This window comes from Delphinapterus leucas, chromosome 6 (assembly GCF_059928025.1).
Source record: "Delphinapterus leucas isolate spDelLeu-1000000601 "Yukka" chromosome 6, BTC_Dleu_Yukka2, whole genome shotgun sequence".
NCBI lineage: Eukaryota > Metazoa > Chordata > Mammalia > Artiodactyla > Monodontidae > Delphinapterus > Delphinapterus leucas.
The window spans coordinates 93106870-93178958 of record NC_143134.1 but is presented as its reverse complement, the minus strand read 5'-3'; the positions used below and the strand labels follow the sequence as shown (position 1 = coordinate 93178958).

General features: G+C 42.6%; 1 protein-coding gene and 1 pseudogene across 1 annotated transcript; one reads left to right on the top strand and one right to left on the bottom strand.

Moving 5' to 3' along the window:
- Positions 1–11671: 11671 nt before the first annotated feature.
- LOC111188093 (cytochrome b-c1 complex subunit 7 pseudogene) lies at positions 11672–12460 on the top strand (annotated as a pseudogene).
- Positions 12461–23790: 11330 nt separating this feature from the next.
- Positions 23791–61423, bottom strand: NR4A3 (nuclear receptor subfamily 4 group A member 3). The gene is made up of 7 exons (XM_022600254.3): positions 61229–61423; positions 58006–58970; positions 54277–54406; positions 53642–53814; positions 43805–44004; positions 41403–41581; positions 23791–28749 (listed from the first exon to the last, which is right to left on the bottom strand). Exons 2-7 carry the CDS (start codon positions 58966–58968, stop codon positions 28502–28504), a joined length of 1893 nt encoding a protein of 630 aa, XP_022455962.1. The 5' UTR covers positions 58969–58970; positions 61229–61423; the 3' UTR covers positions 23791–28501.
- Positions 61424–72089: the final 10666 nt, after the last annotated feature.

Genomic DNA, 72089 nt, shown 5'->3' with positions numbered 1-72089 from the left:
TATCCTGCTGAAATTCACAGAATTGGTCCCTAAATCAGCCACTGCAGGAAAGTTTTCAGAAAGGTGTCAGTTCCTTCTCAGCTTTGCCACCCCTTTTCTTTTTCCTTATTAGAGTATCCACAGAGAAGGAAAGTACATATTTTATTTCTAGATTTTGGCTGGGTTTTTTTTGGGAGGCAGGGAATCAAATTGAACAATCTAAAGGCAAAGAAGAGATAAATTGAAGCTGTACAGTCCTCCCGTGGAATCCAAGGGGGATTGGTTCCAGGACCCCCACAGATACCAAAATCCAAACAGGCTCAAGTCCCTTATGTAAAATGGCATAAATGTAAATGCTATAAAAATAATTTAAAATAGAATGTAAACGCTATGTAAATAGTTGCCAGTGTGCAGCAAATTCGAGTTTTGGTTTCTGGAATTTTCGGGATTTTTTTTCAAATATTTTCAATCCGTGGTTGGTTGAATCTTTGGATGCAGAACCTGAGGATACCAAAGGCCGACTTATTATTTATAAAAAATTATCCCAGCATCTGGCAGAGAATAGGGAGCTGAAAAAATGTTAGTTTCCATTGGAGGATGGTATGGTGGTGGCAATGGGCAGTGTTAATCTACAGAGTGGCTTTCACTTTTTATACTTTTAGAGAGTATGGGGAGAGTAGCAGGGTACTCAAGGTAAAGGATTATTTTCTCCTTAAATGAAATTGTTGTGAGAATGAAAAAAGAAACAGGTATTTAGCATAAGAAATTTTGCAAACTGTAACACCTGATATAAAACATATGGAGTTATTATTGTCATAAGAGATGTGCAAACCAAATGCCACCAGGATTTGAAGGGGAGGAAGAGACCACATCCTGCTGTGGAAATCAGGAGGAAATGGCATCCACCACTTAATAAAGACATACCTTCTACAAGACTTCGTTTCTGCATTGTAGGAAGGACCATGATCCCTACTCAGACCAAAAAGCAAACTGGTTGTGAGAATACTTTTAAAATCTTTGTATCTGAACCTTGTTAACTGTAGAGCACTATACAAACGCAAAGTGATGTTACTGTAGCTGTTATTGGTGATGGAGATGCTATCATTATTATTGACTTTGAAGATATCGGTCAGCATTCAACAGGGAAAGCTGTCAGAGGAAGACCCTACAAGTACAGAAGTGAGGGCTGGAGAGGTTTCTGCCAACTTTCTTGGCTGGTTTAGAGTTCCTCTACATAACATCTTTGAGTGTCTGTTGATACCTACTCTGTCACAAAGGCCTGTGACACCATATTGAATAAGAAATGCTGTCTGCCTTCAGAGAGGTCACCTTGATTTGGTTTTGATATTTGGCCTCAAATACTAGATTAAGACATGTATAGTTAATTTATAGGCCATGGAGAGCTCCTGAACTTTTTAGAGCAGAGGAGTGACATGGTGTGATTGCATTTCAGGTATTCCTGACAAAATGCCCAGTTTAGCTTTCAACCACCAGGAAATGTTTTAGGTTAGCAGATGATTGAGCTCCTCCATCCCCAGGCTTCAGAATCTAGAATGTTGTCCCCCTCTAAATAGACCTTCCCCCCCTCCCAAACTTTATGAATTATGGAACTGATTGTTTCCTTCTTTGCAACGGCTGTTCAAAAGCCTAAGTCAAGTTTAGCAAGTGTATCGGACTTCAAATCATGAATGTGAATATTCACTTCAGCCTCTTCTTACTTTACCCACATTTGTTTTCTTTTTAATCCTTCCCTTGCTTTTAAAATTTTTTTGTTGAATTTAGAATGGATAAACGACAAAGTCCTACTGTATAGCACAGGGAACTATATCCAATCTCCTGGGATAAACCATAATGGAAAAGAATATAAAAAAGAACGCATGTCTACATGTGTATAACTGAGTCACTTTGCTGCACAGCAGAGATGGGCACAACATGGTAAATCAACTACACTTCAATAAAAAATAAATTAAAAAAATAAAAATCTTAATTGAATTATATGTAGTTTTGTAAACCATCTTCAATCCTTTCTGGAATAAGGGTAAGTTATAAATAGATAAAGATCATTCTTATTTTTAAATTTCTTATTCAATTAACTTCTGGTGAAGGGTATTTGAAATGTTTCCTGGGGAAATTTGCATGGATCAGGCAGATTGGAAAAATAACATTACAGGCGTTACTTTCTGGTTCTACTGCTGATCTCCTAACTTTTAAAATTTGGTTTAAGTCCTGTATAACATAGCAGTTGAACATAATGTGAATCTATTGGTAACTGAATATTTTTGCATTTAGAGTTAAAGTTTAAATTTTGTTTTCAAAAGAATTTAAGAAAAGATACAAACTTAAGACTACCTAAATCTTTGTTCCTGTGTGTTTAAAAAATTCTATTTAAGTTTAAATAAAAGAGCTAAGATTTATAGCCTATCAGAGCATTAGAAGATAAAATCTGTTATCCCAATTAAAAAAATCATACATATAAAAATACATTTGAAATGGAATGAAACCTGTTGTTACTAAAAGATATCTGTAATGCTAGAATTACATTGCTAGATCAGAAGAAAGGAAGATATAGAAAAGTCTGTATGTCTTCCTATATTCAATCTCCCTTATCATTTTAAACTTGCTTTTTTTTAAAAAAAATTTATTTATTTTGGCTGCATTGGGTCTTTGTTGCTGTGCGCAGGCTTTTCTCTAGTTGCGGCGAGCGGGGTCCACTCCTCATTCCGGTGTGCGGGCCTCTCATTGTGGTGGCTTCTCTTGTTGTGGAGCATGGGCTCTAGGCACGCGGGCTTCAGTAGTTGTGGCTCACAGGCCCTGGAGCACAGGCTCAGTAGTTGCGGTGCACGGGCTTTGTTGCTTTGTGGCATGTGGGATCTTCCCGGACCAGGGCTTGAATCTGTGTCCCCTGCATTGGCAGGCGGACTCTTAACCACTGCGCCACAGGGAAACCCTAAACTTGCATTTTTAAACGTTCAAAAGCAAGACAATCTTTAAGAATTTGAAAGTATTAAGGACATTTTCCTCCATTAAAATAAACCCTGTTTACCTAGAGTCTGTCATACAGAGTGAAGTAAGTCAGAAAGAGAAAGACAAATACTGTATGCTAACATATATATGGAATTTAAGAAAAAAAAATGTAATGAAGAACCTAGGGGTAAGACAGGAATAAAGACACAGACCTACTAGAGAACGGACTTGAGGATATGGGGAGGGGGAAGGGTGAGCTGTGACAAAGCGCGAGAGAGGCATGGACATATATACACTACCAAACGTAAGGTAGATAGCTAGTGGGAAGCAGCCGCATAGCACAGGGAGATCAGCTCGGTGCTTTGTGACCGCCTGAAGGGGTGGGATAGGGAGGGTGGGAGGGAGGGAGACGCAAGAGGGAAGAGATATGGGAACATATGTATATGTATAACTGATTCACTTTGTTATAAAGCAGAAACTAACACACCATTGTAAAGCAATTATACCCCAATAAAGATGTTAAAAAAATAAAACCAAAAAATAAAACCTTCAAAAAAAAAAAACCCTGTTTAGAGATTGCTTTCAGAGCCAATTTACAAGCCAATTTACAAGACCCCTAACTAAATCAGTTTCCTTAACTAAGGCAGTTAATCTCTGCCTTCCTCACTTCCCTACCCCCTCATTCAATTGACTAGGTGATCAAGGTTCATCCTTTTTTGTTTCTAATAGACTTGATTATTTCTGAAAACGTTAAAAACCCATTCTCCAAAGGGCAATGCCTTTCTACCTGTAAAGACAGAAAGTAAACTTCAGAAGAGAATTCTGAAAGTGGAATTAGAGATGTTCCAAATGCAGGCAATATTATTAGAACTAAAACATTACCTTCAGGGTGACTGCAGGAGGTAGACTGGGTGCATGGTCAGGATGGACTCACTACTGAGCTTTACCCAGACTTCTGATGAACGAATAACTGCTGCTACCTGAACTGATTTGGAACATAGAAAGAAAATTAAGTACCATCCGGTTGACTTTTTGATCTAAATTTGGGTTTATCTTAAATCTGATAAACCAATACATAAATGTATCTACTAATAACGCAGCCTGGAACGTAAATGATGAACTGGTTGAATGACTGATGCATTTGTAGTGAACTCATTTTACTTCCTGGTGATCACTGCATTCTTTTCTATGCTCAATAATCTGCCTGAATTTTTCCAGAGGTTTTTGTTAGACTTACTTTTCCTGTCTTTGAAGGCTCATATAATTTCTCTATTTAGAAAGTCAAAATATATGATTATTTCTGGTGTTCAAGCACCTCTTCTCATCTCTGTGACACCTCAGAGGATGATAAACAGTGTCTGTGTTTCTTGTACATTGTGGAATAGAATTTATCTCGGTCTAGAGATTTGAAGTCACACAGAGTATTTAGAGCACTCTTTCTTCCTCCTCATATATCTCGAGCCACAGTTCTCTACTACTGTGGTTGGTCTTGACTCTTTTGATTTCCTATTATGCTTCCATTTGCACCAGAAGAAAATGGACATGAAGTTGAAATTGAATATAAAATGTCAGAACTAGAAAAGCTATTAGATCAAATTAAGGTAAAGAAACAAGTGAAGGATTTGATGTGTCTTGTTCCTTGTGGAGACAAGTACATTGGGCTTTATCAAAGTTAATGTTATTAAACATTTGAATCATGTGCTAATTCACCTTATGCTGAATCTATGCTTATGTGCAGCAGACTTTTGATAATAATTTGGCTTTCTGTGTAGATCTGTCTGTAGATCACAGGTAGAAATCAGAGGATCCAAGTTCCTAGTTATAAACAAGCTTCCTGGTTTATATTTTAGAGTTCGTTAGTAAGTGTTCACCTGAGAGAGAGAGAGAGAGAGAGAGAGAGAGAGAAATCCTCTGTCACCATGCTACAAAATCAGGTTCCTGAGGTATAACCCTGGAACATGGAGGTACTGCCACTTTAAGGCTTCCTCAGGCACCTAGCAACTCTTCACCATGGGGCACTTTGATTCCTACTTGTTGCTAGTTGTCCACAAACACCTGCTCTATAAAGACAGTCCACCTCTTGGTTTGCAAGGCCAGAAATGAACACAGCTACTTCTTAAGAGGCAATTACTGACCACGATAGACCTTTTACTCTTAAGAGCAAAAGCTGGAATCCTCCCATCTGTTAACACCTGTTAATCTTCTGAAATGCACCATGGAACAAAGACACTTGTTTTTTTCTTTAGACATATGATGTGAAAATCCATTTTTACAGCCATGCAATTGTGTGGGAAGCTTCAGAAATAAAGATTACAACAGAGTCCCTTCCAAACCTTTTAGAGATTCTTCAGACGATGATGAGAGTTTGATGAATGTTGTTGAGAGTTTGATACATGTTCCAAGGACTGAACTGTGGGCCTTTTCAACAAGTAGGAAAAAGGATCAAAAATGCCTAAAGCCCTAACACCCGTTTTTAAAAAACACTGGCAAAATATAACTATTGAAAAATACAACTTGGAACTTTATCATAATTAAGGAAGCACCTGAAAGGAAAGTTGCTTGACAACTTTGAGTTACTCTCCAACTAAAAAATCTGTTTAATGGACTTTAAAATGATTTTGTATTTGTGTTTAAGAAGTATGCATTTTTTTACAAAAAAAGAAGTATGCATTTCTATCTGGTTTGGCAGTTTAAGTACCAGGCTCTAGCCAGAAAAAAATCTGAAGTGACTAAGGCAGTGCTTCTTAAATAAGAGCAAATTTGAGCTGCCATCCCAAATCACCACCATCTCTTCTGGCAAGACTAGATTAGCACTAACTCTCTTCTGATGAAGGAGTCACCTCAAGCTTGGAAACAGCCAGTCGGGATCATCCAGCAAGTACAGGGTAAAACCGAAAAAAGATCCCAGAATTCTGTTCTTTGGCCAGTCCATAGAGAATGGAGAATCTTGTAGAGTTGATGTCATTAACACTTGGATACATTTAAGAAGAGAGAATGACTCTAGTTTCTTCTCTGTCTCTTTAGCTTAGCTCAAAATAACCAAGCACTTGCCCTTACTGACCTCTAAAGATCAATTACTGTTATCTGTCTTACCTGCTCTTGCTTTACATCTCCTCTTTGTTTTATTCAGCTACCTGACTTTGGTTCTGCTTCTGGCCATCTGGAATTGGTGTTTGAGCTTAGTCTCTGTTCCTTTAGACCCTGGATTTTCCTAACGGATTCCAATTTGGTTTATTCTGCTGGCTTTCTATGCTCTGGGCTATCCTAGTTCTTGCCCTTCTGAATCTAATTTCCAGCACAGTCCACTCAGCTGGCTGACCGGCTGTTTTCTCTGTGTGTTTGAGAGTATAAGTGAGTGTAAGGGGGGCAGGGGGAGGGTGTGTGCACAATTTGGATAATCACTTACTAAAATGAGAGAGAGACACAGAGAGAGAGAGAGAGAGAGACAGAGACAGAGACAGAGACAGAGACAGAGACAGAGAGACAGAGAGAAGGAGCTCTAAACAGAAGCAAGGGGAGGGGGGAAGTTATGCATTTGTTACTCCTTATTAACCATCCTGAGGTTTGAGGCAAATGCTTAATTGTTTACTTTCCTGCCAAGAATTTTATCTCAGCTCTCAGATTTTGCTGCCACCTGGTGCTAAAATGTTCTAGGTAGTGATGCCTAAATAGTTTGACAAGCTCCAGAAGTATAACCTAGACTCAGCGATAACACAAATTAGGATACTGGATGCTTCACATAATAAAGAAAAGATATAGCACTGAAAAATCCCTAATTCAATATCATATAATCATTTAAGAAATGAATGTGGTATACCTGTTAGAACAAATTTATAAGAAGCAATAGTAGTGATTACTATGTAGCTAAGAGATGTCACCACCTCTTAGAAGTACGGTCCCCATTTGAGCTGTCACTCCTGAATACGACAGAATACTTAGTGTTAATACACATTAACAACAAATAATTTCTCTCAGTTAATGTCCCCCTAATTTAAAGTGGGAGGGGGCATTTAACTTATACTCTTTGTAAGTCAAGATTGGCTAAATTTGGGGCTTCCGTGGTGGCGCAGTGGTTGAGAGTCCACCTGCCGATGCAGGGGACACGGGTTCGAGCCCTGGTCCGAGAAGATCCCACATGCCGAGGAGCAACTAGGCCCGTGAGCCACAAATACTGAGCCTGCACGTCTGGAGCCTGTGCTCCGCAACAAGAGAGGCCGCGATGGTGAGCGGCCCCCGCTTGCCACAACTAGAGAAAGCCCTCGCAGAGAAACGAAGACCTAACACAGCAAAAATAAATAAATTAATTAATAAACTCCTACCCCCAACATCTAAAAAAAAAAAAAAAAGATTGGCTAAATTTGCCCAAGATTTATTTGTTTCGCAGAAACAATTCTTTCCTTTTATGGTCTTCACTGGTCTGCTGTTTCTCATTCTTCATCCTGCTACTATTGTTCTCCATTGCTTCTCCAGGCAGGATTTGCTTCTGTTGCTCCTGCCTTTCCATAATTGTGTTTGTCCCTGTTTTCCACTCACTGTGTTGAAAGTGGTTTTTCCTTCCAGCTGATAACATATCATGCAGCCAACTTTTCCAATTCTAACTTTTAAAGGAATGCTGTCCTATTGGACTGTCAAATAGAGCTTTGCTCATTTAGCTTTTGAGTCCCAGGTGTGGAGGGATGTTAAAAGAATTCCCCCAAAACCCAGGCAAGAGAGCAGTTTGGTAGTGTCATCCATCTGTGGTAGATTATATTTTCTAAATGTGACAAAAAGAATAACCCCCATTCCACATACTCTTATTTACAATGTGACTTTGACAGTCCTCCCATAGAGAAGTGGAATCTATGTTCCCTTCCCTAGAAACGGTGGATTTGTGGTTGAAAGAAGCGACACTATGTGACTTCCAAGGTTAGATTATAAAAAGGAATCATGTCTCTGCCCAGTTCTCTTGGGAGACTCATGTTTAGAACCCAACCACCAAGCTATGAGGAAGCCCAAACTATCTCATGCCGAGACACCACATGGAGAGATCACTTGTATTTTTTCCAGCCATCAGCCCACCTGAAGTCCCAGCCACAGCCAGCATCAACTTTGAAGACACCTCTAGATGATCCCAAACCCCAGCTATCAAGTCACCTCAGCATTCAAGCCTTGCTAGATGAGGCCCCACACATCAGAGACCAAAAACAAGCCAGCCCTGCTGTTCTGTGTCAAAATTCCTGACCCACAGAAACCAAGAGTATAATACAATTATTATTTTATGACACGTTTTGGGGTGGTTTGTTATACGGCAATACTGACAGAAAAAGTATCCTCTTCAGTGTGTTCCTCATAAGTCGTGAGCGGGTACCCCAAGATGGGTGCAGATCCCAACTCCCCTTTATCTCATACATACGTTTCTTATCATCTTGAAGCATCTTTCTTGACCAGAGCTTGACAGCCTTCATTTCTTGTTTTCGGGGGTCTTACTTCTGGTCAGAAGCCCCACTATTAATTTCAGAGACTGTTTCTCCATTTCCCCCAGAAGATCTGGGCCTTCACTGTAAATACTTTTGCCTCACTCATTTCTGACCCATTTCTCATGTTACTTATCCTTGATTTCTCATTCCATCCTCTGCTCCTGGAATCCACATCTTCTTGGGATGAGTGCCAGTAGGAATTGTACCTTTCCAGAAGAGACTCCAGCCTACCCAAAGGAGTGTGGCCTCACCTTCTGGTTCCTACAAAACAATCATAGCATTGATAGCCCAGTATCAGTATTTTCTTGATTGTTTTAAAACTTATTGAGATATTACTATATGCCAAGCATTGTGCTAAACTGTCTACATACTCATTTCAATCCTCTCAACAACCTTATAGGGTAACAACTATTATACCTCCAATTTTAAAATAAGGAAAATGAAGAACAGAGAAGTTAGGTAATTTGCTCAAGGCAAGACGGCCTGTAAATGGTAGAGGGGGGGTTCAGATGAAGGTGATCTAACCCCAGAGCCCATGCTCTTAACCACATGTCCCATGTACAAGACATTAAACAGCTGGCATGCATCAAACCAAGCCCAGCTTTTAAGGACTATTCCAGGGTGAGGTGAGGACCTTACTTACATGTCCCTCCTGCCTTTCTCTTCCTCACAGCTTCCTATTTCTGCACATAAGGGCACATGCATCTTTACAGGAGTAAGTAGCCACTTCTAGGTGAAGAACACCCAGTTTAATTGTCTACAAAGAAAATAAACATTTCTCCAAAAAGAAGCAACAAAATCTGTAGATGCATAATTTTGGCTGCTAAAACCTAGCCAGGACAATTTATATTATACCACAGTCATTTAGCTTTTTAGGCTAAAATATCTGCATTCAGGTTACACAACAGATCTTCCCAAGAAAAACAGGTAGAAATTTTGGGTAACTAAAGGGCCAGTTCAGGACTTTAGCCTCCTGAGACAAAGGACAATCTGCCTCAAAGTGTATTCTTGCAGGGCAGAAACTGCTCACAGCAATCTAATAGTAGTGCTTTGCATTGGTTTTCGCCAGTATAACAGGTGTGCAGCAGGCTTCCTGGGAGCAGCTATAGCTGTTGCTCCAGGCCTACTATTGAGACTGCACTCAGCATTTTGATGTATTCCCACTGTAGGTCCACCTCTTTCATGCATGGATGAGAAATGAATATTTTACCGAAAATCCCGTGGGACTAGGGGAAGAGGTTCTATATTGAAAAATTATATTTTAAACATTAATAAAATCTGTTAAATATCTCTGTTCTTTCCCCAGTTTTCCATTGTGGACAGCAGCTCTCTTTTCTCTTCAAAAATTCTTTCCCCTCCCTCCAGAATTACTCTCTAAGCTCACACCCCTCTTCAGTCTCTCATTCCAAATCAACACCAAAAATACTGGCAGAAATTGAAATTGGATGCCTGCAGCACTATAGCTCCACTCAGTGTGACTATGAAGGACAGTGTTGAAGAGAAATCTCTTCGGTGGTCAAAACTCCAAGCAGTACACCTGGTTGGTTAATTTGCCTGGAAGGAAATGAACAAAAGTATTGCTCTACATTAATTCATGAGCAAATCACTAAGAGTTTGGATTGGAAGGAAGATGACCGGAGAATTGGAGGCAGTGAGTTCTGGAGAAGAGGTATGAGGACAGACCTCTTTGAAAGAGCACAGAATATGATATTCGTGTCCCAGGTGAATGCTAACCAAAGAGCAAGATCTTAATCAGGTAGACAAGATGACCTGTTTTGTGGATGTCAGTCAGCCTCTTTCCCCAGTCACTCCTGTCCTTGACCAAGGCATTCATAAATAAAGTGGCCATGGCTACAGGGATAGAGGTTGTCCATGTTGCTGATTAAAGAGCCAGTCTGGTTACCTCCACTACTGAGTCCCTAACTGCCAAAAGCAAAGACCAACACCAGTCAAATATATGACATTGTTTCTCAGTTCACCTGGCATCAGGCTGATTATACAGAGCCATTTCCGTAATAGAAGGGAAAGTGTATTGTTCTTACTAAAATAGATACTTACTTTGCATATGGATTTGCTTTCCCCTCCTCGGTGATTCTTCCCTAAACACCCATCTATGTATGGACTTACAGAAAGCCCTATGCACCGTCATCGTATCCCACAGAGCATTATTGCTGACCAGGGAACTCACTTTACAGAAAACGAGGGCAATACTAGTCTTCCCATCACCTAGAAACAGCTCACCTGGTTGAATTATGTAATAGCCTTTTGAAGATTCAGTTTAGTGCCTGATGGATGGCAAAACTTTGCTCTTCAGGATAGACGAAGTGGACTTTGTGTATCTTTTGGTTAGGAGAGGGTTAACATGTTTTCAGTCGTGTGAAGAGTAGTTTAATCATGTTATACGAAAGCATGGTCTCGTTGATGGTTTTATTTGGAAATTAAATATAGTTAAAGAGTGTGTGTAGACACCAAGTTGACAAGGGATGAACTATGCTGGATTGTGATATGTCAACCTGGATGAACTGAGAACTTCATTTCCTAGAATTCCATTTTTTGTATGAGTTAGAGGTGGCTAAGAGAGGAACTTGTGCTAAAGGTCTGAAAGGCTGAAGTCAACACTTTCTGAGGGTTATTGTGGTCAAATGTGGTGATGAACAGATACAGAGGTGCCTAGCAGGTCCATCTTGTCTTTTCCCATTAGCATTTAAACATGTCTTTCCAATCTTTAAAAATCTCTCCCTTAAGATGTTAAAAAAAAAAAAAATCTCTCCTTTAACCTCATGGCCCCTTCCACACTACTTTCTCTTCTTTCATGCTGTGTCCATTTTCACCTTTCTCCTCAATCTTCTGCTACTGGCCTATCACATCCTTCCCCTTAAAATTGCTCTCACTGTTCTTCTCTCTATACTCATTTTTTTCCCTGGATTTCTATAACTATTATATGCTGATAGTGCTCAAGAATATATCTATCCAGGTGTCTCCCAAGTTTCATACCTGCATATTCAGTGGTCTACCCAGCGCCGCCACCTGGATGATAGGCACCTACAACTCAGTGGGTCTATAACTAAATGTGTCCTATTTCCCCTCAAAACTATACCTCCTTCATATCTCAGTGAATAGCACTGTCATCCACTCAGGTGCCCAAGCCAGAAACCTGTCACTCTCTTTGCTTAGGTTTCCTTTATTTTTTGCCTGCAATGATTATTGCAACAGTCATTCTTCCTCAAGTTGCGAAGCTCCAGTTCAATAATACAGCTAGGTCTCGGGTCAAAATGGCGAGCAAGCCTGCTGTTGCAGCGTCAAGCAAATGGCTGGAGGGTATTTGAGAATGGTATTACAATGCTGCCGGGTTCAATAAACTGGGCTTAATGTGAGATGATACAACATATGAGAATGACGATGTAAAAGAATCCATAAGAAGGCTTCCTGAGAACCTTTATAACAACAGGGTGTTCTGCGTTGAGAGCACTGGACCTGACCATGAGGCAGCAGATCTTGCCTAAAGAGCAGTGGACAAAATATGAGGAGGATAAATTCTACCTTGAACCATATCTGAAAGAGGTTATTCGGGAAAGAAAAGAGAGAGAAGAATGGGCAAAGAAATAATCATGTAGTTTAAAAATCTGTGGATGCAGCCGTTCTCCAAGTATTTTTATGAAATTGGTTAAACCTGGAATATACAATGTAGAACTATCTGGGCTGTAAATGTATTATTTTAAATAGATGTCTATAATAATTATAAAAAAGTAACACAAGTATAATGTGCCATACCAACGCTATGGTTTCTTTTCAGTATAGATCCGTCTTAGCCCTGAGAATGTGGGGCAATAGGTCTCCACTTCATGGGAGAAGTCGCAGCCGATAGTGGGCTGAGATGAACAAAAGGAAAACATGCTTGCACGATAGCGGACATGGTCAGTGTGTTAGACCTGGTGACAATGCTATTCTTTCCACAAATATTCATTAATTTCCTACCACAGACTAGGGACTGTGCCTACAGGATATGCTTCCAGGGCATTGATCCACTGTGTACTTTTTCTGGGTCCTGCACATGTAGGGGATACCAAGATGAAAAAGTCATGGTCCCTGTGCTTAAGGGGCTTTCAGCTCTCTTCATCATGACCCACGTCAAATGATATCTCAGATGACCCTTTCTAATGCTAAGCTCCTCCCACAAAGAGTGCTGCAGTAAAGTTCCTTCCAGGGCCTATTATTTTCAAAGAATAAATTAATTTCAGAGGAAAATAAAGTCAGTCTAGAGACATAAGTAGGCTGTTGTCCAGATGCAAGGATTCTGGAAAACCACCACCAATTTAAAAAGCTATATGCAAGGATTCTTTGGTGACACATAGGGACCGCCTCATTGGGACCTAAGCTAAACTGCAAGCAATCTCAGTAGTGAATTCAGCCTTGTGCTCAGCCCTTTTCCAGAACCTCTGGCTTAATTATGAGAAGAAAACCTATTTATTCTGAGACATCACCACTTTGGGATAAATTCCTGGAAGCCATCATAAAAGCAAAGGGAAGATCTTTCTCAGAGTCTCTTCTCTGGATTTCTGAGAAAGAAGTGTTTCGTGTTTAGCGTGTCAAGTTGCTTTTCATTTCAGTCCATGGATTTGCCCCTTATTTAATTCGCTTTGAACTTAGTTCTCCCTGTCCATCCAGAGGCCTGGGTCTCCTATGGGAGGGTAATTCAACCTTTCTCGTGTCTTCCTCAGATATCATCTTTCTCTGAGCACATTCTTCATATTATTAGTTACAAAATAAAAATAATAATATTTATATAGTACCTTACATTTCACAAAACTCTTTTCATGTGTTTTAGTTCATTTAATCCTAATAGATCACAGAAAGGCAGAGCCATGAGGAACCTGAGGTTCAGTGAAAAGTAACCTAAGATCACATAGCTGTTGGATGACAGACCTCACAAAGAACCCAGATATTCTAACTCACATCTTCTTTCAACTATTTGTCCCTATATTCATCCAGTGGCCAAAGTCATTTCTAGCCCTGATCCATTTCATTTCATCCTTCATCCATTTATTCTGAAATCTGAACAAAACTATGTTCATACTGGGAGCCAAGGAACACTGATGTCTCTCTTGGGGATGAGCTTGGTTGTAGGGACCCAGGAAGCCCCCCATAAGCCAGGACTACCAGGACCTACCAAGAACAAGAAAATGCAGGAGTTCTCCTGAGGCAGGGGTTCTCCACTTTGGCTACACATTGAAAACAGCTGTGGAGCTTTAAACACTACTGAAGCCTGGGCTCTAGCCCCAGAGATTTATATTGAATTGGTCTTGGGGGCAGCCAGGCCATTAGATGTTTAAAAACTCCCCAGCTGGGCTTCCCTGGTGGCGCAGTGGTTGAGAGTCCGCCTGCCGATGCAGGGGACACGGGTTCATGCCCCGGTCTGGGAAGATCCCACATGCCACGGAGCGACTGGGCCCGTGAGCCATGGCCGCTGAGCCTGCGCGTCCGGAGCCTGTGCTCCGCAACGGGAGAGGCCACAACAGTGAGAGGCCCGCCTATCGCAAAAAAAAAAAAAACAAAAAAAAAACTCCCCAGCTGATACTAATATGCAGCCAAGTTTGGAAACATTGCCTGAGGGCTTCCACGTGTTTACCTGTTCCTTGTAGGACCTGGGGACTCATTCTCTTTCTCCCTTTGCTAAATGCTTATTACACCAATCATATATGGTTGTTTAATAAAATCTAGAAAACGCAAGAGGCCGGATCAAGATGGTGGAATAGGAGGACCCTGAGCTCACCTCCCCACAACGAACCCATCAAAACTACAACTACATATTGAGCAACTCTCACTGAGAATGACATGAAAACTGGCAGAATGACTCTCCTACGACCTAGGCTGTAACGAAAGGACCACACAGAGTCTGGTAGGAGGGAAGGAGAAGTGATCCAATGAGGACCTGCACCCCTCGCGGGTGACCCAGAACAGCACAGGGATATCACAGGTTTGGGGATCCTCCCTAAGGAGTGAGGGGTTCGAGCCCCACATTAGGCACCCCAGCGCTGGGGTTCAACACTAGGAACATGAGCTGGTTTGAAAAGAAGTGGGGCTTACCGGAGGGCTGTAAGAAACAGCTCTTGAAAGGTCACGTGCACGAACTTGCTTGCTCCCAGTCCCAGCGTGGAGGCAGCTGTCTGAAAACTGCCTGGTGCTCTGAGGGCCTGCCCCCCACCCCATACCAGGCTCCTGTTCCGCCGCTGCTCCCCGCTAAGGCCGAGGCCACCACTGCCAGTGGGTGTGCTCACACTTGGAGGGAGATGAACCAGCTTGGTGTGGCCCTGCCTCTAGCCAGGCAGGAGCCCGCCACTGCCATCATGAGCTCACACCGGGGAGGGAGCAGAACCAGATGAACAGCGTGTCTCCAACCCCTTCGGTTCCAACACCTCTGACCCCAGCCCAGCCTCTAACCAAGCTCCACACACTGGGGGAAAAGTGGAACCAGCTCAGAAGTGCAGCCCCAAGCCCTCAGGCTCTGACCATGCTCCCAACCAAGGTGGAGACTCCATCACACTGGGGAGAAACCCAACTTCCTCAGGGCTCCTGCTCCAGCCCCTCTGGCCTTGGCCCCACCCACGATAGGGCGGTGACTGCCTTTGAGCCTAGGAGAAGCTGGTGCTGGCACCTGGCTCTCTGCCCCCAGCCCCGCTGATTCCAGCCCTACCTCCCATCAAGGTGGTGGCTGCCAGTGCAGGGGGGAAGACATGGCCCATGCTCACTTCAGATCCAGCTCTCCCACTAAAGCCGCTGGAGACACGCAGACTGCATAGGGACCCTCCCACACAAGGACATGCCTTCAAGACCAGGGTAGGTAACTGTTTCACCTAATTTCATAGAGACAAACAGAGAAAGGTAAACAAAATGAGAAAACAGAGGCAGATGTTTCAAATAAAAGACCAAGATAAGGTCCTTGGAAAAAACCCTAATGAAACAGAGACAAATAATTTACCTGATAAAGAGTTCAAAGCAATAGTAATAAGAATGCTAACTAGACTCGGGAAAAGAATAGATGAACAGAGTGAGAAATTCAACAAAGTACTAGAAAATATAAAAAAGAACCAGTCAGAGGCTGAATACAATAACTGAAATGAAAAATAAGCTAGAAGGAATTAATAGCAGATTAGGTGATACAGAAGAATGCATAAGTGATCTCGAGGATAGAATAGTGGAAATCACCCAGTCGTAACGGCAAAAAGAAAAACAAATTTAAAAAAATGAGTCCCTCTGGGACAACATCAAGCATACCAACAATAACATTCAAAACATCATAGTGCTGGCACAAAAACAGACACATAGATCCTTGGAACAGAAGAGAGAGCCCAGAAATTAACCCATGTACCTATGGTCAATTAATCTATTACATAGAAGACAAGAATATGCAGTGGGGTAAAAACTGTCTCTTCAATAAGTGGTATTGGGAAAACTGTACAGCTACATGGAAAAGAATGAAATTAGAACATTTTCTCATACCATCTACAAAAATAAACTCAAAATGAACTAAAATGAACTAAAGACCCAAATGTAAGCCTGGAAACCATAAAACTCTTAGAAGAAAACATAGACAGTACACTCTTTGACGTCAGTCTTAGCAATATCTTTTTGGATCTGTCTCCTCAGACAATGGAAACAAAAGCAAAAATAAATAAATGGGACTTAATTAAACTTAAAGGCCGTTGCACAGCAAAGGAAACCATTGACAAAATGAAAATACAACATACTGGACAGGAGAAGATATTTGCAAATGATACGTCTGATAAGGGATTAATAACAAGCTCATACAACTCAATATCACAAAAACAAACAAGCTGATTTAAAAAATGGGCAGAGGACCTGAACAGGCATTTTTCCAAAGAAGATGTACAGATGGCCAACAGGTACATGAAGAGATGCTCAACATCACTAATCATCAGGGAAATGCAAATCAAAATCACAATGAGCCACCACCTCACACCTGTCAGAATTGCTATTCTCAAAAAGACAACAAATAACAAGTGTCAGTGAGAATGTGGAGAAAGGAAACCCTAGTATACTGTTTGTGAGAATGAAAATTGGTATAGCCACTATGGAAAACAGTATAGAGGATCCTCAATAAATGAAAAATAGAACTACCATACGACCCAGCAATTCCTCTACTGGGTATATATCTGAAGAAAACTAAAACACAAATTCAAAAAGATATATACACCCCAATGTTCATTGCAGCATTACTTACAATAGCCAAGTTTTCACCAATAAATGAGTGGATAAAGAAGCTATAACGGAATATATATTAATATATATATTATGGTATATTAGCCTTAAAAAAGAATGAAATTTTGCCATTTGCAGCAACATGGATGGTCCTGAGGTTATTATGCTTAGTGAAATAAATCAGACAAATACTGTTTCTTTTCACTCATATGTGGAGTCTAAAAATTGAAACAAATGAACGAATATAACAATACAGAAACAGACTCATAGTTATAGATAACAAACTAGTGGTTACCAGTGGGGAGAGGTATGGGGGAAGGGGCAAGACAGAGAAAGGGGAATAAGTGGTATAAACTTCTAGGTTAAAAAATAGGGGCTTCCCTGGTGGCGCAGTGGTTGAGAGTCTGCCTGCCGATGCAGGGGACGCGGGTTCGTGCCCTGGTCCGGGAAGATCCCACATGCCGCGGAGCGGCTGGGCCCGTGACCCATGGCCGCTGAGCCTGCGCGTCCGGAGCCTGTGCTCCGCAACGGGAGAGGCCACAACAGTGAGAGGCCCGCGTACCGCAAAAAAAAAAAAAAAAAAAAAAATCCACCTGCCAATTCCGGGGACACAGGTTTGAACCCTGGTCCGGGAAGATCCCACATGCCGCAGAGCAACTAAGCCCACGCACCACAGCTACTGAGCTTGCGCTCTAGAGCCCGTGAGCTACAACTACTGAGCCTGCGTGCCTAGAGCCCATGCTCCGCACCAAAGACAAGCCACAGAAATGAGAAGCCTGCACGATGCAAGGAAGAGCAGCCCCCACTTACCGCAACTAGAGAAAGCCCGTGCACAGCAATGAAGAGCCAACACAGCCATAAAAAAATAAATAAGACACCAGGATGTAATGTACAGCACAGGGAATACAGCCAATATTTTATAATAACTTTATATGGAGTATAATCTATAAAAATACTGAATCACTATGTTGTACACCTAAACTAATATAATATTGTAAGTCAACTGTACTTCAATTTTTAAAAAGTAAGAAAAAGAGAAAGAAGTAAAAAAATCTAGAAAATATAGATTACTCTTTGGAGATTAATCATAATTATTCCACAGAGAAATAAATACCGTTAACAATTTGTTATATATCTTTCCAGAACTTATTTATATGTATATGCACATAAGTAAATAAACCAATACTCTTTTTAAATCAAAAACTACCTGGGTAAACTCATTGAGGAGTCTATGAAATAATGCTAAAAATAATTACAACTAGCATTTGCATAGCACTTTAGAGTGGCTAATTCTCACATGAAAAAATAAGAACTAATTACCAATTATTCAGCATCCTTTTTGAGAATCAGTGTGCCAGGTGCTGAATTAGGCATTTACTTTAGTCCTCTATTTGATATCTCTCATAAAGTCTGTACAGTCCCCATTTTACAGATTATCTAAGTCTCAATGGAGTGCCTGAGTTCACCTGTTAAAACATGGATTGTGTCATGGTTTTACTCAGCACTGTATCTCAGAGAATAGCTCAGTGCCTTGCACTGTGCCTCGCAGAGAGTAGGCACTCATACATAGTTAATGGATGAAGGAATAATTAAATCACATGCCTTTTCATTAATTCATACTGCCTCTGACTGATGCAGAGAGGCTTTCTCCAGTGGAGATTTACTTCCTGGGCCTTCATTCTCTGGCAATGATTGCTCACCGAGTAGGGATTTGAAGGCTCATGGAAATGTGTCTATGTTATATTCATTATCTAGGGCAATGGTTCTCAAACTGTGGCCCCTGGTCCAACAGCATTGGTGTCACATGTGAGCTTGTTAGAAATGCAAATTCATGGATCCCATTCCAGACCGCTGAATTAGAATTTCTGGGCACGAGTCTCAGGAAGCTGTGCTTTAAATTAGCTTTCCAGATGATTCTAATGAACGTTAAAATGAATGTTAAATTTTGAGAACGATGGGGAATAAATGAATTTCTTCTTGTCCTGAGACTCACAATAATAGTATAGCTTGGCTGATTGGATGGATGGAGGAGGCATTTACAGAGACTGGGAAGACAGGAGGGGCATGTTTGGATGGAGATTGCGGTTTGGTATGTTAAATTTGGAGTACCTGTGGGATATACAGGTGAAGCTACCTGGAGGCATCTGCAAGGACTGAGTTAGAGATATAGATTTGGGAGTGGTAGTTGAAGCCACAAATAAGAGTACCCAGGATTGTGGGAAGCACTGGAGAAGAGGAGAGCCATTGAGTAATAGCATTATTTAAGGGGAGGAGGGGAGAGGTGCTCAGAAAAAGAAGAATTTGAGGACAGTCATTCTTCCTTGTGAGTGACTTGCATCGGAATGTTTGTCTCATCTTCCCCTCTGGACTATAAGCTCTTTAAAGTCCGGAACTGTGTAAACTTTAATAGGTCCCTCAAACAAAAGTACATTGCTGCATAGCCTGTAAATAATCAATGAATTCCTACCAGGATTCTGCTTTGCAGAAATCCAATGTGATCAGAGCCGTGAGCAAGATGTTTCCCCCAAAAGACACATATATAATTTCCCAATGGACAGTGTGGCAGACTAAAAATAAGTGAATAAATAGAGGGCATCATGTGTAATCCACTGATATCTATGCTAATCACATTAATCAGAGTGAATTAATTACACCTGAAAACATGAAAAGTTAAATTCCTTAGAAAATCAATTCATTAAACTCATATTGGAATGCACAGTCAACAACCTCCATGTTTAGAAACTATCAGCATGATTTGTGGCAACTTCTGATTTACTAACGAAACTGCTTAAAACATTTTTAAAGGCAATTGTAATTACTGTCTGGCATTTGATGGAAAGAAATCTTGTCAGCATTGTCCCTCGTGTGTCAACTGTCACAATTTTCTAAAAATTTTGAGGTGAAAAATAGGCAGGCTCTACTATTTGCTAGCCTCGATTAGGGTTAATTCAATGTGTGTCTGCAAATAATAGTGTTTAATGTAATCTCTCTAATTACAGATAAAACACATTTTCAGTCATGCTCATCACTGACAGTATTTTGGGATAAGTTAAACTGACAGCTGCTTTCTAAAGGGAAGGGAAAAAACAAACCTTCCTTGGGGTTGTGTTGATTTTCTCTCTTTCTCTCTCTCTCTCTCTCTCTCTATATCTCTTTGGATTGAAGTTCAGAAAAATATGAGACTCGACACTTTGTTTCTAGATACCAACTTCAGAAATCATGACATAGTCTATCTCTTGGGAATTTGATGTGGTTTCCATCTCCCACCTCCATCAATGAATATCTAACTTGAATTCATTAAGTAAGCATTTCTAAGGGTTTCTGGTGAACCAGGCACTGTGCTAGGTACTAAGGATGATTCTACCAAAACTACCCTCCACAATGGCTTCATGAGCCAAGTAAAGCTTCCTACTACACTAGACGTGATAGTTACAGCGCCACTATATTTACAGCCCCTTCAGATTTAAACTATTCAGGTCACAATATTTTCTGAAGGGTCAATGCATGTTCCTCTTCAACCACAGTTAACTGATGGGGTAGGGAGATGGTTCTACTTCTAGAGCAACACCAGAAATAAGGATGACATCATCAGTACAGCAAGACAGTCCATTAACAGAGCTAAGCAAACGGAACTGGGAACCTGAAACCAGAGCTAATGTAAAAATTGGCAGAATTGACAGATATCTTGAGGAGGTCTTTGGACCTCACTATTTGTGGAATAGGGAGTTCAAAACAATCCCTTCTAGATTCTAAGGAGAAGAGGCCCCAGCTAACATGTGGGTTACAATACCAATCAGACATATTCCAGGACCAGCCCTATGTACAAGTCATCCTAAAATATCACCTATTATGATACTACTCTTGATTCTTCTCCAAGCTGAAATTTCTACCCATTAGGCCACTTTCTGGGGCCAGACAATAATAATGTTGTCTCTAGAAGACCACTGTCAAATGCCATCTGGAAGGAGAGAGTGGCATATAGGACATAGTACCCAGACGACAATTTCACTTATATCCCATTGACCAGAACACAGTGCCAAGACCACCCCTAGCTGCAAGGAAATCTGAGAAATGTGTTTATCCTGAGTAGCTATGTGCCGGGCTAAATATTCTATTCCTATGTAAAAAGGTTTGACAGTTTCTTATGAAGTTAAACCTACCCAGCAATTCCACTCCTAGGTATTTACCCTAGAAAAATGAAGCATGTTCACAAAAAGGCCTGTAGGTAAATAGGCAGCTCTATTTATAATTGTATAAAGCACAACATGGTGCCATTTTATAAATGCTGAGTTAGCAAAAATTAAAAATCCTGATGAATTCAAATGTTGGGGAAGACATAGAACCGATGGAACCCTCATACAATGTTGTTCAGAGTGTAAATTGGTACAACCACTTTTGAAGAATATTGTTATACCCAGTAAAGGAGAAGATTTGCATACCTTATAACCTAGCAATTCTACTTCTTGGTAATCCTAGAACAGTGATTCTCAAACTTTAGCATGCATCATAATCACCTGGAGGGCTTATTAAAACACAGATTCTTAAACCCTATCCCCAGAGTTTCTGATTCAGTAGGTCTGGGGTGGGACCTGAAAATTTACATTGCTAGCAAGTTCCCAAGTGATGCTGATGCTACTGGTCCTGGGACCACACTTTGAAAACCACTAGACTAGAAAAATTCTTGCCTATGTTTATCAGGAGATGTGTACAAAAATGTTCCTGATATTATAGCTTGTAATAGTAAGAACATGGAAACTTAAATAACAACTTAAAAACAACAACTTAAAAACAACTTAAATAACCATTGACAGGACAGTGAATAAAGAAATTATAATGTATTAAAAGAAGTACTACAAAGCAGTGAAAATTAATGAATTAGAGCCATATGATATCATGGATAAATATATTTTAAAAATTGAAGTATAGTTGATTTACAATGTTGTGTTAGTTTCTGGTGTAGAGCAAAGTGATTCAGTTATACATATACAGCTTATTTTCCATTATAGTCTATTACAGCATACTGGATATAGTTCCCTGTGCTATACAGTAGGACCTTGTTGTTTATATATTTTACATACAGTAGTTTGTATCTGCTAATCCCAAATTCCTAATTTACCCCTACCCCCTTCGATAACCATAAATTAGCTAAATTAGATAAACATAATTTTGAGCAAAGAGAAAAACAAGTTGCAGAAGAATATATACCTTATTATACAACTAATATAAAATTTTAAAAGTGTAACTCTAAACAGTAAAATGTTTAGGAATATATACATATGCAATGATAAACCAAAATTCAGGCTGTTGGGGAGAAGAGGGCAATACGATTAGGGAAGCACAGAGATTCCAACAGTTCTAGAGTTGGGTGGTAAGTTCATAGGTGTTGGTTATAGTATTGTTTTGTATGTATAAATCATTTTATAATTATTTTTTTGGTTTTAAGTCAGTTTCATTTTTTGTATATATGAATTATTTTACTTTTTTCTTTTCAATCGGTTTTATTTTTCCAATTTTATATTATTTTAGTTTCCCATAGAATCTCTTGGCAATGTAGGAAGCAAAAATGCAAATATATAAGGATGTACTCTTTATTTTTTTTAAATAAGAAGAAAAACCTAAGTATGTTCATATGGACAATGAAACATATGAAAGCAGCTATGTTAGGTTAGTATATTTATGTGTCTTTTTAAATATATACTTAAAAACACCTTTGTATAATTCTGAACAGTTGATTAGAAACTGGCAAGAAAAATGTTCAAGGATGAAATAATCGGGGGGAAGAAATTAGGATTTTAGGAATAAAAGGTGGAAAGTGTGTTAGGAGACTCATATGTTCAATGGGCAAAATGAAGGCCAGGCTGCTGGGAAGAGAACAACTCTGAGATGGTCAAGGACTGTCTGGTTCTCTGCATTGCTCCAGCAGCTCTCTGCAGGGACAAGGAAAGCAGATTATGGGGATGATGAGACTGGTCTTTGTGGGTTTACTGAACGTGGTCAGAAGGGAACAGAGAGGAGGTTGTAGAACCTGAAGGAGGACAACCTTTAAGCTGTTGACTATAGCGCCTCAGTGTAAGTTTTAAATCAGCTGGAAATTGGGAAGTTGGCTGGGGCAGGAAAGAGCTGTGAGGGGTTGAATGATTGCAGTCCACGCTGAGTGTAGAGAACATTTGTGTTTAGAGGGGGAAGCACCAGAAAGGGATTCCAAAAGCGAAGCAGGGCTTCATTATTCCAAGGCTCTGTGGGTCTAAGGCTGGTGAGGGACAAAGTTAGAGTACCTGGAGAAAAAAACGGTAGGGGACATGAGTCAAGGAATCTGAAGAATTAGTAGGACAGGTGATAAATTTGACAGAAAGAGAAAATGAGGTTGTGTCACTCTATAGGCTAGTAGCTCTGGTGCTTGGGTAGAGTTTCTTACCACTTGCTGATGGGCGGGGAACTGAGGGTAAATGCTCTCTCTGCTTCAGAGAGGAGCAGGGGTCTAAAGACCAAGCACCAGGAAGACTGCCAGGGGTTGTAGAGCCATATTGACATGTATTCAAATCCCCTGGGCTCTTGGGCAAGGTACTCACCCTCTCCTAGCCTCTTTCCCCATTTTCAGACAGGGAATAATGACACCTTCTCAGAAGTAGTGAGCATTAAATGTGATCATGTATGAGCATATCTACTGGAGTATCTGGCACACATAATAGATGCCTAATAAATGTTGAGTCTCCTCTTCTCCTTGAATCAAATGCCCTTAGAGCCCCAGCCTGGAGGACGACCAGCATCATAGCAGTTAATTGGGTAAGGGGCCAGTGATCCTTGGCTCCCAGTTGGAGCCATGAAATGAGCAGAGTTAAAAAAATAAAACAGGAATGAGCGTGCTTGCAACACTAACCAAACAGAACACACAAACAAAAAGTATTGTCTGTTAGTGTCACAACTCAGCGATGACCCTGAGGAATAATTTTCTTAAATATCTTTTGAAGAATTTTGTTCATGGTGAGGGCTGTCATATAATAGAAGGTGCAAAAATCCTCTTTGAAACATGATGAGATTTTCAACCCATTGGGCTGAAAGTATGGGCTTTTTCAAAGAAAAGTATGGGCTTTTTCAAAGAAAAGTATTTGGACAAGATGATGGACCATTTAATACTCTTAAATTTCAGTCTTTTCTGTTTTTGATTTTAGTCTTTCCCATTTTTCTCCTAGTCCTAGAACAAAGGTTTATAAGCAGCTCGCTCGTGGAGCTACCAGAGAGAAGGAAATGGGGAGGGTCTGAAATCAGTGCCTAAGGCAAAAAAAACCCATAAAATCACATATAATCAAGATTATCTTTGAAAATAATTTACATAATACTTAAACTCAAAGGTCAACATTTAGCCAAAAGAATTGAAAGCAAAGTCTTGAAAAGATAATATTTGTACACCCATGTTTATACCAGCATTATTCACAATAGCCAAAAGGGGGAAGCAAATCAAGTGTCCATTGACACGTGAATAGGTAAACAAGATGTGGTATATTATGTGGTATGGAATATTATTTAGCCTTAAAAAGGAAGGAAATTCTGACACATGCTCCAACATGGATGACTCTTGAGAACATTATGTTAGGTGAAATAAGCCAGACACAAGAGGACAAATACGGTGTGATTCCACTCATGTGCGGTACCTAGGGTAGTGAAATTCACAGAGACAGAAAGAAGGCTATTGGTTACAAGGGCTGAGGGAGGGAGGAATGGGGAGTTACTGTTAATGGGAACAGAGCTTCAGTTTTGCAAGCTGAAGAGTTCTGGAGATTGTTTAAACAATATGGATGTACTCAACATCACTGGATACTTAAAAATGGTTAAAATGATAAGTTTTATGTGTGTTTTACCGCAATTTTTTTTAAAGTCAACAATTAGCTTCTTGCGTTATCTTTGTGCATTTAACTTATGCAAATTCAACCGAAGGCAAATAAATGCCCCTTACCTAGAACTGATCTTCCTTGCCTCCCTCCCCATTCAAACCAAACTTTTGCCACTAGAGTCCCCGAAAAAGGAGCTTCCCCACTCCCCCTTTCTTTTTTCCCTTTGGGCCAAGCACCTATATTTGAATTTGTATGCAAGACGGTGCTCCGCTGTATCTCTCATTCTCTTCTTACTGTATCTTATAGTTGAGGAAATGAAGGCACTGGCAAGAAGCAGGGAGAAGGGTTTGGCTCCTAGACCACACAAAGCACTTAGAAAATACTTTATGCATGAACTAATGAAGAAAATCATGAGAGCTCCCACGTTTCTAGTTTTGAGCTATCAGTGCACACACACAAAAATATTTGTACTAACTTGGAATATGTGTTTGGGGTAGAGCTGAATGAAAGTTGTATTTGCATTGCCCACAGAGGGGTTTCTAAGCAATGTAGTAGTAATGGCTTCAGCAAAAAGGCAGAGAATACCAATCAATCTTTGCGAACTCTTACACTGATTCTTGTAAATTCTGGTTCACAAACAACTGATATCCTGTCATCTTGATATAGAAATAAATCTTTCATACCCCTAAATGATAAGCTTAGGCAACAGATTGTTAGCTCCACTTATGTTATATACAGTTGAAAGCAAAAACTTCATACACTGTGCATGTTTGTATCTCCTCAAAGCACCCAACTGTGCTTTGCCTGCAGGACGTAGTCAATAAATGGCTATTGAATTTAGAATGTCTTTCTTCCCAATCAGTGAGGTTTAATATATTTCCAATTCAGAATGCCTATTAATTTTTCAGTATTAGTAAGCCTTTAAAAAATCCATTTGGGATATGTTTAAGAGTTCACAGCAAATACCATTATATAAATGGTTAAGAAAATACTGTTAAATGAAGCGTGCTTATTCAACACACCAGCAGCCATTGATAAAATGTAATTTAATTTAATCATTTAACTTTACATCGTTAATGTACAAGAGCATTTCTTTCAAACACAGGTTAACACACACTAAAGAGCAATGCTGTTAGAGGAGCAGAGAAACTTTGGAAAACTCTGCTCTCTGAAATGAAAGCAAGGCACTCTCCATTAACAGCTGGTGGATTCCTGATTTCCGCCCACAGAAGGCATGTTCGCACTGAGAGAGCTCTCCCACAAGGGAAGAATCACCTGCTTTAATTCTTGCTGTCCTCATCTGAGCTAGTTTGGTCATCCACTCTGTATGAACTTGTGTGTCAACATTAAGGTAAAAAAAGAGACTTGAATTGACAGATGACTTGGTGGAGGGCTCTCATAGTTGTAATAACTATGGAAGACAGAAGAACACTAGCTATAATCTTTATTTTCAGCACTAGTGTCTGGACCTATAACTAAAAACCTTCATTCCTTCCAACCAATCAATATCGGCTAAAAAGTCTTTTCCTTAAATCTGATGGGTGTAAAAATGAAAAGTGACAGCATTTCTCTAGGGCTCTGTTTTTTTGTTTTGTTTTGTTTTTCCTTTACAGACATGACAAAAAAACAAGGATTAACATTCCAAGACTAACAGTGCACAAAAGGGTTATATGTATGCACAGTATTTCTAATTTATCCAAATTCATTTTGAATTTGGTCTGAAGCTACCTTGTATGAAACGTTAGCTTTCCTGATATTTAATAATGTTTATTATGTTTGCATATAAGCTAAAAAAATTACTGCAAAAGTACTACTTTTTCATGGTAAAATGTAAATAAATATTAGTGGTAATTTCTAAAAGCCTGTTTCCCTATAGGTGCAGTAAATTAAGTAAAAAGACCATGGAAAGAAGAATTAGGTCCTAGTCTTGATTCTGTTACCAGCTGTCTGACTTGGGTAACTCTTTGCCCTTCGCTGGGCCCCAGTTTTCTCCTCCATGAATTTCAGGGTGGGCAGACTAGTTGACAAGTCAGGCCCCTTCTAAGTATAACATTCCAAGATCCTAACATTCCAGATCCTATCATCTTGATATAAAAATAATAATCTCTCACAAAAGCTCACACAAACATAATACATGATCAAATATCAGAATGACTCTTGGAAAAAAACATATATGATTTGCTATCTCGGCTATCCTTTGCAGCAATTAGGCAATTCATTTGGCATTTGTTTGATTGTATAATTTAATGACAATATAAACAGCATAGTTTTGTTCTTTTTCCTTTAAAAAGACTAAAGCAAAAGTGATTTAAAGCTAACAAAAACTACTGTGACATCAGTTTGACATTCAAAGTTTGTTTCTTAGCAAAATGGCCAAAGATATTTTGACTTGATACAGAGTATATAATATAAAGACTTTTAGACCTAAAAATCTTCAAACATTGTTTGAATTTAGCAAAACATAAGCAAAATTTTAATATCAAAGTGCTAAACAGTACTGCCTTAAAAGTCACTGCAAATGAACCATAAAATAACCGCATGGGAAGTAACATTTATTGTACAAATGGTTAATAAAAAGACACATTATAAATATATATATGTAACCTGCTATATTTATATATATATTTGTTTATTTAATTTCTAATTGGTGTATCCAAGTTCACTGTGAACACCCCATTTAAGTATTCTGTAACTCAGCTTCCAGGAGCTGGTGGTCTTGCAATAAATACAGGCAAAGCTATTACAATATAACGTGCATACAAATGTTTATACAAATAAGGACACTATGCAACAAATTATCTCATAATAATATGGCATTAACAGTATAAACATACAAAAGGGAGTACGAACACGGAATGTTGAAACGCAGCCCACTAATCCTTTCTAAGTACTTACATTCACACTATTTTTTTTTTATAATAAGACTTGCTTGTTCTCCAAAATTGTCTCTTTAACCGATAACAAAAATTAAATTATATATATTTTAAAAACCTTATTATCCCTGGTGCTTACCCTGTATGATCCATTCCTACTCATTTGCATGTTCTCATCTAGGGTTCAAACGCTTAAAACTCATTGAATGCTCCTGGGCCTTCTGAATGAATGTGTCAGTCGGTTTCTATAATTGAAGAAAGTTTAGGGAACTCCGGCTGGATTTACCGAACATGACAAAAAAAAGCTGTATGCAATCCATCTTATAATCTGAGCCCCCTTTAGGACAGTTGGACAGTCAGGGCAGGGATCTGTATCCATCAAGAATGGCCTAAATTCTTGGATGGACCATACCTCAGAAGGGTTCTAAAGGGCAGGTGGACAAAGCCTCTACTAGGAAAATTAGCATGTGTCATTTGCTAACATGACTGCCTCCTTTCAATTTCCATATAAAATAAAGGAGAGTTAATAAACAAGACTTAGTAAGACAGCACTTTAAAAATTGCACTTGTATATGGAAGCGAACAGCCATTATCATTTTGCTATGTCTGATTTATAGGTAATCCTCCATCTTTCACCATTTGTTAAAATAAAATAAGGAAGAAAGAAATTAGGAAGAGGGAATTTCTGCTTTGTTTGCACCACATACGTACCCTTGATACAAGAAGTGTACTCTAAAGGGATCAATCTCAAGACACATCCTACCCTGGCAAACAACCCTTGGTTGTTCTTGTTTTTAAATACAAACCAACTATAATTGTATTCCCCAGAAAGAGTTTTAAAACAGTTATTATTATTATTTTTTTTTCCTGCTGGGATAGCATTGTCCAAAAGTGCTTTGTTAGCAATTTCTTAGAAAACCCTCATGAACTATACCCCGCCACACCCCAACCCCAAAGCCTAAATATAAAACACAACCCCAACACAATACTCTGTAAGTTTTCTGGCTTTCAGTTGTAAGGAAAAGTGCCAGAAAAAAAAAAAAAAAAAGTCTGTCATTTCTACAGGAGCTTGCTTTTTCTCTTAAGGAAGGACAGAAAATGGTAGGTGTCCAGACCCATCCCTCCGCTGCTTAGCAAGCGGCTGCTAGCGGATGAGGCAGCTCCCTGCTCAGGCTGCTCCTGTTCAGAAAGGCAGGGTATCCAGGAAGAGCTTGTCGATGATGGAAGGTGGAGACACCAAGTCTTCCAACTTCAGGTAGAAGATGCGCTGGAGGCCCAGGGTGCAGATCTTCCGCAGTTCTACCAGGGCACGTAGGACCTTGGGCTCAGTGGGCTCCAAAGCTTGTCCCTTACTCTGATGCTCTTTTAAGCTGCTTGTGATCTTGTTGCATAGCTCCTCCACTCTCTTTGGTTCTTTTAACCCATGTCGTTCTGCAGAGGGTTAGTAAAGGACAGAAAAATTTAGGAGGCAGTTACATCTTAAAAAACCCAGAATCCCTGGACTTCCCTGGTGGCACAGTGGTTAAGAATCTGCCTGCCAATTCCGGGGACACAGGTTCGAGCCCTGGTCCGGGAAGATCCCACATGCCGTGGAGTAACTAAGCCTGTGAGCCACAACTACTGAGCCCGTGTGCCACAACTACTGAAGCCCGCGCACCTAGAGCCTGTGCTCCGCAACAAGAGAAGCCACTGCAATGAGAAGCCCGCACACCACAACGAAGAGTAGCCCCTGCTCAACACAACGAGAGAAAGCCCGCGTGCAGCAACAAAGACCCAACACAGCCAAAAATAAATTTTAAAAAAACCCAAACAAACAAACCCTGAATCCCTAATGGAGGCCTGTGTCCTGTTCTGCCAGTTGGGATGGCATTTTACAGTCAAAGTGCCCTCTCTCTTAGAGGTAGTTCATGGTCTTTGGTATTAAACAACAACAGGGATTGAATCCCAGTCCTGTCACTTACTCACTGTGTCCCCTTGAGTAAGTCTCTTAACTTCTGAGCCCCAGTTTCCTTATAAAATGAAGATAATAATCATACCCAATTCAGGGTTTCTGGGAGGATCAGCTTGGGCGTATAATGCAGATGAAGTACACAGTTCCCGTCACAGAGCCACACTGAGTGAGTAACAGGGTGGTTACTATTTTGCACACATTATCTGACTGAGGTCTTACAAAAGCCCCATCAGGAAGCAACTCTTTTTCAGAGTGACATGGAAACACATCCAGGCAAATGAAAAAATGTTCCCATCTTGACACACTGGGTTGGTAAGTGTGGCTGTAATTTCCATTTGTTAACGCAAAGGCTGCCCTGCAAGACCTGATACAAAGCGCATTCTTGTATTTTCAGGCTAACCAGCTGGAGAAGAATCCAGATTTTCTTTTCCTTGTTCTCCCAGCCCCATACTCCTATTGACCTACACCTGGCACACACCTACACCTGACCTATACCTGGTACAAAACACACGTTCCTCTGCTGTGGAGACGGAAAAGTCAAAGAGAAGAGAGGAGGCCCAGAGGAGGTGGCGCAAGCATTTTATGATGTGGCAAGACATGAACACCAGTATCTTATATTTTATAAAATAATATATAAATAATCCCCATGTTAAATATTATGACCTCTTATTTTGTAAATAAGGTTAAATGGTTTTCCCAAAGTCACACAGCTGCTAAAAGCTGGGATTTGAACCCAGTCTTCTGAGGCAGACTCTGTCCTCTTGCTCCAGAGCAATGTTGTATCTCCTTGCAAACAGAAAGGAGCATGACATCCAGTACAAATCAATTTGCTCTCCCTCAGCATGTAGATATCAGAGTCTCTTTCTGAGAGAAGAGAAAGAGCGAAGAGCTTGGCCCCTGTTATCTTAGTCAAAGTTTTCATCTCTTGGTATGTTTACATGTAAAATAATAATTCTTGAGAGATGGAAGATCTCCATCCAATGGGAAATCAAGTACTAGTTTTTAATTTTTCCTACATTAATTTTTTTTTAGTTGGGAATATTTTTGTTAGAAAAGTTAATTCCCAAAATCATCGGAAAAATGAAGCAACTATCTAGACACTTTTTTTTTTTCTCTTGCCCTAAATAAAAGGAGGCCCAGGAACCAGGAGATCTGCATTCTTCCCCAGCTTGGCTAGTTGTGTATGACTTGGGGAGCGCCTTCCTCTCTAGAGCCCCTATGAAAAGGAAGAGATTGGATTTAATGACCTCTAAGGTCCCTTCCAGCTCTGATGCACATTTGTATATATTTGTAATTATATTAAAGTACAACCATGAAAATTGCCAGCAGCATCTCAGTGGGCTGTAACTTACAGGTCTCTCATCTCAATGCAACATAATATAGAGAAAAGGTGACTGAACTTGGAGTCAGACAGACCTGGGTTCCATTTTTGGTTCTGTTACTTACTAATCATGTGACCTAATTGCTCTAAGGCTCAACATCCTCCTAGGAAAATGGGGATTAAAGGGTGGTAGATACACAAGTCTTTGTTGTAGTCTTCTTCATTCTTTTCTGTGTTTCTTAAATATTACACAATGAATTGAAAGAAAAAGTATGATTATAATAAAGCTCGCCTCCATGGTTTATTGTGAGGTTCAGCTAAGAAGATGCTACATAAAAGTGTTCTGCCAACTGTAGAGTGCTACATGCGTGGCACAGTCAGCCCCTAAGACAATACCTGACACATGGCAAATGGCTGGCAGCTGCAGGGTCAAACAAAGGAGATAAAGTCCCCTGACTCCCAAGCTTTGCAGTGCAGGATTTTGCTTTCCCCTCGGAAGCTATTAACTAATCAGCCCAGGTGCAAAGCTGTCCTCTATGGTTTATCTTTACTAAATACATAGTCCCCTTGTTTTAGTCTCAGAAGAAGCACTCAAGAGTGAACTTCAACTGCAATGGTGCTCTGCCTAAAGTTTTATTTTCCCCCAAAAGCAAAAAAGCTGGCTGCAAATTTGGCAGTAAATTTCAAGAGCTATAAAATGTTCGTAGCCTCTGACCAAGTAATCCCATTCTTGGGAATTTATCTGAAGAAAACACTGAACAGAAGAATAAGACTATATGCATGAAGACATTTGGGGTAGCATTACCTATTTTAAAAAATGGAAAAAGATAAAGGGAAGAAGAATAGGGGAACTGTTAAGTGAAAAATGGTATGTTCTCATAATAGAAGATTCTGTAGACATCAAAAAGGACAAATATGAAGGTTGTGAAGCGACATGGCAAAATATATAATATCACATTAAATAAAGATTAGAATATAAAATGGTATCTAAGCTGTGATTCCATCCCTGTAAAAAGTATTTCTGCATATAGAGAAGGATGAAAGGAAACAGAAAAGTGAAAATATTCATGAGATTGTCAGATAACTCTTTTCCTTTCTTTTAAATATCCAGGTTAATGCTATTGGTATAATAAACAATGTTAAAAGAGAACAAACTGGGATTTGGTCCTCTGAGAACCCCTCTAGTTGCTGTAACACGATCAAACAGTCATCTTGCTGATAGCAAATTCTATTAAATACTGAAATATATCAAATTAGGTTCATAATGCAGGGAGAGATGCTTTTCCCAGAATAAAATACCGATCCATTGATTTAAGCTTTCCCTTCCTTTCTGTGCCTCATGCCTTGCACTATATTCAAGATCCCATGTTCATTATCAGGATAAAGAAACTGAGCAATGTGTGGGCTGGATTTCAGGAGGGGGTTGATTATGGAACCTTGTAACCAGACTTTCTCATGGCCAAACTCACAGAAGGTGCCTCGGAGTTTTCCCTGCTCTCCAACCAGTTGTGACTGCTCGATAACTATGGCAACCAATTATTTATTCAGTGAATTCAAGTGGAGATCGATACCTGCTGCCAGCTGGATCAAGCCTAGGCCTGGAATTCCCTGAGGAATTCAGAGACACTCCCGTTAGAAGCCAAGGGCACCTTCTTTGTTGTTTTGAACAGCTACTGGATTTGTGGCTTCTTCACTCTTTCAAAAGGGCTGAGATAAAATTCAGTCTCCAGGCAAACTACTGCCAGCAGTCAGCAAGATTTTCAAATCTCTTGGGAGTCACTAAGTGTCTGGGACCTTCCGAGTAATTTGAAATTCCTTAAAACCCCAATCACTGGCATTTTAGTTTAAGGGACCCCCTTTCATCTTGCAGCTTGGTAAACATGGCTGCAGAGCTGACATACAGAGAGTTCATAAATTCTAGGGGAAATCAGACATTCGGATTTTCCCCCTCCCTAGAGAATTATATACAGATTTCAGCTTAAGATCTTTGTCCACCACTAAATAAAACAAACTTCTCAGTATTTTCTGCATTTTGATCTACAACATTTTTACCCAATACTTCAGTATTTTAACTCAGCTTTATGTATTCAAAACTTTAAAATACAACTTATAGAAATGGTTACATAATGGATTTATATGTCATAACCGTAGAATACATGAATTGGAAAGAATTTGAGTTATTCAGTTCAAACTTTCTCCTAAGACAAGAATTCCCACTATGAGATATCACAAAGACAGTACCTGGCACCAGCTGAACTGGCAGTTCACTATTACACCCTGATAATAAAAATATATTTAATAGCACTTTACATTACATTTTTACTTAGATTATTTTACTGCACCCTCACAATAACTCTGTGAATTAGGCAGGACAAAGATGATCTTTATTTAATGAGTAAGAAGGCTAAGGCACAGAGAGTTAAGTGATTTGCCCATTGGTCAAAATGAACAAGTGGCTAATTTCCTTCACACCAAGTCCAGAGATATTTCTATTGTACCCGGTTGCCTTGAACACTGTTAGAATGTTCCTCCTCTTCCTGAGATTAACTCAGCCTCCCTGTAACTCTCTCCTACTTTCCGTGTACCTAATTAGCTAATTGACTAATTGCTTCTTTCCACAAATATTTGAGTATGTATTCTGTGCCAAGCAATGTTACAGCCACTGGGGTTAGAGCAGTGAACAAAGCAGACAGACAACACACCACACTCCTAACCTGTGTGGTGTTAGTATCTAAAGACACTGCTGGGTTCCTGTTCATTCTGGCTATCCAGGCCATAGACATCTCTGCTAGGAGAGAGAGGAAGGCAGGCAGGGGGGAGGAGGAGAGACGGGAGGAAGGGAGGGAGAAGGGAGGAAACAGGGAGAGAGAGATGGAGAGAGAGGGGGAGGGACTGATTGAGTGAAATAATAAAGCTATTTAGGTTTGTGTTCATGTTCTTCCCTCTTCACCTAGTTAACATCTATTCATCCTTTAGATTGCAGATCAAATAATTCTTCAGGGAAGCTTCCCTTTTTACTCCCAGTCTAGATCATGTTCTCCTATGGCATTTTCTCTATTTTTTCCCTTTGAATGATATCAGGTTGAAATCAGATATTTTTGCGACAATTGCCTCCTCCTCCATTAAATGTAAGCTCCATGGGGGCATAGACTGTACTTGCTCATCGTTGTATCTCCAGCACCAAGCCTACTACATAGGAGATACCCAATAAATATCTGTTAAGTGAATATGTTCATGGAGGGACCTGTAAACTATATTAAATGAATACTAAACAGGTGGGTTGCTCAGAATAAATATACAAGTTGGGAGTTATTAAGAAGCTAACAACAGGAAAGAACTTAACAAACTCTAAAACCTACCACATCAGAAGCTTTGGAACCAGATTTCCTGGATGTAAAGCCTTGCTCTATCACTTATTAGCTGGGTGACTTTGGGTCTGTTTCCACATTCATAAAATAGAGCTAATAATGGTACCTGCCTCATGAGTTGTTGTGAGAATTAGATGAATTAGGACATGTGAAGTATTTGGAACAATGCCTGGCATACAGTAAGTACTTAATAAATATTAGCAAGTATCTTCCACGTCCCCAGCTCAACTTTCCCTTCAACTTTCCTTCAAATCAGCCACTTCTGAGTTGGCCTATTAATGATTCCACAATCCTCCCCGTCACTCTCACAATCATCTCTAACCATTTTTCTCCCCGGCTCATATTTAATCCACTGCAAGAACTTTGATTATTATCTCTGCAATGTTCCTTGCACCTATCTTCTCTCAGTCTCACTGCCTCTGGACCAGGTTTTCAATATCTGTTACCTATATTGTTTTAATAGCTTTTGACTGGTCTCTCTGCTTCCCATCTCTGCTGTAACCCATCTCAGGTCCTTCCAAATCTACTTACTAAAGAACATTAGACAGATAACACAGGCAGAGGCCTTGGCACAGTGCCTCGCACTGAGTATTATAAAATGGTAGTTATTGTTAATTTCATGGAATCCTAATTACCAGTAGGCTCCCTTGTCTTTGCTACCCAAGTGTGGTCCCTAGATCAGCAGCACCAACATCACCTGGGAGCTTGTTAGAATCTCAGGTCTTGCAGAGACCTACCTAATCAGAACCCTCAATTTAACAAGATGTTCAGTGATTTGCATGCACGTGAAAGCTGGAGGTGGTCTGTTATAGTCAACCCCAGTCCCCATAAGATGTTTGACCCAGTCTACAACTAGCGTTCATTTAGTCTCTGTTTTGTAAACCTCACTCCCCAAGGCAGGAACTCACTGTCCATGGTTGCTTATTCCAATTTCAAATAGTTCTGTCTTTTAGAAAGTTTTTCTTATGTTGAGCTAAATTTTGCCTTCCTACAGTTTCCAGATCTGCCTCTTAGACCCACACAAGAAATGCCAAATCCTCTTCCTCATGGCAAGGATCAGGGAATGAGGAAAGGGGTGATGATACCATCAGGAGCCTCAATAAGGAAAAGCAACTTTTGATTTTGAGCGGGTCTCCACACAGGCCAACCCAGCAACAGCAATAATACAGGTCCAGCCAAAGGAGAAGGAGAGGAGAGCAACTGGGGAGAGATGTGTGTGTAACTCAAACACCAACTAACAAACAGAACTTCCTGCTCGGACCTCTACTTCTTTCTCTGGGAAGTCATCTCACTGCTACTTCTCATGTCATAATAACATCCTTTACTGACAGGCAGTCCCAGAGACACTGAGCCCACGCTGATCAGGAAACCACAAGTCGGTCAGCAACCTGTGCTCAGGCTGTAATAGTGCTTTTCAGTCTGTCTGTCTGTCTTTGATCTATTACAGCAGGTGTCTGTCTCCCCAGGGAGACCACAAACTCTTGGAGGGTAAGGGATTTTATGCCTGGCACATAGAAGATGCTCAATAAATATTACTGAGTCAATCTGAATTGAAATAAGGTAGTTCTCAGGAATTCTAACTATTTTCTACTAACAAAGTGGTGAGCTAAAAATAAATAATTCAGATTTTCCTAATTTGGGAAACTTTCTGCTATTCACAATTAACCCATTCATTCAACCAATATTTGCTTTGTGCCAGACACCTTTCAATGCTAAAGTAATTTTAAAGATGAATAAGACTTTCCCTGCCCTTAAGAAACCCTGGGTCTAGCTGGAAAAGAAAGACACAAAGAAATTGCTTAATGTGATGTGCATAAACAATTGTAGGGATGCATCAACATTTTTATGGATTCTTAGAACAGCTAGCTCTTCCTGGAAGTAAAACTCCTACCATTTAGGATAATAATAATAAAGGTTTGTCTAATATTTTTTTCTGCAAAGTATACATTAGCTCATTCAATCTTTACAAGGAACCTACAAGTAGACATTATTATCCCTGTGAAAAAGGACAAAACTGAGATTCAGAGAGGGTAAGGAACTTGCCCAAACTTGCAGAGCTAGGAAGTAAGCAGGGTGAAGACTTGAACTCAGCTCTCCAATCTCCAAACCTCATGATAACCTTTCTCCACTACCTTTAAAAAAAAACAGTATGGCCCTGCCAAGTTTTACACTTAGTTTTCCTTGCAATGTAGCCGATGGCTATATGTGATATAAAAACAGAGTAACCAGGTAACCATTTAGAGAGAACAGTGGAGCTCTGGGAAGACAGGTGGTAGAGGGTGTGGCAGGATCAGCCACCTGCCAGGTTCTGCCATGTCACTGTTTCATTGCTTTCTGCCTCCTCCTCAGTCTCAGAATTCATGTTCCAATAAGACAAAGAAAAAGACTACAGAAAGAAAAGAGCATTTTCTACCTGACGGAAGACATGAGTAGGGAAAGAAAGCCACGGGGAACATTCTTTTAGTGTAGTGTTTTGCAAAATGGCATTTGGGCACTCAAGTTCCCTCCACCATCTGGTCCAAAATTGCCTTTCCAATCTTATTTCCCTTTTTACTATATGGAAAATGCATTTTACTCTGAGGTTAGGTCATAATTCTAGGCCATAAGGTAAATATTACATAGAATCAATATTTTCTCCTGAAAATTCTTTACATTTCCCCAAAGTGCAGGACACACTCTCAGCTCTCACCACCAGAAGCAGAGAGACCACGGCCCACAGTAGATTCATGTCTTCTCTCTCACGCTCATCCAAAGACATAGAATCATCAAATGTAATAACTTGTACTCTTTTAATTCTTCTGTTCTTTCTACTGAGATTATATATAGGATTTAAAAGATACATAATGCAACTCCACCCTACTTGCTTTGCCCCAAAATGTGTTGAAGTGTTCCACTGCCATGCCCTTGCTATGCTGTTTCCTCTGTCTGGAATGTCCTTCCTCTAAATGGTCTCATTTCTTGATACCACCTCCTTGGGAAGCTATTCATGACCAGCACCTCCACTTTTCTTCACCTGCAAAGTGCTAGCAGTAGTCTGAACTTCCCCTGCACTTTTAAGGACCTGAGCACTCACCACCACACACTGAGTTCACTACATCATCATCATATATGACTTCCTAGTAGACCATACACTTTCTGACAGCAGAATTCACACATGACTCATCTTTGCATCCCTAGGGACTGCCACCATGCCCCACATATAGTAGGTCTTCAGTATTTACTCAGTGAATGGATACTTATAAAATAGTAATTCCACACTAACTTTCTATTTGGGGGGCTTCTTACTTGTTATACATAATTAACTGCAACTAGATACCACCTCATTGATATTCCATCAGAAGCAAAGCGTTTCCATTACTCCTATGTCAGGAATATGTCACTAGAAAAGGGTAGATGAACTGAGGGCCTAAAAACATTTGACAACCACAACTGTGGGGAATTCCCTTTCACTGTGCGAAAGGAGAGTGATCTGAAAGAAACCATTTCCTGCCCCACCTCACCACCTAGTTTTTCACCAGGGCACATATAGAGGGGTGGAGGAAGAGGAGAAAAAAAGAATTAGGAAACAAAGTCATGTTTGTACAAGCTACCAATATTGTCCAGATTCTCATAACTTTCCTAGAAAGCAAGACTGGTTAAATGTCTAAGACCCCATTTCCTTTTCATGAGTTCTGTGTGGTTTGGAGCAGAAGATTTTGGGATGAATTTTCTTCTGTCAATAGCCCAACTGATATTCGACAAGCACCGTTATGGTCAATGGAGCTTATTTAGAAGTCAAGATTTCAGGGTAGCCCATATTCAAATGAAAATTAATATCCACAACAATGTGCACTGTTGTTGCTCAGGCATTGCCTTTTCTGCCATTTCCTGATGCTTTCACACATTTCAAACCCCCTCCGAACCAGCAAATCACAAAGAGAGTTCTGTGAGATCCAGAAATGAGAGAAGAGGGCTTCTTTTTCTTGTGTGTTATAACCACAGCACCTGTAACACCCGGCTCTGCACAGGCTGCAGGACTGAGCACAGGATCTGGATACAGCCCATCAAGGACCGGGCCCATTGTAAGTGCCCAGTAACTGCAGCTGAATTCCTTTAATATCGCTGTCCTTCTTTGAGCCTCTCTCAAGCATCCAAAGAGATATTCACCAAACACACTGCTTCTAAGGCCACCACCTGATTCCTCATGACACTGAGTTTGATTTTGGACCACCTAGGGTTTGCAGAAGGGGCAGGCGTGTGCCTCATTTGAGGGAGTCCCTGTTACCATCCCTCCAGGATGGAACGTAAGTGGATAAGAGTGCTTATTCTGAATCCAGTTTACCTACATCACAAACCTAATTTTCTGTAATCCTTACTGCCACCTGAGGCAATAGATATTATTTCCCCCATTTTACAGATGGGGAAACTGAAGTTCAGAGAAATGCATTTCTCAATAGTACGTACTTATTAAACACGTGATCCCAGATTCTAACCTGGGGATGGTGGTCTCCAAAATCCTTGCAATTTCTGCCATGCCAAACTGCTTCCTCCCTGAGCATGCCTCTACATAGATAGGCAGTGGATGAGCAGCTATAACTGCCGGACACACAGTAAACTGGAGGCAGAGACAAGACTAGCAACCACCTTCTCCTAATTCCTAGTTTGTATTCCGTGCACTGAACTGCCGATCTCTCCAGGTTGGGATTGCCTGGCACCTGCATACTGTGACCTCATTGTTGTCTATTAATTTCTACTTAAAGGGTAAAACAAAAAAAAGATGTAGGCCTCGGGCCCTCCTCTTAAACCACAACTCTCACACCTGGACTGCCCTTTTCCCTCTTAGTCTCTTTCCTGCTAAAATCTGTGCTCAAAACCAGCCATCAGGGTAGACCTTTCTAAAATGCAAGCCTGGCCATGATGCTCATCTCTGTGGATCCCCCACTGCTCTCAAGATAACCCCCAATCTTCTCACCTAAGTGTAAAAGCTTCTTCATGCCCTGCCCCACCCTAACCTATCACACCAGTCTCATTTCCCATCACTCTATTTTTTTACACATTTCCTTCCTGAAACGTATGACAGCCATATTTTCAATGGCTTTAGCACATTTTTATTTATGCCTAGAATTCTCACTCCTTCCATTTTAGCCTGGAGACATCCTAAGCTTTTATCAAAGACCAGCTCACATTACCTCTTTTTTTTTCCCCTGGTTTGGACATATTTACTTCTTTTTAAAAAATTTTTATTGGAGTATAGTTGATTTACAGTGTTGTGTTAGTTTCAGGTGTAGAGCAAAGCAAATCGGTTATACATATACATATATCCACTCTTTTTTTAGACTCTTTTATGTTACCTCTTTTGAGAAGACCACCCCCTACCATGGGTCTCTCAGCACTTTGTACCCACTCTCACATCCCCACCATAGCACTCAGCACCTTGTATCACATGGATTCTTTTGCATATTCTATCTCCTCTAGGGATGTGTGTTATCATCTCTGAAAACCCACTGACTTGCAGCAGAGTACCTAGATCAGGGGACACTTGTTGATATACTAGACTCAAAACCCATTTCCATAGAGACATGGCAATGTGCTGGCTTTATTCACGGAAAGCAAAGGCTGGCTCTACTTTTTGTGTCTGTTTTTCTAAATTAACTAAATTTCATACTTTCTAGTTTTGAAGGTTTAACTGTCCTAGGAAGAGGTGAATGGTTTTAAAATTGAACTGAAGAGCTTTAGTTGAAAGGTAGCCTTTGAGCCAATTTCATTTCAGTACTGCTGGAGAAATATGTCTGTGCCTTAAATGGGTTTATTTTCTTTAGGTGCTCCCTTACGTTGCCATTTGAAAGCCCCCTTAATCAAATCCATACTCTTGGAGACAGAGTTTCTTTTTGTTTTGTTAATGGCTCCCTTGGAAGTCTCTGGAACCCTCACAAAAGAAGGGAGTTTCTCATCTAGGATCAAAGACCAGGAGGAGTCAGGTTCCACTTGGAATACTAAGGGAACATGCTAGTGTCCTATTCCTCCCATGGCACATGCTTTTACTCTTCTTGACCTTCACGTAAACCATTAAATGATGAACCAGCTTAGCCTCTTAAGGTACTCAGACACATCTCACTTTAGCTAACAGATGTCCCAAGAAGGTGCATATAGACAATGCATCAGAAAGAAGGGCCCATCTGTGCCACAGGATGCATCTGGTCCTCTGTGAAACTCATCACCTGCCTGAAAAACATGTTTTCCACGGCCAAGAGTGTAGCAAGAATCTGAAATTTAATCCTCAGTCCAACGGCCTAGCCCGTACTTGGGTCTGACGAAAAGGATGGGAGGTGCACCCCTGGTCTGGCTAGCCTCTTCTGGAGCCTCCATCTACTGTCACTGTCTCACCAGGCCCCTGTTTGATCAAGAAGGATGAGATCGAACAGGAAACTCTGAAAGTGTAAAGGGGCAAAGGGGAGCTGGGGCCTGCGGCCTCCAGCAGCCACAGGGAGATGGTATCCCCTCTCTTACCCAATGTGCCTTTCTCTTTCTCTCTCATTCTGCCTTGGAATCCTTTATCTCCCAAAGGATAGAGAGGGAGAGACACGTAGGGGGAGAACGGCATAACAAAGAAGTTGAATATATTTTAGGCTTCTGCTTTTAACCCTTCAAAATCGTTGAGTTAAACCATTTTTGCTTTATATGAATATCCATTTTCCTCAGTCCTCTGCCAATCAAAGTTGCTAAATAAAGCTGTAAATAAATAAAGGTGTATTTTATGTGCGTGCAGTTCTTTGGTTTTACTTTGGGTTACCAGCCAAGGACTGGGGAAAGGGGAAGACTCGTCCCTCTGCCCCACAGGAACAGGCTGGTTAAGGTAATCTTCCTTCAAAACTCCCTGTAAAAATAACCCTGAAGCAGCGAGTCCAACTGCCCACAGAGGTCCTGTGGAAACTTAGATTTTCATATATAGGGTTTGTTGACAATAACCAAATAGACTGGGAATCCTCTTTCCTGGAAGTTCGTGACAATAAGTTGCAGGTGTATGTCTCTTGTTTTTTTTTTAATTAATTAATTAATTTATATTTGGCTGCATTGGGTCTTCATTGTTGTGCAAGGGCTTTCTCTGGTTGCGGAGCACAGGCTCTAGGCGCATGGGCTTCGGTAGCTGTGGCTCGCGGGCTCTAGAGCGCAAGGCTCAGTAGTTGTGGCGCATGGGCTTAGTTGCTCCACGGCATGTGGGATCTTCCCGGACCAGGGCTCGAACCCGTGTTCCCTGCATTAGCAGGTGGATTCTTAACCACTGTGCCACCAGGGAAGTCCCTGTCTCTTGTTTTAAACTAGGGTGAACAGCAGATTTCAGCAAAGTGGCAATCAGTTTCCTAATTTCTTGTGTGTGTGTGACAGCCAAAGCCAGAATCTACCATAAGCCAGGAAAGGAGAGAGAGGGGGACACAGTCCCTTCAAGTCACAGCAGTGTGGTGCTTACCTGTGATCATGCTCAGTGCTGACAGGCAGGCTAAGGCTTGGATATCAAGGTTCAGGCTCTGCAAACTTAAGGAAAAGTCTTTAATGGAGTCGAGCCACTCCCCAAATCCACGAAGGCACTGAAGTCGATGCAGGACAAGTCCATTGCAGAACACAAACTTATCTTCAGAAGTGTTTGACCTACGAGAGAAAGTCGTGGTGGGTGAGGGACAGAGACACATTAAATAGGTCTGTTCAGTCTGTCCAGTGGGATAACAGCATAACACACAGGCACCCATACAGTCTTGGGGCAGCATCCAAAACCCAGCGTGGTGCTGTGAAACCTGCCCAGATGCCCTCCATGAACAAGACTGTGCTCCTGGGATAAACAACCACCACCAGGTGCCTGCTGACTTCCCTGGTGAGCCTCAGCCCTGGGGATGCTCAGGGTAGGGTGTCTGCTCTCTTATTGCTACAAGCAGTTGCTGGCTCATCCTGGGACTCATGGATGGTGGGAGTGAAGCCCAGTGCCCAGTACTCTCTGCAGTGAACACGAGACTGTTCCCTTCAGTGCTCCTTCGCACTTCGCTCCTTCAACTTCCCTTTCATTTCCTTAAATGTCAAAAACTGATAAGGCCCGAGGCTAGACACTAAAATTCCATTGTGCAGACTCTAAAAACACCAAGTTCCTGCAAGCGCCAGAAATCAATGACAAACTAACAGTGGTCTAAAATAAAAAGAGTCCTTATTTTGTATTACATTCTCTGCTTTAAACAGTGGGGCTGTAGAGGGTTATTTCTCAACCCATCCAGATAGTTTATATTATGTCCATAGTCATCCCATTCTTTTCTAATGAAAGGTGCCCTGGAACTTCTAGTGAGCACCGCTTCGCTGTGGGGCCTTGGGCACTCCTTTAATCTTTCTGAGTTTCCTCTTCCTTATCTATTAAACAGGAATTATAATTGCTACCTCCAAAGAATGTTGTGGGAATTGAATGAAATAAAGGATTTGAAAGCTCATGCACAATGCCTGGTATATAAGAGGCCTATAAGTGTCAGGTGTAACTAATTCTGAATTCTAGGCGGTCCTTTTACCTTACTCATAAATTCCTTTAATTTTCAAATCTCTTGCCACATATTTCTCTCTCTTGGCCTTCTCCATTAACAAGTTAATGTCTCTTTAATTGTGCTTCTTGGATGAACAGCTTTATTCGTTCATTCACTCAGGAAGTATTTCCTGAGCACAAAGCCTGTGCCGTTCCTTAGCCAGACACTGGAGAACACCTGGTAAATAGGGCCTCTATGGTGCCTGCTCTCATGGAGCTTATCACCTACTTAAACCTTTGCTGCCTGCCTAATAGACGGTAGTCACATTGCTGGCTCAGTGTGGCTCCTGCACACACAGGACTGTAACTATGCTAACCACTGGCAGTCTAGTAGTAACTCCACCTCAGTCTCTCCCACAGATCCCTCCACAGAGGGACGCACGGGAGTGAATGATTCACCCTCAGGGCTTAAAACCCAGACCTCAGAACACCGGCATCAGAATCGCTGGAGCATGACTTAAAAATGCAGATTTCTGGACTTCCTTCAAGGTAGATCCAAACCGAAATAGCTGGGAATGAGGCATGGGAATTTGCACTTTAAGTGAGAGTTTCTGGTAGTATGGTATGAAACTGGGGAGGGGGTGGTAGGGAAGACAAAGAGGGGAAAGGTGATGATTTTTCCTATAAAACTGGTAAAATGTTGGTACCATCTCCTATAAATATATAACTAAAAGGAAGCAAGGAAGATGAAATTTAAAATGCTAATGTGGACTTTAAGAGAGAAGCTTAGATCCCAGGTTCTAGCTTTTAGACAAATCAGTTCCTTTTTGTGTTTGGTGTCATTGAGTGTCATAAGTTGAACCAAATCTTTTGATCCAGAAGCTATTCTCTTGGAGTAAACACTGGGGGTTGAGAAGCTGTGGGAACTCTTCAGCGCCCCATCTGGTGTACGAGAACAGCAACTTGTTAAATAGAAACTTGGGAGGTAAATGCAATGTTCAAAGCAAATACTTGCTCCCAGGAAATACTTTATGCACCATGAGAATCCTCCTGGAATCACAGAATGTGAGCTACAAGGGGCTTCAGAGAACACCAAACCCAACATTCTCATGTTACAAAGAAGGAAACTAAATTTCTGGTGAGGCAAGTGACCTGCTCAGGGTCTTAGAGCAAGTCTGTATTAAAACTGAGACTAGAACCCAGGAGTCCCGGCTGCCAGCCCAGGGCTCCACCCACTGCTCAGTTTTTTAATGCCTGGTCATATTTCATATGTCCACCTTGAGCAAACTTTTCACTGCTGACTTAGTTACAAACACAGCAGGTTTCAAACTTCTTCAAAGGAAGGAGTGGACTGAGGAAGATAAAATAAAAGTAATTACCTGATGGAAAGTCTGAGAACAAACAGCTCCAAAAAGGCTGATTCTATAAGTAATGTCTGATCTTCTTTGGGGAGATCAGTAAATCCGGGAATCTTTTCTGCCCAGCTTCTAGATACGTCAATGGAGGCTGTTAGAAGGTTGTAGAACTGTTGTACATGCTCGGCATCTGTGCCTGCAGCGGCCTGGTCAGTGGGACAGTACTAGAATGCAAACCACAGATAGCGGCGTTACCTCAATCCAACAGGGATAACAGCATCATTTGCAGCTTGGCTCTTCCAAGATTTTCAACACCTAAATCCTTACTTTTAGGTGCCACAGTTTATAAAACCTTTTTGCATTCACAGACTCATCGGATTCTCACAATAGCCCTGTGACATAGATAGAGTGGATTCTGTTACCACTTAATAGGCAATGAAATTTGCTTAAGTCCCATTAGTGCAGTGGTTTTCAATCCTGACTGCAATCATCTGGGGAGCTTTAAAAAAACACTCATGTCTGGGTCATATCCACAGAGATTCTAATTTAACTGGTCTGGGATCGGGACTGGTCATCAGGAATTTTAAAAGCTCCCCAGGTGATTCCAAAGGGCTGCTGTGTTGAGAACCATTACCCCAGGGGTTTGTGTCTGCATGGGCCTCCAGCATCCACAGATTCCCTAAGGCACAGCTGTCTCCAAACAATATGCTTAATTAACCCCTGGTTCTCAAACTGTGGCCCCTGGCCCAGCAGCAACAGCAACACCTGGGAATGTGTTAGAACTGAAAATCTCCAGCTCTGCCCCAGACCTACAGAATCAGAAACTCTGAGGGTAGGCCCAAGAAACTGTTTTATCAAGACCTCCAGTTGAATTCTCATGCACAGTGAAGTTTGAGAATCACGGAATTAACCAATACGAGAAGATGGATGCTTGCTGCAGGTGGATTTCTGAGGGATAAAACAAACAAGGAAGGGGTCGGGGAGGAGTGTGTCCTTGGCAGGGCCCAGGCAGCTGTGTGCCATCAGACTCAGGGCTCGCGGCTACTAAAATTAATGAAAATTAAATGCAATTTAAAATCCCGTTCTTCAGTCACACTAGCCATATTTCAAGTGCTCAATAGTCACAGGTGTTTAGAACACTTCCATCACAGCAGAACACCCTATTGGACATCATTGATCTAGAGGGCCCCAGGAGAAGAAAGGTACAAACAGGGATAAAGTCTCGACACGGCTTTTAGATATGCTGGTAGAGTCTGGGTTTTGCTTGAATCACTGGAGGAAAATCTTTCCTGCGTCAGGCAGGAAAGATTGATACAGCGAGATAATAATCAAGGGACAACCAACAACACAGACTTAGGAGATGAGCAAAAACATTCATATAAATATGCACGTCATTGCCTTCACACGAAAACAGCTGAGTGTGCTTTTGTGTCTCTCAGTTGATCCTCAAAGGGCATGGATTTTAATCCTTATTTTACAGATGAGGAAACTGAGGCTCAAAGAAGCTTGGAAAGGTTAATACACTTCCCCAAGTTACATAACCAACAGTGGTACAGCCAAGACTTAAACATGGCTCTGTGATTTCCAGTCCTACACCTCCTAGCTGTTAATAGGTCTGATGTTACTAGCTGGTGGCCTGTAGGATAGTTTTAAAAAGGATTTTGCTTTGCTTTAATTGGAGTTCTCCATGTATGCATTCATTTGGTCCCATATTTTGTCAACACAGTGACTGGCACATAATTGACGCTCAATAAACTGTTGTTGAATATTGTTCCATGAAAGAACAGTCAGGGGAGTGCCTAGGTTTGCAACAATACTCTAACCTGGCTGGAGGACAAACAGCCAATAAGCAGCCAAGTGCTCACTCTAGAACTACACAGGTGTGAGGAAATGAGGCACTTGTCTTAATTGGGTCTTTTTTTTTCTTTGTGTTTTCCCAAGAGGCATCATGAAATAACAAAAGAAACATCAGACAAGGAACCAAGCTACTTTGATCCTAGATTTGTCTAGGCTCCTAATTTGTGAAATAATGTAGCTCTGCTGCTATAGTTATCTGGGGTAAATTACTTCACTTTTCTGAGCCTCAGTTTTCTCCTCTGTAAAATGGGGATAATATCTTCCTTAACATTTTGTTGTGATGATTAAATGTGATAATACATGCAGAGGACCTGATGCATAGAACGTGTTTGACACATTACGACAGTGATGATACTGATAACAGTTTTGATACTTGGAGTTATCACTGTCCCTCAGCTTCCATATTTATAAAATGGGGGAAGGGGTTGAACTGAAAGGTTTCTAATTTTCAGCCCTGACTTTTTCTAGGATCCCATAATATCAGGTCCAGTTCAAATCCCTGGCTCCTCTGTTCCCAATAATCTACCCAGGGCCTGGATTCTGTGAAGCCCTGGATGTTCTGTGTTGTAATGGACCATGGAAGCAAAGTCCAGGAGAAGGAAGCTGTCATCCTTCCCACAGATATTCAAGGATGACAGCATGATACTGGTGTCATAGACACTCCCCACCAGTTCCTTCCAGCACACATACTATTAACTGGAGGAGAGTGGAAAAGAAAAGATTTTATTTTTAAACTTTCTCTTCTAATATGAATCTAATTCCATATGCTCTCCAGGGGCAGGATGAAATTCAGGGCAGCACCACCTTTAGAAAGTTGACAGCACTACATGTGAAACTCCCAGGTAATTCAGAGTTGAGGAAAGAATGTTGGATCAGGCAGTAGGTCATGGGGACTTCCTCCAGACTCTGGCACTGACTTGCTGTGCAGCCCTAGACAAGGCACTTAACTTCTCTGGGTTTGTTTCTGCCTCTGAAGTTGGAAGTGACTAGACTAGCTGATTCCTTCTGGCTCTTGCATTCAGCTATCTTTCTGTTACTGATTTCTAGTTTAATTCCTTTGTGGGATTGATGGCAGACACTGTATGATTTCTATTCTTTTAAATGTGTTAAGGTGTGTTTTATGGCCCAGATCATCATCTATCCTGGTGAATGTTCCATGTGATGGCTCTTGCATTTGATGATTCTAAATGTTGCTAATCACACCAGGTGTGACGGTATTGCCTAGAATTTGATACTGATTCAGCATTGTTGTTTTAAAATAGTGTGTTAAATGGAGAAAAAAAGACTAAAGAATGTCAAGGAATGGGACCTAACAGCTCTCTCCTGCACTGAAGTCCCTGAAACCATGGCTCACAACTCAATAATCTCCCTGCTTCCAATATTTGCTCAGAATCCTCCAGAGCACTTAGCTTTCCCCCAGGGTCCTCTGCAGGCCTCCACCCCTGCTGGGCTCACATTTCATGCATCCTGCACACAGTTGCTGCCTGTGTATGCTGTTTTCTCTGATAGAGTCCAGCAGGGAGGAAAGCCAGCAGGCCCTGTGTGCCAGACTCCAGCCAGACCCTCTGAGCTTCACCTGCAGCGATTCTGGTTCATGTTTCAGAATTCTGGAGCCAAACTGGATTCAGCCTGAGCCATCAGTAACTTGGGGGTGACTGGAGGGTCAGCATCAACTGCTGGGGGGAAAAGACAAATCAAGTATCCCCTCTACTGAACATAAGATTTAAAGAAATGGAACAAAACATTTTAGAGTCTTTCTCTGCCTGGACTAGCAATTTATAAACACCTCGCTAAGGAATACTGTACGTGGAGTTGGAAGAACCAGACCCCCATCTCTGCCTCTGTGCTCCCCTACATCCCTCTGTCTCTGGGATAAGCAGCTTTGGGGTTCACCAAAGAAAAATCTAGAAATACTTGTTTATTGACCATTCTAATCAGACATAGGCCAAATAGAGAAAGACTTTAAAAATGAATCTTTTTTTCCTATTTATGCTTTTTATTCCAGCCTATATGAATAATCAATAATCAGGTTTTACCACTAGTCAAAGACACAATATTGCATTTACTGATAGCTAATGTCTAATGCAGATTTCTCCGAAGCACTTAGATTGAGAATCTAGAGCTGCAAAAAACAATGAATACTATTTAAACTAAATTGAGTTGGCACATTTCAAATGGCAATACCATGGCTATACAGGTCAGATTTCAGCCACAACCTAGGCCTAAAATAAGTTATTTGGGAATTACGTGAGACCCTTGGTGAACACCAGCCCTAAAATTTAGCAATGTGATGTTTTCATAGCAGAGTGGAATCTGCTATTTGCTCTTCCTTGGTGTCAGTCCAGGCTAAATATGTAAAATGTCCTAAGAACACTTTGTTTCCACTTAGAATGTAACTTTTCCCTGGGTCCTTATATTTCTTTATATTTTAGATGTTATCATTCTATGAGCCAAACTATGTATACATATTCTTAGGTTCTTACACTTTAAAAAGTGACACTTTAAAAAGTGGCAATGAATATATTTTATCCCCAATTTTTTCTTTTCTGATCTAATTGCCTCCCCTCTCTAAAAAACCAAACCAAAACCAAAAAACCCTCCTCTCCTCCCGTCAATGGCATCACTGCAGTTACATATTTGTTTACTTTCTGTCTCCTTCACTTGCCTGTAAGCTCCATGAGGGCAGGAGCTGCATCTTGTTCAATAACGTGTCCACTGCTCTGGGAGAATTGTTAAATGAATCAATTACTTTCTGTTAAACTTATCTCTATTGCTCATTCCTTCTCAACCCCAAGAAAGTTGGGAAATAGGAGATACGAGGTAAAAGTGAGTTGTTCTTATTAAACCATATCGATCGTTCTCAAGGCTTAGTGTGCCAAAGAATCATCCAAGGTCCTCTTTAGAATACAGATTCCTGCCTGCCTTCCCCCGTCCCCCAATTCTGAGTCAGTAGGCCTGCGTGTGGCCCCGAGAATCTGCATTTTAAGCTGACTCCTTCTGATACATGCAGTCTGGGCACCACACTTTGGGAAATGCAGACCTGTACCCATAGGGGAATCAGAGGGTCAGGGAAGGAGAAGGCTGGAAGGGATCATGGCAGTGCATTTAGTCCAATCTCCTCGGCCTTCAGATGAGAAAACTGAGGCCTACAGCGGGGCAGAACTTGCCTGAAATCATCTAGTGAGTTGGTGGCAATTTGAGAGGGTCTTCTGAGTAGCTTCATGAAAGCACCCTCTTTGCAGAATCTTCATGTTGTTTACTTTGTAGGTTTAACACGTGTCAACCATGTTGTTTCTTAGGCTATCTTGTTAACATATTTAAATGCCACTTGCTGGTGCCTGGTTTTATCTGGGCAGTATCTCTTGTATTTGGAGTCTGTTACTATACTAAGTGACACCCATTACCAGAAAACATCCTAGTTTGCTGGAAAATACTTGAAATGACCAACTAATGAGGATGTGAAGTGCATTTTCTCATTAGTAATTATGCAGGCTCTGAACACAAGCCCAGTATCTATATATACTTGTAATGCTCCATTAAAGGCAACTGTGGGGTACAGAATAGCAACATTTCAAGGAGAAACAAATCAAATGTGACATGTTTTGACTGCACTGATATACAATGATCTGAGCTCACTTTTGAAGGAGAGAAGTTTGGCCCAAAGGAGAAGAAAAGTTCCCAGAGCCAGGAAGGCTTCACGGAGTGAAGAGCCCTCTTTCTGGCCTTGAAAACCCCCTTCCCTCTGTGACTTGGAACAACTCCTCACCTCCCTTTCCCACAAACGAGGAAAATGCTCACTTACTACCTTAAAGGCACAGAGGCAGGTACAAGATTAGAACATACCTGCCTGGAAAACATTTTCTCATTTCTCTGATTCACTGGGGGAAGGTAGCATCTTTAATAAATTGTTTTGGTCAAGCCAATTGTCTGACTCAAAACTGACAGGGCATATTCTTATTTAAAAGGTAAAATTATGTATACCACTATGATATAGACTAGGCAGGAATAAATGAAGAAGAGACTTTCATTTTTCACTTTATTCACTTCTAAATGGTCTGCCTTTTATAAATTACTCTTATTGTAATTTTTAAAATCTAATAAAGCTTCTATTAAAAAAAACCTAGTATATTGCCATTAAACAGAAGTGGCAGTACGGTGAAAGAGAAACATATTACTTTGAGTGATGAGATTTGGGTCTAACCCTAGCTCTGCCACTGACCTTAGGCAAGCCACTTAGCCTTTTTAAGCCTTTATTTACTCTTCTGAAATATGGGTTTTGGATTAGATGACCTCAAGATCACCTCCAGTTCTATGAATTAATAAATAAAATTTAAGAAGAAGGTAATATGAAAATTGAATTTCAATGAATGACATTAAAAAAATGACTGAAACCATAAATTGTACCACATAAACTGGGTTTAAGTGAAATTATGTAAGAATGTATGTGATGGTGCCTGGCTCAAAGTAGGCATTCAATAAATTCATTTTGCTTCATTCATTTTATGTTAATTTTTTTTTTTTTAAGAGAACGAAGCAAATTCAATCTTGTGAAGTAACAAGTTGTTTAACAACACATATTCTTATATGTATATGTATATATATTCACTTGCATTTAGGGACAGTAAGGTAAACCCTAGAATCATAAAATCTTAGCGTTGGAAGGAAATTATTAGCAGTCAAAATAACCTCTCTCCTTGTGAGGAACCCTGTTATGTGTTCTCCTTAGTTTCTTCTTGTGTTGATGAACTCACGCTTCCACAGCAGCTCTTGTAGCCAGGAGAGCTCTTCCTTGTCCTCAGAGTGAGCTGGAAGGGCCCCCTCCTTCACCCTCTAGTTCTGCCCTAGGGAGCAACAGTCCTCTTGACGACAGGGCCAAAGTGTGACCTAATCCTGCCAAATCTTCTCCCTTTCTGTCTACGTATTTCCATTTCCTCCAACCATCCTTTTCGAGTTTCCAGAAACAGTGTATCCACATACACTGCATCCTCTTAAATCCCAGCTTGGAACTGAACTCCATCCTTGAAGTGTGGACTGACAGAGTCCGTGGGACACCATCAACTTGGTTCTAGTCCCATGCTTCTACTACTGAGGCTTAAGCTAATTTTGCATCCCTCCCTTCCACTGCACACTTGGTTGGTTCTTACTGAATGTGTATGGAATAAACTCCTGAGATCTTCTTAACATGAACCACTGACAGGCCAAGGCTCTCCCATTTAAAAAAATTCTAAATGCTGAGCTTCACACTTATTTTTGTGACCTTTCTTCACGATGGTTTCAGCCCATCCTGTTCCAGCTTGTCGAAATCACTCTGAATGTTGACACTGACATCCATCATATTAGCGATCCCTCCCAGCTTTCTGTCATCTGCAAATGTGATCAGCATGCCTTCTCTGCCTTCATCCAAGTTTTTGATGAAAACTCACTGTATTTTATTAAAAAAAGACTTTTAATTTAATTGATTTGGGTCCAATTTTTGATAATTTTGTAAAGCTATCTAAAAGCAGGAGAATCCAAGCTATGAGGTTCAACCCAATTCCAAAACAATGCAATTAAAATAAATACGCTTTACAAAATTGAGCCAGGCCCCAAAGGTAGTATCAGTGTGACCCAGACTCTGGCATGGTCAATCTGTTATTTTGGGCAAAGCTAACAATTAAATTGGATAAATGTTTGTTGATGAGGATGATGACTCCAGCCTAACACCCTGAATGGTGCAGAAGCAAGCAAACACAGTGGATTGATTTTTCACTGTGAGGCAGTTCCCATCTGGGACAACTCAAAGTACGGGGTAGGGTTTGCTGCTGAATAACTAATTAGGCCATGTAGACCAATAATTGGATAATTTGGGCCCCCCCAACCCACCAAATCACTTCGTGGACTAAACCTCTGGACTGGCCATCAATAGTGATTTCAAATGCCCCAGAACAATGTCAGATTGTGTCCTGTAGCCTCAGTGAAGGCAGTGCCAAGAAGCTTCATTAATTCAGATGAATTGCATAAGGGAAGGCCAGAGTTGCCTCATGGAAAAGTTTTTATTCCCAAATGCTTTTCTCTCACCCACTCTCACTGAAACCAGAGATGCAAGGAATTATGGTTTTAAGAGCACAGACTTTGGGGGCCAAATTGGGCCCACTTGGCTTCTAATTCTATCTCTGATACATATTACTATGTGACCTTGGGCAAGTCAGTCCTTTAGCCTTTCTCAGTTTTAATCTCATCTATGAGAGATCATAACACTTACCTTAGTGGTTTTGCTACATAGCACCTGACATGTGTAGTGTTTATACTCATTAGGACATTCAACAAAGGATAGAATAAGAAGTTTTGGTCAAGGAGATAACATACAGGGCACTGTGCTAAAGCTTTGACAAGTATCATCTTATTTAAACTTGTTAAACCCTGGGAAGTAGATATTATTATTATTACTCCATAACACAGATGAGGAAACTGATGCATTAACAGATTTAATCAGTTGCTCAAGATCACCCAGCTAGTACGTGATGGTGTTGGGATTTTAATCGAGGCCTGCATGGTTCCAAAACCTAAGCCCTTAATCACTGCATTATTCTGTTAGACTATTATTTGAGACTTGACTTCAGTCAAGAGATGCTACTTGTAATCAGAGTAAGAGTCCTCAACCTTTGATGCCAAGGGTCTACCACGCTTCTCATATGAAGTCTTGTGCTCAAGTGTGGAGAGGAGGCTTCACAACCTAAAATGAGGGAGGGGATGAGGGAAGGAAGATCACAGCAGATATACAAATCACCCCTTCACTTTTGTCAACATTGCAGCCTAAAAGGAGGGCATATGGCAGACACTCTCACACTCTTGGCCAGCTCTTCAACCAGAAGTTTGAAATACTGATTGGACCTGGAGAGGGCGATCTGGTAGCTGCTGCCAAGCCAAATCAACCAACTGGGGATCCCTGGACTGGTATCTCTCTTATCTGTGCATAAACTGTGTTTCTAAGTTTTCTTGTCTTACGGTGGGATTAACCATTCGTACAGTTCATGCTTCTTTCAATGGTTAGATGAGACAAAGTACCACAATGCCTAGCACGTAGAAATTGCTCAATAATTGAGATCTTTTTCCTTTCTTTTCTTCTTTGGTGAGACCCTGTCTTACTAGAAGTCTGCTTTTCTAAGTCTCTTTTAAAACTGCCTTCCAGTAATGTTTATACCTTTGCTCAGAAAATCCTTCCTCATCATTCTTCTTTGTGTTATCCAAATTTCTGGGAATTTGCAGGGTTTAAACTGATGATATTTTACTATATCCCATATGAAATAAAAGTGTTAATATATTTTGGTTGGCTTAAATAACAACACTGGTAATCATTTACAATTTTCAAATGTGTTCTCAACCGTCATTCCTGTGTGACTGATGTTCAAAACATCCCTCTGAGGTTAAATATTGTAATCATCTCCACTGTAAGGATGAGAATGCCAAGAGCAGGAGCCAGGTGACACAGGCAGGAAGCAGCAGAGGCAGCATTCCATCCCAGTCCTCCTGACACCTCCCGATGTCAAGGCCAGTGTTTGCTCCTCTCCATCAATGGTTTAATCCCTCGGTATAAGCAGTAGGTCAGTCAATGCCGGTGCAATTGGGTAAAATGTTTAAGGATAACTTGAAGCTTACCCAGATGGTTTGGTCACAGTATGGAATAAAAAAGTAGTCACTTTGTCTAAAGCATGAAAGAAATGTACAAATTGTAATTCACCTGTGCAGATTTTCTTTGGCACAACCATCAGGAATCCTGCAACAATGGGTATGACAGGTGCAGCACTGTCAGGGTCATTTGTTAAGGCATTTAGAGATTCAATAAGGCAAAAATTGTTTGGTGCAATGGATGCACTGGAATTGCTAAGTGAAGTGAAAAATAGAGAAAAGGTATGAAAACGGTTGAGCACAGTGCCAGGCACAAAGTCATTCAATCCACTCTTATTACTATTATCATGAATAGAGACCCTGATCATTCATTCAAGAGCAAGACATCATAAAACTTACTCTGGAATAATCGAGATCTCTGGGCGTTGAGTCTGTTAAAGCTCGGACGAGGGCATTCATCATACAGATTGGAGGAGAAGGTGGAGAGGGCTGAGAGGCTTCCTGCTGTAATGGGCTCTTTGGTTTGGAAGGCAGCCGACCTCTCCTCCCTTTCAGACTATCTGTACGGACGACTGATACCGAGAGAAACAAACAAAAAATGTCTTCAAAGATATCCATGAACAGCCATAAATCACAAAAAGGAATCAAAACACTTTACAGTTGAGCAAATCATTACCGATGCCAACCATTTAAAAGTGGCAATAAGTTTGGAGTAATAGCCACACAATGATTTAATAAGAGTTGAAACAAGCAGCATAAAAGCCACCCCATACTTACATTTGGTAATGAATTAGCCCTAAAAGTCTCCTTCTCAAATAGAACAAAGATGTATGTACACAGGCTCTCTATTGATTTTGAGAAATTAGAATAAGTAGACCTCAGATATTTTTGAATGTAAATACACACCATAAAAATAAAATGTTGAAAAGAAAGGGAAACTAGGAAACTTCACCATTCTAATGTAAACATTAACTTTTTCAGTGATATCTGAGAATATTTATAAGCAAGCTGGACAAAAAGCATTATACCCATACCTTCTTTAACCATTCCGACACTGAGACACTTCTGAAATCGACAGTACTGACATCGGTTTCGACGTCTCTTGTCTACAGGGCAGTTTTTATTTGCCAGGCAAACATATTTTGCATTTTTCTGCACTGTTCTCTGAGGAAATACAATACAGAGATAGTCAACTAATAGTTTCTGGAAAGAGGTAGGACCTGACAAGATGTATTTTAATTACAATGTGAAAAGCGACAGTGCAATTTGTATAATTAGATAAATTTAATTTCCTAACACGCTAGCCTGCAGGAAAAACAATTTTATTAGTGTTAGCTGCTGACAATGAAAATCATCTCGGATTGTTCTGAAGCAAGTCTCAGGAGACACCCAAGTCTGAATGATAAAATCATATCTGAAATTACCAGGTCAACATATCATACCTTGGAGGATTAGATTATCTTCACTTTTAATATCCCTTTGGGAACAATTTTCTACTTGTTCCACTCCCCTGATTATTGCTGACCTTATTAAAATAAAATCAAAATTATCTGGGATGTACTTTGCTGGATATCACTATTGTAAGTCAAATATCACAGAAACTGGCTTTGTTCCCCAATAGAGATGAAATCATAAAAAGCAAAAACGAGGACTTGTCTAGTTATAACATATAGGAAATAATGTTTTAATGCAAAAAAAATCACTTAATCAGCTTGTGTAGTGTATTCTATTTTTAAAAGAATGGTAAACTGTCCATTTCTCATTTTTGAAAGCAAAATCGTAAAATGGGATACTAAAAACCGCTATCACATCCAAGAAAGAAAAAAAAAAACCAAAAAAACAAAAAGAATGAGATAAAAGAAGGAATATGAGAGCCATATATTTTCAATGAAAATTCCCATTAATTGGTTATTTCATAAATGACTATTGACACGGACATCAAAATAGCCATACTGTAAAAGACGTATCATAAAACTTGGGCCTGGTTATAAAATAATGTTGTATTCTTCAGAATCACGTATAATTTTAAAATGAAACATGAAGAAATAATAAAGGATATTTTATGCTCTAAATATAAGAGAATGCTTGATTTTTTAAAAAAAATTAAAAACATTTGTGCAAATGGATGTGTATTTACCACTCATTCAGGAATTACCTGTATCTATTCAACTCCAAATAGAGCAGAAAGTTGGAATTTATTTGGTAAGCCTGGGCTGCATAAAAAAAAGAAATCCAGGTAATTTGGGATTGGTGATCTATTTTGTGTCTAAAATTCTAAATAGATTTACTTTCTATCTTTTTAAATTTTCAGCAGTTCTCAACCCCCTTGTATCAGTTTTCACTCTATCACCTTTTAATTTCATTTTAAGAGATCATTTCTAAACTGCTTATATAAAATTTAAAGCCAGATACATTTTCCCTGCTTTAGCAGGTGATTTTAGTTTAAAATGCAAAATTGCCAAAACACAAACATACTTCTGAGGTTTCCACCATTTAAATTCGCAGCAGTTTGTAAGGGTAGGAAACTTGTGTTTCCTAAATGAAGCTCTCTTTCATTGAACATGAAGTAATTAAAAAAACTCTATTTCTTGCCATTGTCCTCAAGGATATCCCAGTTTCAGTGCTGGTGGCATTTTGCTTCAGGTATACGTTTTCCCAATAACCTCAAACCATCCCCACTTTTGTGTATGCCTGCACAATAGTTTAAGGACAGGGAGAGATCGTTATGGTTCAATCACTGAATTCCCATCATTAACTGCACTTCATGTCACATTTTTAAAGAATTCAATTTAATGGTAGAAAGCCACTGGGTAAAACCTGCTCCCGTTCCCTTAATTAACAGATCTGTGGGGTGGTTCTCCCTTATCCTACCCCTACCCTTTCGAGTATAGATTTGTTTTCAAGATATTGCTGCAGAAGAAGGATGCTGTTGGGGAACACTTAATTGACATTTCTAGACGAGGAATGTATCACCACTCCTGTATTTTGGTCAATTCAGGGGTGATTATATTTGTGGATTACTTATACTTCTCTTGTTTTTCTTTCTTTTTCCCCTTTCAGCTGCCCATTTCACTGCCTTTCAGCATTTCCGCTGAAATGCTGTAAAAAGCAAATCTGCTAAAGGAATGCAGTTACTTGAAAGTAAAGCTTGAGTAGTTAAGACAGAAAAAAACGGCTAAACCGATGGTTCTACATTTAAAACATCATAATCCTGCATACCTCCTGTATGGCATTTAACATACTGCAAAATCCTTCCACAAGCATCTTCTCATTTATCTGCAGAAATTAATCACATGATTCCTATCTCCAGATCAAAAATAACTGTTGCTTGTTGGTATGTATACCAATGCACACATGTGCATTTTTTAAATAAATGTTTCTATTTTCATTTATAATGAACTATTCTTTTATGGCCCTTTAAAGCTTATAAAGTGCTTTCATAAACATTTCTCTCATTTAATACTCACAGCCTTTCTCTGAAATTTATTCACCTGATAGGGAAACTGAGGCCTGGAAGGAAGTGTCATGCCCAACATCATAAAATTGGTAGGTGACAAATCAAGGACTCCTATTTGAGTGTTCTGACTCCAATTCCAGCATGCTTCCAGAGACATCCTATTGGCCTCCCAAATCCTCATTATCCAATCAGCATCCAGCTTCTCCTCTCCCTCCACCCTGCCCAGCACTGAAGGCTAGGAAGTGATTATTGAGCATTCAGGGGTTTGCAAATGCCTGACATAATAGCCAGGGGAGTGAGGAGTGGGGAGGGTGGCACAGAATTAAGTGTCTGAAGAAGTCTGGGAGTCAGTAGCAAAAATAGAGCTGCAAGAGAACAAGGCCTGTTCCCCCTGAGTGGTGAGAAGAGCACTGAACTCAAGAGTCAGGAGAAACCAGCTGGAACTGTCCCCATGTGCAACTAAATCACTTCTCTAGACTTCAGTATCCTCCTGGGCAAAATAAGGGGGAGGCTGAAGACCCTCCCACTATAAAATTCTCCTTTGGGTCTCTGAGATAATGAAGAGTGTCCCCACTCTGTGTGGTACAGAAGTGGAGTGGAATGATGAGACCCCAGCTACCATCTTCTACAGAGTAAGCTGCCCCAAACTGCATCCACCATCTGCCCCTGTCTATTCTGCAGCTGCAGAGCTGTGAAGAGGGCATGCAAACATGAGTTGGCATCCTGCCTCCATCTCACTCTCTGAGTGTGTGTCCAGGGGCAGTTAACCTCCCTGAGCCTCCATTTCCTCATCTATGAAACAAGGATAATTAAACATTCAAGAAGCTGTTAGTAAAAATAGCTAGTGGGTGACCAAAATTCAATATCAGTTCTGTTTGAGTCTAGAGTCCTAGCTCTTCCTAGGAGGATTAAATGAGATACAAATACCCAGGGCCTGGCACACAGACCCTATTCCCTCAGACATCCTGGATGGACAGAAAAGGAACACAGTGAGGTGTTTGCATTTTTGAGGTCACAGATCCCTTTGCGAATCTGCTGAAAGCTCTCTCCAGAAAAATAAGCGGGAGGTAACGCCAAGTCAGGAAGTTCACAGCCCCCTCAAGCCCGTCTGGGCCTCCTGTAATGGACGTCAAGTTAAAAAGCCCTGAGAAAGTGGGTGTGAGGGTGCTAGGAAAGGCTACTGAAATGCACAGTATAACCAGTACACCTCTCAAACCGGGAAAGGCCCGCTTAGACGCTCACTCGAGCGGGTGTCTGGGGAGGCTGGCTGCTGAGGGGAGAGGGAGCAGGAGGGGCGAGTGCTCACCTTGAAGAAGCCCTTGCAGCCCTCGCAGGTGCGCACACCGTAGTGCTGGCAGGCGGCGTTGTCCCCGCACACAGCGCACGTGCCCTCGCCCGACGCCGAGCTCCTGTTGGGCGGCGACGGCAGGCTGGGGCTCTCGCCCAGCAGGTTGGATGCGGTGGGGGAGGCCGTGAGGCCGAGCGGCGGGAAGGCCAGCGCGGCCGCCCTCTTGGCCAGCGGCAGCCCATACGGGTGGCCCTCGAGCGCAGCTGCCTGGCTGCCAGCGGCGGCGGCGGCGGCGGCGGCGGCTCCCAGCGGCAGGCTCAGCGCGGCAGCGGCCGTCGGGTCGTAGCCGAGGTGGTGGCCGCCTGCGGGGCTGGGCGCGGGCGGGTGCGGCGGCGAGGGCTTGAAGGGGAAGAGCGGGAAGCGCGCGCCTGCCACCGTGGGCACCGCCTTCAACGGCTGGTCGAGCAATGGGCCGGGTGCGATGCAGCCCTGTGCCGAGGACAGCGTGTCCTCCCACATCGCCCCCGCCTGCTGAGGGAAGCCCGGCGTGGTGGGGGTGGACGGCGGGGACTGCTTAAAGTACATAGAGGTGCTGGGCAGCACCTCGTCCTCCGGGCCGGAGGGGGGCGGAATGGATGGCTGCTGCTGGTGGTGGTGGTGGTGGTGGTGGTCATGGTGGTGATGGTGGTAGCCGTGCGCGCGGCCCTCCTCCATCTTGATCAAAGGCCGGGGCCCCGACGGCTGCATCTGGTACAGGCAGGAGGGCTTGAGTTCGTAGTTGCTCGAGTAGCCCTCCATGAAGGTACTGAAGCTGGGCAGGGACGTGGTAGCCGTGGCCGTGATCTCGGTGCTGCCGAGGTCCATGGTCAGCTTGGAGTAATCAGGATTCATGATCTCCGTGGTGTATTCCGAGCCATATGTCTGTGCTGCATAACTGGAACCTGGCGGTGAAGGGCTATACTGGGCTTGCACACAGGGCATATCTGCAAGGGAGAGGAATAAGGTCTCTCAGAAGCAAGTCGGCACTCTTCCTAGCTAATAGCTAATAGGTAGCAATGGACTTGTCGCTCTCCAATATGGGAAATAGAGAGGAAGTGACATTCTTTTCACCTTCTAGTATCATAGACTTACAGTCCGTCCTTCCTTCCTTCTTTCCTTCCTTCCTCCCTTCCTTCCTTCCTTCTTCCCCTGGGAAGAAAGTTGAATCCCTGACAAACTGCCAAAGGGGCCACAGGTTGCCAAAACCCAGCCTCCTGAGGACTTCTGTGCCCACCTTCCCTCCCTTGCCCTGTCCTCCACTATATCTGTGAATTTTGATGTCTTCCCTCATAAGCCCAGTCGTGTTTTTAAAAGTGGTTTTGAGCCCTAGAGATTAAATGAAGTGACCTCGGCCACAAATTAGGAGGACAAGAAGAAATCCAGTGAATGCCGTGTTGGTTTCTTTTGGGTGAAAGAGACTACTCGTCCCCCAACTCACACGCTTTGATTTGTAAACCTATGAGTTAGTAAAAGAAAAAAAAAAGAAGGTGTCCTACATGGGACTTACTGGCCCAGTGACATTCTAACATTTTATCAGTGCCAACTGAGGCTACCCACACACATTGTGGCTGCTTTCTCCCACCCTCTCCCTACTCCTCCAAGAAAGGCTAGCAGCCTGCTCAAACTGGACCCCTGTTGATGATTTCAGCCAGCTAGGTGGTGAGGTAGGAACGTAGGTCCAGGAAATGGACTCGGGGGAGTTTGCGCCATCTGCAAAGAAAAAGATCAGCAGCTGCAACAGAACACCCACCAAACCTGCTCTCTGCCATATATGCTATGTGTGTGTGTGTGTGTGTGTGTGTGTGTGTGTGTGTGTGTGTGTATTCCCCCCATTCTAAGAAATAAAATATATCAGTGGCTGCTTTATAACAGTAGTTTACAGTTGTCATAATAGGTTAGTTATCTACATATTTTCTTATGACAGAAGAATTAGCACCCCTAGAAAAGAAAGCAGTTTCTTAATAGGTTTAGTTTATCTCAGCCCCCAAAGCAATGATATCTGGAGTGCTTACTATTGTTCAGAGAGGTTGAACTGGATGAGAAAGCCCTAAGAAATATTGGATCTAGCGGATAATTTATCTAATTATTTCCCTTTCTTTATGGCTAAATATAAATAGTAAACTGGGCAGTTTCTGGTGGTTGGTTTTTCTGAGCCAAAGGAAAACCACGTGCTTAACGTGTCTTTGGAGTCTATGGTGTAAAAGGTGTGACTAATAGAAAAGTGAATACTTAACATCTCCTTTGACATCTTTCTCTTACCCACATTTCCAAATCTGATTGAGTCATACATGTATGGGATGAAATCTTGACTTGTAGAAAGGTGTTGAGGGCCTGGTGGAAGAAGCAGTGATGAGGAGAGGCCAGTTCAAGCCTTTATTTTCCGAGCACCCTACAAACACTCATTAGTTTGAAGTTAAAAGAGCACTTATCCTGCTGTCCAGTTGTTGGGGTGAAATAAAAGGCTAGTCATTTAAAAGAAAGAACACTGCCTGATGTTTCATTTGTTCTCCTCCCTTGGATTTCTCCATGAGTCTTTTCTATCATTCTTCTTTGCCAATCCCTACCTATTGCTCTTCTTTGTGTCTTTCTGAGGTTTCCAGATAGAAGATGAGCTTGCTGGGACTGAGTTCTATTTATCTGCATCTCTTTGGCCAGGCACCTGGTATCCCTTTACCAAATGCATAAAGAGGTATTACAAGCCAAACCTGCAATCCTTTCTTTTGCCCAAATCAAATTTACTCCTTGGTTTTCAGCTCAAATGCTTTCTCTCTTTCCCTTTGAGCTTCAATAATCCAAATGTCTGCACCCAAATGATTTGCGTTTTATACAAACAAAAATGCTTTGCATTGTTCGAAATGATCCCATAACTTAAATGCATTAGCATTAAAAATAGAGCAAATATGAAGACATTAAAATGTATAAAAGATCCAAATCTGTTGATGTATTTGCATTTTTCTCAGGAAAAATATCTTTGAGCAATACGATTAATTTAATCTGGCTGCTCCACTAGGTAGCAACAGGGTGTGGTATCCAGAGGAGATTCGTGCAAGGAAGCCACCTGTGCCGTGAAATTCGCGGCCAGCAGTCAGTCACTCGCTGTCCTGGCGCTGGGCAAGTCGACCAGCCTGCTTGCTGGGTATGTGGCTCCCCCACCCACATATCCCAGCCCGGGAGGAATAAGGGGTCGTGCCTTCAGACCTACCTGGAGGATATCTTGCGCGCTGAATGGTGGGGCTGGGGGTCTCTCCAGCGGAGGCTGAGAGTGGAGGAGGCGGGGACGTCCGGCGGGGCGAAGCGGCGGAGGTGCTGCCCGGCTCCGCTGAGGGTCCAGTCTCAGGGCTGGGGCTTGCCGGGCTGCGCTCTTCCGCAGTGGGCTCTGCGGGCACCAGGAGAGAAGACAAAGGTCACAGTGAGACCACGCTGGGTCACCGCGGCCTGGACTGGGCGTACGGCGGTGAGGGTTGAATAGATCTCTAGAAATGCATTAATTACAAAAGAATTAGAAGGGTAAGAAAGCAGTGCTTAAGGTGACCGGAGTCCCCGGGCAGCAAGCATCACAGCGCCTTGGGGGAGCCGAGGAAAGGCTGTTCGCGCTCACCGCGGTTTTGTGGTTCCCGAACCGAGGCTAAAAAAACGCGCAGCCAGTCGTCGCCCAGAAATTAATCTATCTGCCCCCACAATTGGTTCCAAGCTAACGATGTCATGAAAACCGAAGAATGGAGAACACTTGAGGAAGGAGTTCCGCCCGAATCGGAGTCTGTGAGTGTGCACGAGCGGAAAATATTTTCCAACTTCACCCGCCCCCACCTCTCAAATACAAATTTTACACGTTGCATAGGAAAGGCACAGGGTACGGAACGAATGCATGAATGCCCCGAGGAATTAAGAAAGTCTGCGCTTTTCATTCTAAATGCTAATGGAGCTTCGCCTCTATTAGCCGCGAGTTTCGGGGGCCAGGGGTCAAGCAAACAAAAGGACACAGTGGAAATAGGCCGACGCTGGAAACGAGGCACAAGGCGGTTGGCGTTTGCGGCTGGTGGTGAGAGGGGAGGGAGGCCCCCTGCGCCCAGCGGGCGGTATCCCAGAGGGTGGGCGACTTCGAGGCTCGGGGCCATCCGGCGACCCGGAGGGGGGCACATTCCGGAGGGCGCCGAGAGCGGCTCTGGGGTGAGCGTCTCTGCGCAAAGCCTTAGCGAAACTTTGTAGCTAGAAGCTCATTTCGGCGGGCCTCGGGTAAGGATCCCACGGCCCCAAACTCCGGCCTATAGCGCCCCCTTTGCCCGCACCCACTCGCAGCTTAACGGATGGGAACAGGGACTCGAAAAATAAAAAAACCCAAACTACCAAAATTCCAAAAACCTCGGGGGTGCGCGGGCCGCGGGTGTCGGGTAAGTTTCGTCTCCCGCCGCCCCTGCGCCCCGGGCTTGCCTGAAAGGAAAGAGGGTATCGGAGCCCCCAGATCCGGGGAGCCCTCGACGGCCAGGAAATGGGGGATTCCCTTGCCATCCCCAACCCCAGCCCCAGCTGATACTACAGAAAGCCTGCGCTCGCCCTAGCGCAGTCAAGGGCGGATCTTCCCACGGCTGTAGCTTGCGCTTCCCGTCCCTCCCGCATCTTCAGTGGGAGTCTCTGGCAACCTCCCACCACCTCCTCCAGGTGCCCGTATTCCCGCCCGTCTCCGCGGCCTTTCAAGCGGAGTCTTTCTCCAAGGATAGGCCTCTGACTGGGGTGGGCGAGGGTAGCTTCTCCCCAAGGAAGGGGCTCCCCTCAAGCGCCCAGCGTTCACGGGGAAGAGCCACACTGCACTTCCTACAGCCGCCGAGCCGAGCGCCCCTCGGCTCTCTCCGCTCCCCCTACCCCCCCGCCCCGAAACGACCGGTTACCTAGGCAAAGCCTCAGAGCCTGGAAACACGTTGCTCCGCTCCCGCTCGCGGCCGCCGCGGCCGGGAGCACGGAGCCTCGGGGTTGTAAATTAGGAATAAATAACTACCTCTGTCAAAGCCCCTTTCTTTCTCGTGGGCAGACGAAAGGAACACCCCCGTGTTCCCCTCCCCGTGGTGAAGTGTGTGAAGGAAACCGTGAAACGCACCATTGTGACCGGGGCTCCTCCACGGAGTTTCCAACCCTGGGGAGCGGGGGCGGAGGTTGGGCGGGGGCAGGAGGAGTGGAGAAGAGACCGACAGAAAGGCAAAGGCAGAGATTCTCAGAAAGACAGAGGGAGAGGAGACAAACCGCGGGGGAGAATTTCTGCGAGCGCACGGTCCCAGGGAAGCGGGGGCGGGGGTGGGGGTGGGGGGGTGGGGGTGCGGGGGCAGAGAGCGGGTGTGGAGGCTGCTGTGGCCTAAGAGGTCTTTGACATTCACATTACGAGCGTCTTGCTCGGATAAGAGAACTCGAAGAAACTCAAACTTCATTCATTGTGCTCAGCAGCCGCGTTAGGCAGCTGTTCCTTTCCCTAGCTCAGTTCTACAAAATATTTCTCCGTCGTGGGAAAAGAAGATTCAGGATTGGATTCGCGATGAAATGACTGAAGGGCGCCCTGTACCTCTCTCCTGGCACCCTAGGGCTCTGGGATAATAGCCCGAGATTTCTGATTACCCAACTCCTTGCAGCTCTTCCCTCTGGAGAATCCGTGGGCATAATAAATAAATGACAATCTCCAAGAACGTTCTTTGGAATGAAGGGACAAATGCTTTCTCCCTCACGACTGACCCAAGCTTCCAACAGGTTCGAGAGGTGCCTTTGGAAGTCAGCCTCCGCAGGCTGCGCCCGCTTGACCGCTCTCCTCTCACCACCGAGAACTTTCATTTCTATGAAGAGTAAAACACTACAAGCAACTTCTCCAAAAGCGCGAGTTCTGTCAGTTAAGAGTAAAACACGCCTCTCCCATACCGACTCAAGGCCCGGAGGAGACGGACACCGTTCCCACGCGTGTCGGGGCACTGGGGTCGGCAATTACACCCGATTACCTCCGAAGAGAAAAGTGTAAACGGGCAAGTCGGCGACGCCAGGCAGACGTGCCTGGTGGAGCCCCAGGCTCATTTCAATACAATAAGCCACATTCCTACAATTACGCCCTCTTTCCTGAGATCCTCGGAGCGCCGCTGCAAACTCCGGCCGCTGCTGACCAGGCCCCTTCCCTCCCAAGCTTCCTCCCAGTCAACCATCTCGGAGTCACCATTAGGCATATTAACTTGGACCCACCGGAGCCCCTATTTTCAACCCTAGTTAAAAGGCAGGAAAATTACTGCCGTTCATCACCGGAGCTGCAACTCCCTGCCGCTGCCGCCGCCTAGAGCATCATTACCATGACAACTAGAGCCGAAATACCCTGAATTACATCGCTGGAGCTGCTACTGCACAAATCCCGGTCCTCCTCTTTGTTAGAGGCTTTTCGCCTCTTTGGGTAGGGAGAGGAATCCCACAAGCTCCAGAGATCCCCGCAGGCCCGCTACGGGGGAAAAGTTTCAGATCAGAACACACCGGCGACTCCGCGAGCAAAGCCTGAGCGAGGAGGCGAGGGGGGAAAACCCCACACTCAAAGTTGTCAATTTCAGAAGCTAAGCTTCCCAGCGCGCCAACTTTTTAGCAAGTCCCCCTATTAACGAGCGAATCTCATACGTACTTGAGTGCTGTGGCGGTTCCGTCTTTAGAGCGAGTTTCTAGAAAGCTGCCCCGAAATCTGCACTGGGGGCGGCGAGGGGGGTGGGAGTCACAGTTGCCGTCCCGGAAGGGCTGCGGTGTAGAAGTCCAGCGGCTCCCAGAGGCAGTGAGCTGCTGGCAGGGGATGCTGAGATCCCGATTCATGGGAGAGCGCCGCCGAGGGGTTCCGCGGGCGTCCTGGCTCGGGCCGCGACCAGGGGGTAGGATGCCGCTTCTGTTCCCACCTCCACAGCCACCGCCGGCGCTGTCAGCGTTGCAAAGTGAGACCGGGAGGGGCGTCCGCCTGCCGCGCAGCGCTGCACCCGCGAGGGCACAGGGTGAGAGGGGTGTGAGCGCGCGGGAGAGAGTGGAGTGTGTGTGAGGAGCGTGTGTGCGCGCGTGTGTCTATGTGTGTGCGAGTGAGGGAGCGGGTGTGAGCTTGTCTGTGTGTGGGGAGCGGAGGAGGAGCAGGAGCTGGAGGGGTGGGGGGCGGGAGGCAGGAGACTCCGCTCTCCCGGCTGCGCGTTCGCTCTCTCTCTCGGCACGTCATTTATGCCACAGGAGCCCTAGCGGCCTCTCCATAGAGTGCCTGGAATGCGAGACGTCAATGTGACGCCATGGGACGCTACGTCACCCTCCTCCTCCCTCCCCTGGCCCAGCCGGTTCCGCGTGTGCGAGGGAGGGGGTGTGTGTGCATGTGTGCGCGCGCGCGCGCGTTCCCCGGCCATTTGCAGGGTAGCGCAATGGAAACTATGCCGCGCGGCCAGTCCCGGCCCGGGGGCCTTTCGGACCCGCGCTGCCAACCCGTTTGCAACCGCGCTGCTTGCCCGGGCGCTATTCTGTAAGAGGATGCAGCGGCCCGCCCGCGGGTCAGGCGGGACCGCCCAGCTGTCAGACTCGGGTGGAGTAGAGTTGGAGGAGTGCTACTGGCGCGCCTCCGAGGCTGCCCCGAGGCAGGGAGCCAGGGCGAGGGGGTAAGAGAGAGGACAGCTCTTCCGAAAGGGAAGGCTCAGCCAGCCAGCTTCTCCGAGTGACCTGGCAGCGGGTGCAGGAGTCAGGCACCAGTCCGAAGACTCCCCGAGGTGCTGCTCTTTCCCCAAGCAACAGTTCTAAAGCTGTTTACGTCTCTCTGGCTCCCTGCGCCTAGGCTAATCTCTCTCCTCCTCCCATCATTTGCTGGGTGCGTGTTTCGCACAGGGATACCGATGGCTCTGGGAAGATAAGGTTTTATTTCTTTACACTTAAATGTGGGTTTCCTAACTGGACTTTATAACCCAACTAAGTGCACATCCGTCATCCGCGCGCGCTGCAGCAGAAACTACTTATTGTGTGTAAAACAAACACACGTGTTGAACAGCTGAGCGGGTCTGACTTGCAAATCACCCCCTCCCATCAGAAATGTAACTCTCAGCTCGCACTTTCACTTTTTGATGGTTGTAGACGGGCCTACCCTCCCACCTCCCCAATTAAACATTTCGAAATCAGTCAACAGGATTTATTAGTCAGTCCCTCGCTACGGGATTTGCTCTGGTCTCCTGGGACACAGTTGTTATGAAATGGTGAGCTGAAAGCCTGGGCGATTCTGTTAGGGAGAGCAATTTCTTCCTGGAAGTGATGAATTTAAGTGTGAATTTCTTGCTGAAAACAAAAACAAAATTTTATCAGAATTAAAGTCTCCTAGTTCCAAAGATTGCAGCTGGGTGAAAACAACCTCTTTTAAAAATGATTTTTTTGAGGAGGAGAAAGTATTTGAGTGAAACAATGCAGACAGACATGGTCCCCATGTGGTCCGCTTGAATCAGACGTGACATTTATGTCTTTGACTTGTCACAATCTTTGCGTGTGGGGGGGGGCGGAGCACACAATTCAGAATCGAAGGTTCGAGCTACCACAAGAAACTTGGAAACAAAACTAGAATTATACATATGCTATGGGTATATTTCTTCGCCTCCACTTCCGCTTCAGACAGGGTGGTGTGGAGAAGACCTGGAAGGGTACTACGAAAGTTGACCTAGCGGACAGGAACAGAGCCTCTGAACTGCGACGGGTTCCAATCCAGTCTCACAAAGAAGGAGGGCGCTGCTACATTGCATCCATTCAAAGGCGGGCGGGTGGGGGTAGCAGGACCTGGAGCCGCGCGGCACTGACGCACGCGAGGCGCGTGATTGACGCAGGCAATGTTACTAAATTCGGCGGTTGGCCGGGCCCCGCCGCCGCAGCGCGCGGCAGATAGCGGAGTAGGTTCCCCTCGGTCACCCCCGCCCCTTCTCCATTCAGAGCAGCTCTCGGCCGGGCCGGGCCGGGCGGGGCGGGGCGGGGCGGGGTGCGCGCGGGGCGGGGCCGGGTGCGCGCGGCCGCGCCGGGATCCGGCCGCACCAAATATAGTCGGGCCTGGCTATTTTTAGCCGGGCCTAGGGCGCCAGCTCGCCGCGTGAGGGGGCGCCCAGACCCCGCGGGGAGTGCGGAGGGGGTGGGGGTGGAGTCGCCATCTTGGACTCGGCTCGACCCAGTCTGGTGACCGGCGACGCTGGGCCGGGCTCGGCGCAGGGGGTTGGGGTGAGTGGGTGTGAGCTGTGGGATAGAGTGGGACGCGCGGGCTGTGACTTGAGCGGACGGCGAGTCAGGGCGCGGCGCCTGCCCTCAGGGGTGGCGCGGGGGAGGGCCCGGGACACGCGGCCCACGGGGCGTGCGCGGGTGTGGGACGGCGATCCCCGCCAGTCGGCAGGCCCGGCCGTCCAGCCACCCCGCGGCCCGGCCAGCCCCGAGTCGCGTGGGGGCGGAGCCGCCCGCGGCCACCGCTTCCTGAGAGCCGGGGATACCCCTCCCGGACGTCACGGAGGAGCCGAGGCGGCGGTGGCGGCCCGGGGCTCATCTTGCACTTGCATCACGGGTGCAGCAGCAGTTGCTCTGCTCCTTTGTGGCTTTTTCCCCTGTTGAGTAACTGCTTTGTTAAATGAAAATACCATGACGGGCCAGTGTGATCACCAGCTCCAGACCTCAAAGAAAGTGAGGCTGTCAGGCAAGAAGAGGGAGACTCCCCTAGCCGGCTGCGATGGTATCTGGTGGGTGGATGTGTAGAGAAGCACTTGACAGTTTCCACGTATTACTTCTTGCCTAACTTTTCACCCCCAAGAAGGTTTAAAAATACTTTTATTTCCATGCTGTAAAAATTTCTTATGTTCTGCACCCCACCCATTCCCCCTTCAATTTGAAATCGCGTGCAGAACTGGAATCACTGAAAAGAACAGTTATTCTTTAGGAAACAGAACATCTTTCAGTGAATTTGTTGAGTAAACTGCATTTTTAAATGTTAGTATGTAAAAGATCCTTGCCCACTGAAGGTACTTATAAAGCTTCTAGCTAAGTTTGTTTATATGAATTGGGTTTCCTCAGTGACCGTTTCAAACCGGTTTTCCTTATTTATGTTACATTTAAAAAAAAAATTCCATCCCTGTCTGAGTATCTCCAGGTAAAGCATTTCTCCCTTTGACTCTTGGAGTGAATGTGACTTTCTGGACGTTTATGTTGGTTATATGCTTCCCTCGCCTCTTTTTTCCCCTCCTGTGCCTTTTACGTCCTTTTCTTCTTGAGTATCGGGTCACCAATCTTTGTTCCTTGACTACTGTGAGGCTGAGGGCTGTTGTCTGATTGCACTGAGCCAATCAGCTGGCTTAGTACTCCTCTGGGTAGGAAGCTGGACTGACTGTTGGAGAGGTTCCAGTGGTCACTGATAAGTGGCAACATTTTTGCACTCAAATGGAAAGTCATGGAAGCAGAGACAAGGCTCTCTTACAAACTGGGACACCATCCTCTGCGTAAACCTAGGGCTGTAGTCATATGCAGTTCTTTAGGTGACCTCAAACCAAGTGAATCGTTCTCATTTTCAAATTAATATCTATTGTTCTATACTGTTTCAAAAGTCTGATTTACTAAAAGTCAGGCATAATTTTCTGTAAGGCTTATGTAATATGACCATTTCAGTAATATAAAATACCTTTTTGATGACAAATGAAACAATACTTTATAATTAAATCTCTTCTTTTGGGAAATCAAATAGAATAAGACTATCTTAATCTGTGAAATGTGGAAAACTTAACCTGGTTTGGTCCTTTTTCTAGAAGAGGGACATTCATGTGTGGCCTAGTTTACACCCAAAGCAAAGAAAGCAGTTAGTTTCTGCTTTCATGATACTTATGGCAGCCAATCTGTTAAAAATTCTTTCTATGAAGTAACTATTACAGATTCACTTGATAATTATCTTTCATTTTGTTTTGGTTTTGTAGGTGTAGTCTGTCTGCAAGAAAGAAAGTGCTCTTTCTCTTGGAAAATAAAATATAAATTTGGGGGAAATTTATTGTGTGTGATATAAAGCAGTTACTTTAACAAAATGGGATTTAGAATTGCTTTAAAGACTCTTCTGATTAATCACTGACATGTAAATCTTGTTGATTTTGCTAATATGTAAAGAATGATGATGAGTCTTGCTGATACAAAAATTGGGTGAGGAAAGGTGAAATGAAAATTCCAAGCCAGAAGTTGTTACCTAAGGTGAAGATAGGAAAGAAAATTAAAAGACTTGTGTGTAAGTCCATGTTTTCCTGAATCACTATAGAAGTTCTATACTACATTTAAGATATGTATATAAAATTTGGTAGCTTGGGCTGACATTGACTTATACACTTAAATTACTGGGCTTAGGAACATGGGACAATGGTAGTAGTTTTCTGTCTGACCTACCTGCATACTATCCCTTCCTTATCAATTCTATCATTGCCAGATTATTCTTCCTAAAATACGGCTTTTGTTATATCACTCCTGGGCTCAAAAATCTTCAGCAGCTGGATATGTCTCCAAAATAAAACCCCAAAGCCTCCACATCCTGGCCTCTTTATTTCCACAGAATTTTCCTATCCTAGTCAAACTGTTATCCTCACATTTCTTCAGACATCCTTTTACCCTTCCACATTTGTTCATAGTTTTCCTTTTTATGGCATTCCCTTCTTCTCTGCTGATTGAAATCTTACCCTTCCTCTAAAACTAGTTCAAGAAATGAACTCAGATTGTGCTTTAGTCTTTCATAAAGTTCTTATTTTACTGCCTTCTTTTTGTGCTCTTGTGTCCACAGCTTATTGCCCTGTTGAACTATAAGCTTCAAAAGCATGTCTCACATATCTTTGAAATTTCTGTGGCACCTAAGTTTAACAGAGATAGTAAATATCCATAAAATATTTCCCATCTAAATTTGAATATGAAGAGAGAACAGGCATAATATAAGTTAACCAGTTATATGGATTAGGATATTTTTGACATGAGTGGTTTGTTTTCTTTACCTCAACTTTTAACACTCCTGATTGAGTATAGTGCCCACCACAAGCCCAGCCAGCCACATGGTGATACAAGGAAATTGCAGCTTGGCCTGTACCTATTATAGCCGTGTAGGAAGATTTGCTATGATTTTTTTTTTCCCCTGACAGACTTTTGGTTTGACTTTTCTACAGTCTTTCCCCCTCTATGTGTACTTTCACTTATGCTGCTTCCTCTCAATGAAGAATGGGATGCTGTAAGCTAGGAAATGTTAATATCAACTTCTTTTGGGAAAATTTCTTAAGGTTTAAAAAATTGAGAACCACGGCACCTATGTATAACCAGTTAAACACATAAATTCTTGAGTTTCTTATCTTTTCTAAGATACGTTTAAATAGATTTATATAACACTACGTATATGCAGAAGTAAGCTAGGCAAAGAGATTTTGGAATTATGATTTCTTAGAAGTTTTAGAAAAAGGCTCATGTGAATTAGAATATTAATGTTTAACAAGGAAAAAGTAGATAATAGATCAGGAAAGACTTTCTATGTTACAGAAAATTTTAGAAAAGAGTAAAAACCAGAGAGGGAAAGAGTACTTAATAGTATAAGTGCTGGACTTCCCTGGTGGCGCAGTGGTTAAGAATCCGCCTGCCAATGCAGGGGACACGGGTTCAAGCCCTGGTCCGGGAAGATCCCACATGCCGCAGAGCAACTAAGCCCGTGCGCCACAACTACTGAGCCTGTGCTCTAGAGCCTGCGAGCCACAACTACTGAGCCCTCATGCCACAACTACTGAAGCCTGTGCGCCTAGATCCTGTGCTCCACAACAAGAGAAGCCACTACAATGAGAAGCACGTGCACTGCAACGAAGAGTAGCCCCCGCTTGCCGCAGCTAGAGAAAGCCTTCGTGCAGCAACAAAGACCCAACACAGCCAAAAATAAATAAATAAATAAATTTATTTAAAAAAATAGTATAAGTGCTAATATTATTTTTTAATCTCATTAAATAATATTTTTCTATCCATTAATAAATAACAGGACAGGCTTGCAATCTGGTTAAAAAGATAGTTTATTGCTTAGTCATGTTTTCCCCAGTCGTTGGTAAACTCTGGAAGGCCACAGTGATTTGGGAGAGAAAAGTTATTACGCATGTGTGATAAATTCAGGATATTATTTATGCCTATGAAATAAGATCTGCATTTTAGCTAGGGTTGATGGAGCAAGTAAATATCTCTCCACATATAACTACATAGCCCTTTCCTATCACCCAACTCTGGAAAAAAAAAAATTGCCTCACATGTACAAGATCAGTTCCTTCAGCATATTCTCCAGGAGTGGGATGCTGTATTTTACAGAAAGCACTAGATTGCTTCTCAGAGGCCTGGGGCTGGTTTTGCTGCCATGAAGCTGCCCAACCTTGGGTAAGTTAATTAATCTTTTGCGGGGGGCCTAAATATCATCTGTAAAAGGATAATGTTGGGCTGACTCTATGATCTTTAAGGATGTTTCAGGTTCTAAAGTTGAATGCTTTTTAAGGCTGGTTAAATGTAAATCATGAGTCAGCTCTGGCCTGGTCTCCTGTCACTACTTGATTGCTGTAGTCAGGAGGTTCAGTAGCTCTTTTGTATACTATACAAATAGTAGTAATATTTGTAGTAATATTATATTAAACTTCTTTGACCTACTTGATAAATAACTGTAGCCACTGAGTGGGATCTTGGTGGCCTGAGAGTGTTAGTGTATTGCCAGCATCACAGCCTTGTCTTGTCCATAAAGTGGAAACAAGCAGAAACCTGGATAGTCCAAAAGTCATTTTATATTTAGCTTTGGAATTTGTTTTTGTTCATTCATTTGAATATGGATGAGTCACAAATTGACTTCATACAAATTAATAAACTTTCATTGGAATGGATACTGTTGTTTGCTCCTCCTGTTCTTTTCTGATTCTCACTGCATGCTAAGCATGAATCATTTCTTCTTAAATGTAGCAGCTGAGGCAGAACTGTCCTTTTTGCTTTTTCCTAGAAAAGGACTGGTGATGGTGGGCTTGTAAGTCTTTACATCCTTTTAGAGTATAAACAGATAGAGAAAGTGAAATATTGAGAAGGCAGGT

What these genes read in the sequence shown, in the direction of transcription:
- NR4A3 (XM_022600254.3), bottom strand. Translation starts at nt 58,968, where the DNA reads ATGCCCTGTGTGCAAGCCCAGTATAGCCCTTCACCGCCAGGTTCCAGT. An exon ending in GTTCTCAGACTTTCCATCAG is followed by an intron (nt 41,582 to 43,804) that starts GTAATTACTTTT and finishes TTTCTCTCGTAG; the next exon opens with GTCAAACACTTCTGAAGATA. An exon ending in AGCACTGAGCATGATCACAG is followed by an intron (nt 28,750 to 41,402) that starts GTAAGCACCACA and finishes AACCCTCTGCAG; the next exon opens with AACGACATGGGTTAAAAGAA.